Genomic DNA, 72,089 nt, shown 5'->3' on the forward strand with positions numbered 1-72,089 from the left:
CAGCAGTCTGCGTAAGACCTGGTCCCTGCCGTAGCACAGGAAGCTCTGTGTGTATAGGTGGTAGTCTCTACCGTAAAGATGCAGCTCCATGACGTTACTCTTGTCCTCCACCATGTCTGCGGTCTCGAAGGTAATCTGAGTGGAGGCGCCTCCGAAGTCCAGAGCACCCACTGTGTCTCTGCCAGGACTAAGCCAATGCCCCACAAAGCCATACTAAGTGACAAAATAAAGAATGAGAAGGAAATTAAATGAGAGCCAGTTGGTCTTGAGAAACAATGAAAACAAACCAATGTTTCCTATTCATCATTCCTCAACATTGCCAACACTGCTTAACATTCATTCCTAAGTGTTCTTGAATGGCTCTGATGCGGACTCTGAAACTTCACCTTGATAAAGTTCTCTAACAGGTAGTTGACAGTGACCCAGCCATATGCCCCCTCCTCCTGTCCACTCAAGATGGTCGCTCCTCTGAAGTCGAAAGGATAAGTATGCAGCTTGCTGCCTAGTTCCTTCAGTATCTTCTCTGACTCTGTGGGGTTGGATATACTGTGGGAAAGAGAGAGGAAATAGGGACAGAACTAGACAATAATTTATATCAAAATGTTGTCATTATCCAAGTAAGTATAAAGCCATTCATTAATCATTCTAATGTGATAGCTCACATTATCCATGAATGGAAGATGCTATTATACTGTGTATCCAGTGGCGACCTGTCATTCAGGGCAGGTGGGGCAGAGTCCCATCTGTCTTGAGCCCCACATTTCTTTTTTGGGGGGCTTGCCTATTTTGCATGTTAATTTGGCATTAATACGTGTCACATTTCAGTTTGCAAACAATGTAAAAAAATAAATCATTGAATTCATAAAGCCGCTTTCTTGAGTAAGGCAGCTCCAAAATGCAGGTGTTTCAGCCTAGCTCAGTGCTTTCTGTGGTGGTGGGGCAGCCAGCGGAAAATACGGAGCGTAGGTGTTGGTAATGTTCTCTAGTTGCGCCGTGATTGGTTCAGTGTTCTGTCACTCATGGGGACACTAGTCACCGCCAAGTCTAAGGGTAGAGCTCGAAAATTCAAGCCCCTTGGGTGCTGCCATAGAGTTACATTAGAAGTGCCCATCCAAGAAGGCTCAAGGTCATTGTCCACAGATAAAATGACGTCAAATCATGTTATATCTACAGTAGCTTTGATTGGACTGATCATGTCAACATCATACTTTCAAAATCTTAGCTAGCAGTCATCATCATGAATCAAGTCCACAATCTACTGGCAAATCCTTTTTAATCCTTGTCATATGAAGAGAAATAATGAAGAGAAATTATAGATAAAACAAATCGGTGCTCATCGGCCATTGGACACAAACATTACACAACAAGTTGGAAATCGCAAATTCAACAATGAGTGGTTTGGAAGGTATCAGTGGCTAACTGCAAGCATTGCAAAGCAATCACTAGCCTGCTATTCAGTGGAGTGGCTGTGTGGTCCCAAGTCTGGGATTAAGGGTCTCTTTTCCAAGGTTAAAATGATAAACATTCAACATTGGCCATGCTGTCAATGAAGCATGATTTGTGCCGCGCTCAAAACAACTGTTAACTTGGAACTGCGAAATCTGAATTCAGTGTGTTCAAGACAAATGGGAACTCAGGAAAAAACTAGCTCAGACTGGGAAAATACGTTTTGAACAGTCATCCAACTCGGAATTGTAAATCGGGAACTTGGGCCTCTTTCTAGAGCTACGACCTGAAGATCACTGACGTCATCATGATTCAACCTTGTTTTTTTTCAGAGTTCCCAGTTATCTTGAAAGCACCATAAATCCAGAGAATGCCAGACTTTGATGACAAAGTTTGATGACAAAATCTGCCCACGAAGGACCGCCGCGCCACCTTCCTGTTCAAGTGAGCACAGCACAACAAGGTGAGTCCAAAAATGTCCTGTATGCCGCTGCATAAATGATGTAATATGCCAGGGAGGTATGTATACTGTAGCTAAGAAAGTAATACTAAGTGTATGTTGTGTAGTAAGCTGTTAGTAGCCCATGTGCCTCACCCTATTTTCCCCTGTTAATTTTGCCTAGTGTTCTGACTTGGTGGTGCACATGTAGCCTATAACCTGTTTTAGAGAAATGTAATCATTTTAATATTGTAAGAGCTTTCATTGTCTGCTTATATACCCCATTTATTTATCATACGGTTCTGACTTGGTGTACAGAGAGAACACTGTAAGAATGGCCCATGTTCTGAATTCTGTCGCTGTACATTTCAAAAGTGCTGAACAAATAGTTATATTGACTACGTCCGTCCTAGCTCGCTCATTAATGTCTTAATCGAAATTACGGATTGCCTCTTATCCGCTCGTCGTCCCCTTATGCCATAGTTTGTACATCTGAATTGTCAGTAGAAACCACATTTGTTTAAGCAAGTCAGCCTTATCAGCTATGTTTTTTTAATAGGCAGTAAATGAGGCTGAATGAACTGTTTCGCTGCCAGACAAGGCTCCGCTGATAGCCAGGTGTAGCAGTGCTAAGGTGTTGGGACAGCTTTATGTAGGCCCTAACAGTTTGTGGGCACCGTTATAGTGTAAGTAATGTATTGTTTAGTGTTGTGGCTTTGCTGGCATGCATCCTACATTGTTTTAGTCATGCTAAAATCGCCACTGTGTGTATCTGATCTGAAAGTACATTTAATGGTGTTTTGCCCACTCACTTCAGAAGCCTCATACCCGCTGTGGCTCCCAGATACACTGGGGTGAGGCGGTGTCTGGATTTGGGGATGTCTTTCAAAGCCTGTTCCAGACAGGGTTGCAGACTGCGCCCTGCACCCCCTCGCTCACCTGCATAGCTGGATACCCCTCCTCCTGGGTAGATATACAACAGAAAATAATAGAGTAGAATAGAAATCAGAAAATAAGTGCACGTGATTTCTGCCAATTTTGACTTGTGCCTAACCTTTTTTCTTTCATGTAAGAGAACGTGTATCTGAATGGATGGAATACAATTTCACAAGTGTTTCTATGGTAACCTGCTCAACTGAAACCAAACTTAAGTTATAGAGGAAGAAATGTAGAGGGCAACCAGCGTACATGGCATAAGAACAGGAACCTGACCACTCAGTTAAGAAACAGAATTACGCAAAAATAATTAGTGAAAGGTCACTTCTGTAATATGAATGTCTCTGACCGGTCATTCCTCAGGGAAACAGACTGAGTTCTCCATTGGAGAACAATTGAAGTGGAAGTTTCCAGAACACTCAAACACTGGATGAGTGCCAGCCTGTCTGGCTCTGATAGACACTACTCAATTCTAAATCCACTACTAGCCCTTACCCTAGGCATTTCATGTAGATTTGGAATGGATAGTTATGCGAAATATGGTAATAGCTCCAACTTTCCCTGAAATAGGCGAGGTGGATTTTGTGTGTGTCATATCAACTTATCCAATCTCTTCAGTTCTTCAGATTTAGTGGGTGTGTTTGGGGTTGATACCTAATTGTGTAGCAGCAAAAGCTCTCTATGCCCTCTTACCCTTAACATGACACTCGCTGTGCTGAGTGACAATGCCAGTGCCATTTTGTTTATCAGCTGGCCACTTGTAGATGTACATGGCAGTGTGGGACGAGCCAGCATCCAGGACTACTCCATACTGAAACAGACAGAACGGTTGGAAATGTCAGAGACACAGGCAAAATAGACATAAGCAACACACGTTTCAGAATTTGCCTGACAATACTACACTACTTTTTTATTTATTGTATGTCTTACACGTGTTGACATTTCAGTGCTTTTATTTTCTATTTTTGTGTTATTTCCCCTGCACAGTGAAAGGTTCCCACAGCAAAGTGTAAGTATCGCTGACCAACATCTGGTCCTTCAAAATGTTTTTCTCGTTAATACAATATGGCCACAAAAGGTCACCATAGTAACTGATGAGGACAGAAAGAAAGAAAGGATAAAAGTAACCAAAAGGGACAATAGAACATTTGCTGAATAAAAGAGGCATGGCTATCCTTTATTCTCTCTATATTTTCACCCTTTATTTTCTTGTCTTTCATCCCTTCCTTTTATGCTTCCCTTTTGAAGTTGGTTTAAAAAATGCTTTCCAGTGAGTGCTCTGAGGTTGGGTTTATTAGGCAAGATAGTGCATGTCAGAGGCACAGCATGTCTGTATCTGAACAAGTGTGCAGGCAAGGGGCATTGCACTGCCAAATTGCAGAAATGCTGGTTTCACTCATATCCAAGTTTCACTATCTGCCTGTGTCACGCCCTGGCCTTGAGAGGCCGGTCGTCTTTAGTTGGTTTGGTCAGGGCATGAGAATCTATGCTAGAAATTCTATGTTTATGTTCTAGGTATTGTATTTCTATGTTTGGCCGGGTGTGATTCCCAATCAGAGACAGCTGTCGCTCGTTGTCTCTGATTGGGGATCATACTTAAGTAGCCTGTTTGCCTACCTTAGTTGTGGGATCTTGTTCCGTGTTAGGCTTGTATGTGTTTAGTCTGAGGACCTCACGTTACGTTGTTTAGTTGTATGTTTATTTGAGTTAAATAAACATGTTCGCATACCATGCTGCACCTTGGTCTGACCCGTCTCTCAACGAGCGTGACAGCCTGTCTCTGACATGTCTTCATGTATAATTACATGTTAAATTTAATCTAACTTTTTAACTCCACATTATGCACATCCATAGTATAAATAATACTGCATTTGTGGTTTATTGTATTGTCTTTGTAATGGGAAATATACATAACCGGTCCGGGATGCTTTAGAGAGCATTGTTTCTACAGATTCCAAGAATGAACCGTATTCTACTGAATGGAGCATAAAATACACTGAACAAAAATATAAACACAACATGTAAACTGTTGGTCCCATGTTTCATGAGTTGAAATAAAATATCCCAGAAATGTTCCATATGCACAAAAACCTTATTTCTCTCAAATTCTGTGCACAAATTTCTTTACATCCCTATTAGTGATCATTTCTGCTTTGCCAAGATAATTAATCCACCTGACAGGTGTGGCATATCAAGAAGCTGATTAAACAGCATGATCATTACACAGGTGCACCTTGTGCTGGGGACAATAAAAGGCCACTCTAAAATGTGCAATTTTGTCGCACAACACAATGCCACAGATGTCTCAAGTTTTGAGGGAGCGTGCAATATGGGCATGCTGACTTCAGGACCAGCCACCTGGACAGCTGATGAAACTGTGGGTTTGCACAACCGAAGAATTTCTGCACAAACTGTCTCAGGGAAGCTCATCTGCGTGCTCGTCATCCTCACCAGGGTCTTGACATGACTGCAGTTCGGCATCGTAACCGACTTCAGTGGGAAAATGCTCACCTTCGATGGCCACTGGCAAGCTGGAGAAGTGTGCTCTTCATGAATGAATCCCGGTTTCAACTGTACCGGGCAGATGGCAGACAGCGTGTATGGCGTCGTGTGGGCAAGCGGTTTGCTGATGTCAACGTTGTGAACAGAGTGCCCCATGGTGGCGGGTGGGTTTTGGTATGGGCAGGCTTAAGCGACGGACAACGAACAGAATTGCATTTTATCTATGGCAATTTGAATGCACAGATACCGTGACGAGATCCTCATCTTTCAGCATGATAATGCACGGCCCCATGTCGCAAGAATCTGTAAACAATTCCTGAAAGCTGAACATTTCCCAGTTCTTCCATGGCATACATACTCATGAGACATGCCACCCATTGAGCATGTTTGGGCGTGTATGGCATCGTGTTTCATCTAGCGTCTTCTTGTTCCTGTGTACAACAGCGTGTTCCAGTGTCCGCCAATATCCAGCAACTTCGTACAGCCATTGAAGAGGAATGGGACAACATTTCACAGGCCACAATCAACAGCCTGATCAACTCTATGTGAAGGAGATGTGTCGTGCTGCATGAGGCAAATGGTGGTCACACCAGATACTGACTGGTCCACACCCCTACCTTTTTTTAAAGGTATCTGTGACCAACCGATGCATATCTGTATTCCCAGTCATGTGAAATCCATAGATTAGGGCCTGTATATCAGTAACATCTTTGAAATTGTTGCTTTTATACTTTTGTTCAGTGTAAGTCTTCAATTGAGACTATGTGCTGCAAAAATATGACAAACAATAGCTTGGATATTAATTGCAATTGTGATGCACTCCCTGCTGCAATGCATATCATCACCACTTTAGGAGTTCCACATGCTCCTTTGTGTTAAGAGGGAAAGCATCGTTAAACCCACATTCAAATCAAACAGTGGATTTTAAAAACACGGATTACATTGTGAGGAATAGCAAGTTGGTGGATGGACCCCTGATAAAAACGTTGGAATAACAGTTGGACTGTAGCTCTGGCTGGTTTCTCAGAGTGACCCCATAGTACAAAAACACAAAGCATATTGTTTACAAATATTATAGTAAACTAAATGCTATTATATCTTGTGTTGTTTGCGAAAATATTCAAAATAGGCCTATGTTTTCCTAGCCCCTATTATCGCATGCCTTTATAATAACATTATAACCAACATCTTTTCAGCTTGAAGTGAAGTCCTACAATACAGCTGTAGGCATATAGTCTACATAAAGTAACAACATTATTTGTAACAGCTTGGCACCAACTGGTGCTTTAATTAAACAACATGTGTAGTGATCAGTCTCTGCAATGATTAAGTAAGATTCTATAAAACAGTTATCACATCAGACCTAACGTTATTTTCCTCTAATTTTCTCTAGGCTATTTCGTGAAATGATTGGCCAAGCCACTCATCGACAGGTGTATGCAAATACGATCAGTACATTCATTTTCGCGCCCGTAAACATGAGAAAAGGTAACGAACGTTATTACCATGAATTGTGGAGGTTCCTTCACGTCGTCACTCGGGATGACGACCAGTAGAATCCCTGCTATTCCCAGTAGCAGGAACACGGCCGGGGCTATGACTTGACGGTACTGGGTACACATGAGGCTGCCCTGTCGCTTCTGACACATAGACCGACAGACGAGCCAAGTTGCTGTTGCCACAGCCGGTGCCAGCAAAAATAAGAATAACAGCGAACCCATGCATGAGTAAAGTGAAAGGCTTGTGTGGGAGAGAGTGCGGATGTGGGCTTGGCCAGATCCATTGTCCTATCAACACATGCCCTGAATATAAAAAATAAATAAAAAATAATAATAATTAACCCCCAGCGGTGGCAAACACACCAGTGATAAAACCTGAACTTACTCCGGAGAAAATATTATTTGATTGAATGACAGTGTTGAGTAGGATGAAAATCCTTAAGGGGACCAAATATAATTGTGTTTGGATACTCACTCAGATGGTGAGTAATATGTATCCAATGAGAATGCAAATTAAAACAGGTTATACACAATGTAATGTCTAGGCCTGCATCTGTTCTAGCTTGAAGCATAACGTGTACAGTAACCACCATAACAAACTAAAACTCTACATTTAGAAATAAAGTGAAATGTCAAACAAGGACCACTAGACCTAAGGTGTTCACTGTGAGTTGATGACATCATGTTGGTATTCACATTAGTCCTCATGTAACCTTTGTTCAGCTCAAGTGAAAACATCAGAACCATGTCCTAAAGACTAGAAGAATGCTTTCTTTTTACCCATCAATGTTCTTATCCACACTCCATTTTTTTTTGCCATTCACACCCATTACTGTTTGCTCTCTAAGAGACATTCAGGGGTAATATTAAATGCAGATTGTCAGCCACATCTGAAATGATGGTGTAACGATGCCCTGCAGTTGGTCTGAAGCTACAGATGTCTCCGCTGGTCATGATAGCCATAGAGCGAGAGTGAAGTCTGGAAGGACACACACAACACTGTGCCGCCATTTGATATTTGATCATATTAACCTACAGCAGGTCCACACACATTTAATAGAAACATGTTTCCTTTGAAAATACCATTAGGAAGAAGAAGACTATACGTCACCCTCTTGTGGCACAATATTGTCATCACAGCTTATTTGACGAATCAGGTACAATTGTGATGAATAAGAATATCAAGCTAATTTGGACAGATTTAGTTTTTTTGATCGATGACGCAAAAATTCTACTCTTGATTGGTACAAGTGTTTGCTCTGTACTTGATATCTCTATTGGTCAGGTTTTGCTGCCCTGAAAGAGTGGACTAATTCAAAATCAAGATCAATATAAATGCTAGACTTTTGAAAAATGTATGACCTTAAATCTTTCATCTGTACTATTTTACTGTCACTTTATTTACCTCCATTTGAAATGTTTATCTAATTTGAACCAGTGGAGGGTGCTACTCTCTCACAATTATATGTGAGGCAACCTACAGGCATACCCTGGTCTATGCTTTGAGAAAATTACCCAACTCTGGTTAATTCAACCACAATTGAACCAGCAGTAACCCACATTCCATGTCTATCTTCTTCATTGGTGTCCATGCTTCTTTCAACAGCAGAGATCATGAGTCTAATCATCCATCAATATAGCATGGCGACCTGGGTTAAAGGCAGCTGTCAGATCGATACAAATTAGGCCTATAATTCTGCTCATCTGCCTGCAGATGTCAAATGATACATTTTCAAAGGAGATTGATTTTCAAAAGAGGAATAGAATGTCACACCTCCCAGGGAGTCAGTGACCTCAGGTTGTGTGTTTGCTGAGGTTTAATTTTGATGAAGAGGAGCTGTGTTTTCTAGTCTGTCTTCAAAGGCTGAATGAATGTGTGATTAGATTGGCATAGGTAATCTATAAGGTCATTTAAAATTAGTTTCAAAGTATATACATTATGCTGTTTGATGTGTCCCAGAATGTCCAGCAGTACAGCAGAATCTATCCAAGCCTCCCCCGATGCTTTACTCTCCAGTGTGGCCAAGACAGTGTGTGGTGTGGCGTTCATGCCGAACTGTAGATGACACTGAAGCTGGTGACATGTACTGGAGTTGGGTGAGGGGTGAGATGCACGGGTGTTTGATTGCTTGAACAGAGCAGGGGGAAAACATAATACAAATGGCGGAGAGGTGAAGAGGTTAGGAACATAATTCTGAAATGCACAGATAAATCAGGAGTGTCCAGGCAGTCAGGCAAGGCCACTCCTCTCTCCTGCAGGGCCAGCTCTGGTCCAACCAAAAACCACCTGATGTTTCCTCTCTAAGAACAATACTGTCACTGTTCCATCCCCCGGGCCTGGTACCGGGTCCCTAAGGACTTACACAGGCTGCTGCTGCACATTGGAGGACCAGGGCACCGGGAGGGCATTCACACCTTGTTAAGTTTTACAACTTGTGCATTTGTCGATCCCAGTCCTCTATTGCCCCTGTGACTAAGGCAAGCCTTTGAAGTGACTTTCTCCACAGAGCAAGGTGATGGAGAAAGATTATCCCTTATGGATGTGAATGATGCAACATTGCCGTCATGCATACAGCATATTGGCAAGTGACACAGGCAGACAATATATACTATAGGAGACAATTGTTTTCTGCCACTTGAAAAGTCATAAGAAGAGACGGAAATTACACAACCAAGTGTAAGAAATCATGTCAATACTGTACAGTTTGACAAGCAGAATACATTTAAGTAAAACACAGATAGACAAAGGTAGTTTTATCAACCATAACAACTACGTTATGTCATTACGCTGACACTTTTATGAATAGTCCCTTATAAGTGATGCATACAGTAAGACAGGGAGCAGAACTAATGGAGCTATTGCATGCCACACATGTCAAGCCATGGAATCTTTGTGACTTCTAGAGGGCTCATCACTAAAGTCTACTAATCCATCTATTGCACGCTGGAATTTATAGTGAAAAAGTATTTCTATTTAATGCAAGTTCACAGTTTCCATGTAGGACATGTCAGTTGTGGCTTGCATGGATTGCTTCACTTTTGTTCTGAAATTCTTTCCCTTTTACTTGTACATGCAGCCTGGTCTCATAGACTAGACGTAAAATAGTAAAGGAAATCCAGCACATTTAAATTAGTATGATATGTTACATTTGGCATGGTTACATAAAACAGAAGGTTCCGTAATGCAAAAACCAAAAGAGGGTGGATGGGTGGGCGTATAATGCAGTGGAGGCTCCTCAGAGGAGGAAGGGGAGGACCATCCTCCTCAGTGAATTTCATAAAAATAAAAATGGTAAAACATTAAAAAAGTTATCCTTTTTAGATAAAACTATACTAAATATATTCACATGTCACCAAATAATTGATTAAAACACACTGTTTTGCAATGAAGGTCTACAGTAGCCTCAACAGCACTCTGTAGGGTTGCACCATGGTGTAGCCAGAGGACAGCTAGCTTCCGTCCTCCTCTTGGTACATTGACTTCAATACAAAACCTAGGAGGCTCTTGGTTCTCACCCCCTTCCATAGACTTACACAGTAATTATGACAACTTTTGAAGGACGTGCTCCAACCTATCAGAGCTCTTGCAGCATAAACTGACATGTTGTCCACCCAATCAAAGGATCAGAGAATGAATCTAGTACTGAAAGCATAAGCTACAGCTAGCTAGCACTGCAGTGCATAAAATGTGGTGAGTAGTTGAATCAAAGAGAGAGGAAGACAATAGTTGAACAGTTTTTAACAAATTAATTTCTTCAAAAAATGAAGGAGAAGCAAGAGAGAGAGAGTTTCACTTAGATAGCGAATGCAGCTAGCTAGTTTAGCCTATTCAAATCACCCAGCTCAAACAGAGGGATGCTATGTTAGCTAGCTGGCAATGACTATCCAACACAACACTGGAACTCTTCCAAGTCAAGGTAAGCTTTTGGTTTTATTAATTTATTTCCACTGGGGCCCACCGGTGTAAACGCTATACTGCTTAGTGACTGTAACATTACTGCATGATTGTAGGGGGTTTACTAACGCATTAGTTATTTTAGCTATGTTGACTAGGACGTTACTTTAGCTAATATGGTGACAACGATGTAGGCTGTGTGTAGCGGTTAGGTCACATACTGCTGATGTGTTGTGCATTGAAGTCCACAAACGAAGTGAACTGTGTTTACGCGTGATCAGGGGTGTATTCATTCCGCCGACTGTTGAAAAACGTTTCTTAAATGGAAGCAAACGGAACGAAACGGGGATAAACATACCTACATTTGTCCAATAGAAACTCTTGTTTGCAACTGTTGGACTAATGCCTATACACTAGATCAGCTAGATGCAGGCAAGAGTGTGCAAGGCGGTATTGAATGTGTTGCTGTCTGTCCATGTGTCACTGTCTGTCATCTCAAAATTTTCTCTCGACCTGTGTGCAGCTACGTTGTAAAACTTTCATTCATAGGCTAGGTTGTAAAAACCTCATGATGGGTATAGGGAAAATTTGAGTATCACGTAGTAGCCTAAACCTATCGATGTTACATTGAACTGGGTGAATGGAATATGAATGACAGTCATCCAATATGCTGTAATAGAAATAAGGCCATGCTCATAAAAACAATATCATCCTCCCTCATCATAAACGGCACTGACCGCCACTGTTATACTCATCACGAACAACTTTAGCATTTTAGCTAATTAGCAACTTTTCAACTACGTACAACTTTTTAGCTACTTTGCAACGACTTAGCATGTTAGCGAACCCTTCCCCTAACCTTAACCCTTTTAGCTAACCCTTTAACCTAACTCCTAACCTTAACCCTAAAGCCAAGCCAGCTAGCTAACCTTAGCATTAGCCACCTAGCCACGTAGCTAACGTTAACCACAACAAATTGGAATTCGTAAAGTATCATACATTTTGCAAATTTGTGCCATATTGTAGGTTTAGCTAATTCTGAACATATTGTACGTTTTGCAATTTATAACATATCATACGAATTTTAATTCTTAACATATCATGTGAAATGGATGATGGACATCCACAAATTAATACATACCATACGAAACGTAACCACAGGAGGCTGCTGAGGGGAGGACAGCTCATAATAATGTCTGGAACGGTGCAAATGGAATACATCCAACACATGGTTTCTATGTGTTTGATACCATTCCACCAATTCCACTCCAGCCATTACCACAAGACTATCCTCCCCAATTAATATGCCATCAACCTCCTGGGAATGTAACATATCATACTAAATGGAGTGTCTCGGATTTCCGTACAGAATAATACAAAATCCTCTGAGACCAGGTTGGTACATGATAGACTGTTGTAAATTGCATGAAGGAATGCCTATTCAGGTGATTAAAGGAGCAGAAAGCAGATTATATTTTAGAGTTTGGGGTACTTGGTATGTGAAGACTGACTTGAGCAGGGGGAAAAAAAAGTGAAACCCCAGCCATATAGGTGAAAGTATGAGCCTAAAAACACATAAGGCATCTTTAATCCTCCAGCACAAGGCCATCCTTTTACATGTTTTACTGTTATTTGTGTCAACCATTCATCACTCAGAAATAGAGGAGTTTGGAATGGTATCCTGATCAGGGCTCTAAAGTGCGACCATTTTGGTCGCATATGCTCCTAGATATTTTGCTGTGCGACCTGGCATTTTATTTTGGGAGCACCAGTGCGACCAGGAAAAAAAATCACCTAGATAATAATTGTTGTAATGATAGGCTTCACTGTGCAGTTGCTTCCCGAGTGCCCTAAAGAAAAATGTGAGCGCAGGTTAGTTCAATCCAAAATCTACATGTAAAGAATATTAAAGAATGCATTAGTGATTTGTATTTCTTGCAACTTTCTGAAGACGTAATGACATGGGAATGCCTCGGTCTACCACTTTGTGTAGCCAGTTAGCGATGCCCGAAACAGTCATTTCTAAAAGCTTTCCAATAAAACATAACAAGTGAAATGTTAACTGCAAAGTAGGCTTACCTGGCAGAATGATATGATGTCATATTTTGCAAACTCTGCTAATGTGCATGCAGTACAGAAACACTGCCAGCCATACACCAGTCTTTTGAGTTGCTCAATTGAAATTAAAGGGCAACTATACACTCCCAAAAATATTTTTTATGTTATTCCCCAGACCTCAGAAGTGGTCTCCTGATGAGGTTTAAGCATTGTTGTGGACTTTAACATCCACTTCTGTTGTTTTTCCATTCAAAACGTGTCATTTTGAGCATGAAAACCTGAACAATAAAATGGAGGGAAAATCTTTTTTTGTGTGTGTTTTTTTGTGTTATTATGGCAAATAAATGTATTGGCTGGTTAGAATTCTGAGTGGCTGGTAGATTTTTATATCTACCTGCCACAGTGGCTGGTGGACCAAAAAGTTAGTTTTTAGGCCCTCTTCATAAACCATGTCGTGGGTCATTCCAAAACCACTCACAGGCATTTATTTACACCTTGTTCAGTAATGTTACCTCATTAGCTAGCTAGCTAACAATCTGGTTACTTTACCAGTATATCTAAACATTTGGGGGCACAGAAAGAAAGGAAACGGGATAGCTTCTTTAGATCAATGATCATAGCAATGAATGAATGACTAACCTCTTGTAAGTCATCACTCCCAAACATGATGCTTTTAAAGAGACAGTGTAGAATTTTCAATGCAATGTAGGCAGTGCATTTACACAATGTAGAAACCTAATATTCAACAGATGACTTTGTAATTTAAATGACTGGTTTTTGTATCAACATTGTAGCTTTTTTAAATAAACAAATGTCTTTACAGAGTTAAATATTAGCTTCTAGAGCACAACATGTGCTTTATAAATAGCAATAATTAATATACAGTTCTTCAGAAAGTATTCAACCCCCTTGACTTTTTCCACATTTTGTTGTGTTACAGTCTGAATTAAACATTTATTAAAATGCGATTTTGTGTCACTGGCCTACACACAATACCACATAATGTCAAAGTAGAATTATGTTTTTAGACGTTTTTACAAATTAATACAAAATGAAAAGCTGAAATGTCTTGAGTCAATAAGTATTCAACCCCTTTGTTATGGCAAGCCTAAAAAAGTTCAGGAGTAAACAATTGCTTAGTTAACAAGTCACATAATAAGTTGCATGGACTCACTCTTTGTGCTATAAGAGTGTTTAACATGATTTTCAAACACAGATTCAACCACAATGACCAGGGAGGTTTTCCAATGCATCGCAATGAAGGGCACCTATTGGTAGATGGGTAAAAAAAAGCAGCCATTGAATATCCCTTTGAGCATGGTGAAGTTATTAATTACACTTTGGATGGTGTATCAATACACTCAGTCACTACAAAGATACAGGCCTCCTTCCTAACTCAGTTCCCGGAGAGGAAGGTAACCGCTCAGGGATTTCACCATGAGGCCAATGATAATTTTCAAACAGTTACATAATTGAATGGCTGTGATAGGAGAAAACTGAGGATGGATCAACAACATTGCAGTTACTCCACAATACTAACCTAAATGACAGAATGAAAAGAAGGATGCCTGTACAGAAAACAAATATTCCAAAACATGCATCCTGTTTACAATAAGACACTAAAGTAAAACTGCAAAGAAATTGCCAATGAAAGGAACTTAATGTCCTGAATGCAAAGTGTTATGCTTTCGGCAAATCCAACACAACACATCACTGAGTACTACTTCATATTTTCAAGAATGGTGGTGGCTGCATCATGTTATGGGTATGCTTGTCATCGGCAAGGACTAGGGAGTTTTTGGGGGGGGATAAAAAGAAACAGAATAGAGCTAAGCACATGCAAAATCCTAGAGGAAAACCTTTTTTCAGTCTGCTTTCAACCTTTTTTCAGTCTGCTTTCCAACAGACACTGGGAAACAAATGTACCTTTCAGCAGGACAATAACCTAAAACACAAGGCCAAAAATACATTTGAGTTGCTTACCAAGACAACATTGAATGTTCCCGAGTGGCCTAGTTACCGTTTTGACTTAAATTGGCTTGAAAATCTATGGCAAGACTAAAAAATGGCTGTCTAGCAATGATCAACAACAGACTTGACAGAGCTTGAATAATAAATACAAAAATAATGTGCAAATATTGTACAATCCAGGTGTGCAAAGCTCTTACCCAGAAAGACTCACAGCTGTAATCGCTGCCAAATGTGATTCTAACATGTATTGACTCAGGGGTATGAATACTTATGTAAATGAGATATTTCTGTATTTCATTTTCAAGACATTTGCAAAGATTTCTAAAAACATGTTTTCACTTTGTCATTATGGGATTTTGTGTGTAGATGGGTGAGATACAAATCAATGTAATTAATTTTGAATTCAGGCTGTAACACAACAAAATGTGAAATAAGTCAAGGGATATTAATACTTTCTGAAAGCACTGTTGGCCCAATATGCTATACTTCAATCAATGATAATAATACACATCTTCTGGTGCTCCTAGATTTTATGGTGTGCTTCTAACTGTTTTAAGTTGAGAGCACCAGTGCTCCCAGTGCTACCAATGAAAAATGTGAATTTAGAGCCCTGATCCTGGTCAAATTGGCCTCAGTAAAAAGAAAGTCTTTGAGACAGCATGACTGAAGGATTTTGAGGTGCTCCCGACAGGACAAGCCAACAGGATCAGGTTTCCCCTAGCTTGTTCTGGGAATGGAAGGCAAAAATTCCTGCTGTGTAAGCTAAAAGAAATCACTATAATTTAGGTAATTGTTTTTTCTTTTCTTTTGACATGGAAAGCAGGAGATGTTGGGGGGTAAGACAGGGGAGGGGAGCATACCTGAAACAGTGTTGTACCACCTTTCAATATGAATGACTTTTCCTGTGGGCTCTGAATTAGGGATTAAACCTTTTGAGCACACCTACTTTGTAGAACCTGAATGTGAAATAAAAGCAGCTATTGTCTGGGCATCGCTCACCCTCAGGGTCCTCACAGCAACCGGGCTTCCCAGCTACCTCACACACTCTCTCAGCCTGAACCGGCAATTAGCCGTCCAAATCAAACCCGGCGGTCAGGACTAATTGTTTGTAACAGGTCTTTGTTAAAGGCCATGCTGTTTCCCATTCAGGTCAACTCTCCGGCTCCTTGTGTGTCAGATTGGGAGGGCATCGTTCCACCCGGGAGATAAGCCCATTTTTTTATGCACCAAAGTAGACTTAATTTTCACCTTCCTTTCACGGTTCAGGTGCACTTGTGTATTGAGGCAGTTAGAATCTGTGGTGGGAGGGTTGGGTGAGGGATACAGTACCTCACAGGATGTCATTCATTGGCGGCTTCCTCCTTTGTTGGACGTTGTGTGAAAGGGTGTGGATTTGTGGGTTTCAAAAAATAATCCTGTATTCTTCTGTGTTCCTGACTCTGAAAACTGTTGAGACTTGAAATACATGTTTTCCACAAAGTCATTCCTTTGTCAATGTTTGATAAAAAGTAGTGTATGCAAATGTTGGTTCTTTGTTATTTTGCCAAAGGTTCTTTCAAGTAGTGTCTGTCCCACTTTCAAGCCAACACTTTATAGGCTCTGCATGGAATCGTAATTTCAAGCCATGTTTTCCACACTATCTGACACTAAGGCCGATAAGATAACATGATATGTTTTACATTCAACAACTGACACTTTTCAGACAGCGTAAACAGAAAAGTCTTATAGAGCTGTCTGTTGAATACATGATCAGTGCTACTGTGCTTTAGCTGGAAGAATGATTCCCTTGTCGAAATGGCATTACTCACTGTTCATGATGTCTTGACAAAGTCACTTGTCACTTGTCATTATTCTACTAAAGAATGTTTAAAATAATTCGACTGAAGCATGTTCTTAACCCTAGGATTGACATTATATGTCAAAACATTAAATGTGTTCACATCGTTCATAATCGTCATTTTGGTAGTATGTCGGCATGCATATTCATTTTTATCTGTATGATTTTCCACTGTCTCTAATAAATTATGCAGTTGACATATCCAGACTAAAATAATTGTTTTACTTTTGAATGCCATTTAACTAAACATGTGTTAAGGAGGGGTGGACATTTATCATAGCTCTTCCATGGCTGAAAATGTGTCAAAGTGATAGCTAGTGTAAAGACAAACATTGCTAGGGCGGGTCCCTGTGTCCCATTTCAAATGGCTGTCTGCAGCCTGTCTAAGAAGGTGCCCCTCAGATCAGATTCTGGTTTAATTGGAGTGTGACAGGGTACACTGGGAACTATGGGGGGCCCAGTGATGGGCAGGCAGAGTTTCCCCCTGCTGTGGACCCCTCTGTCCGCAGCTCAATCTGACAGCCCAACCCAGAGAGAGAGAGCGAGGGGGGGTGAAGAACAGAGGGAGTGGTGAGGGAGACATTTTCTCTGGAATGTTGGAAGCTATCAGAACTGACATGTAACCATAGCCATTCTCAAATCTCTGGCTTTATCTCTGTGCCTGTTGACTAGTCGTCCTGCATCTGTTGATATCTACCATCTGAACCCCAGCAGGACCTTGGAAAGAGGTGCCTCTCTCTGCCCTCTCTCTGCACCTACGCTGTTACTTTAACAAGAGGAAAAGATGGTTAGCTGTCTGTCACGTTAACAGAATGGTCCACTAGGCCCATCTGTAGTCATTATGGTGGCCTGTGTGCACATTCTTCTTTGGTTGGTTGATTGTAATGATGTAATTGTGTTATTGGAAAAGGGCCTATTCATTTTATTATTGATAAAGGATGATCTCTAATAGGGTAAACGGAACCTGATTCATGGTTTTTAATGGCTCCTAAATTTGTGTTTCTGTTGTGACAGGAATTTCTATAATCTTAGTCATATAAACGGGCCATTTACTTAGTATTCTCATCTACTTGAAGGGTGTGCCTAACCGTTCATTTTCATGTAGTACAGATGTTTGAGCCATTTTGCTACAGCAGGAAAAGAATCCTGCAGCAACAGGAAATGTGAATCATTATGTGGATTATAATTCATGGACATTTTTGTAGGGGTTGGTGCATTTTTCATAAGGGAACATCAAGTCAGAAATGTCAAAAAGGTAAATTACAAACTTTTTAAACCTCAAATACACTGCAAGTTTTAAATGTCCTGCATTGCAGGAAGGTTCCCCTACAACAGGGTGATCAAATTAAGATCCTACATCTGTAGTTGTACTTTCCATTGTTCATTATTCTTCACACATTGCTTGCAAAATTAAAGCACAATAAATGGACAGTGCTTCAACACAGGGATGCAAAACTCCAGTAACAGTTTTTTTTTGTTGTTGTCTTTTTCTTCTTCTTTTTTCTTTGTCTTTTTTCTTTAGGGGGTAGATCAGTAGTCTTAATGAACTAAGAACTCTGAGATTCATTGATGGTATTCTGTGTCTATTTTTGATGTGAAAGCGACTTCTGTGTTCCCAGCTTACTGAGGGGTCCGTCCTGTAGTGACTTGCTGGGAGAGAGGGCCTCAACGCTGGGTTGTGCAGGTGAGTGGAAACAGGAGCTGCACTTGTGTTTTTGTAAAGAGTTTAAGTGCTGTCTTTGGAAGTGTCCTGTTACGCTGCTCCTTAGGTGACCCTCTGACCCTCCCCCTGCATCAAAGCTAAGCCAATTACTTCCATTACTTTAGTGTGGCATTGTCAATGGAATCGTAAGCTATTGATTTGCTCTGCCTACTGAGATCTATATCTAAGCAGCAGACCATCTGAATGATTTTTTTTTATAAACTCCTGATATAAAAGGTTGTTTAATCTCATTTTTGTTTCTGTCATGACTATTAACCTCAACTGCCCCAGTTCGGGTAAAGACTTCCGAAGAATTGTAGATTCAATAAAAAAAATCCTACAATCATGCATGAAACATGTACTTTTGTTTATTATTAAGGAATGCTATTAATATTATTATTATTAATGTTGTTGATGTTTTTGGGGGTGGGGGGGGGGGGGGGGGGGGGGTTGGGGGTATTGTACAGAATTTGTATTCCCTCACTTCGAATGCAGAAATCCCAATGATGAGCAATAATGAGCTTGACTATAAAAATAAATGAAACTTTTACTAATGAGGTTGACACTGCCGCCTTTACACATGAAAGGACACACCTGCACCACCACACACACACATTCCCCCAACACACACACATTTCCCCAACACATACACATTCCCCCAACACACACACATTCCCCCAACACACACACATTCCCCCAACACACACATTCCCCCACCACACACACACATTCCCCCACCACACACACACATTCCCCCAACACACACACATTCCCCCAACACACACACACACATTCCCCCACCACACACACACATTCCCCCAACACACACTCTGGCAACGGCCTTCACAATCCTCTTTAAGGCCATGCGTCACCAGCCCTTGTTTGACTTTGCCATTATGTCTGTGAAATATGTGACTGACTGATAGAGGACTGACTGAGCACTCGTCCACAGCACTACAGACCAGTCAGGGGAAGCAGGCCTGCCCTGGGTTCAGAGATGCAGTGTTAGATTGGATGTGAAGAGGCCTTTGAGAGGGACATGGGCCTCAGAGTAAAGAGATGTGAGGAGAGATTGACGGGGGTCAACGGCAGCCCTCTCAGAGGTCACAGGCAGGTAAGACACAGCATGGCTGAGCGAGGACATCTTGGTTCTCACGGCAGTGACTGGTGGATTGACGTACAGCTCACAGTAGCATGTGACCTCTAGACAGGGATATCTCAGGGGTCAGTCTCAGATATGGTCTGATTTTCTCAGCTATTGTGACATTAAACTGCTTCAACTCAGCGGGCGAAGCTGGTGAAATAATGTCGTTACAACCAGATTACAACTAGAATTGTCTGGCTGTAATGACACCATTTCAACAAGTTTTGCCTGTTGGGAAGAGATCATTGGAGGTGATGAGTTAGGAGATAATGAGGGGATGTTGCTCATTGAACACACAGACAATTATTTGACGTAGAAAGGCTTTTCAAAAGCCTCAAAGCATCTCCATGAAAAAAGTGTCACCGGCCACATCATCATGATGATGCAAAACGCATCATATGATGCAAAACGCATCATCATTATGATGTAGCGGTGACACTTTGCTTCTTGAAAGTCCAATATCTTGAAAACTTAACTGCTGGCATGCAAAACATTTTGGGACTGTATCAACAGTGGAATAATGAAAAAAATACCAAAATATTTTAAGTCTACTGCCTTTATGTCTACTTCCTAGAGTCACAACAACAGAGAGAGAATAGCCTTTTACTCCTGTGGCAACTGAGTCATGGAAGTGTGATTGAAATACCAGGCATGCTGTTGTGTCACAGCCTGGTTTGGGTGTCGCCAGTCAGGGAGTTGTAGGGCACCACTTGTCTTGCCGGTGGGGGTGGGCCCAGGGTGAGAGAAAATAGAAAATGGAAAATTCCTGTGTGAAGTGCAGTCGTTGGTGATCAGGTGTGAACTGCAGAGCAGAGATCAGAGGACTGAGGGGTGGAGGGAGCAGACAGCTGCTCCAGACCCAGTCAGCCCTCCACCACTCCACACACCAGCTGGGGTTGGGGCCCACAGTCAGGCAGCTACTGGAGGGCTCAGGGCAAGGGGAGGCAAGGCAGCAGATGGAAAAATGCAAGGCGGGGAACCTCAGTCATCTGCCTATACTTGCACATTCATATTTGCAGAATGTGAGGTTTTGAATATGTCTGATCAATAAATGAAGTGATTTCCGTTCGTAAAAAGCTTGTTCATGAACCATCATAGCATGCTCCACATAAAAATGCATCAGCATGATTGTCTATCTGCAAAGTGACAAACAAATTGCAATCAAATCAATTTTTTTATTGACTAGATTGAGTGACTAACTACACGTACATTATGTCCTGTTCTATACAGGAAGTTGTTGAGACCAGTGTAGGCTGCTGATGGAAGGACGACTCATAATTATGTCTGGAACGGCGCAAATGGAATGGCATCAAACACCTGGAAACCATGTGTTTGATGTATTTGATACCATTCCACCAATTCCGCTCCAGCCATTCCCACAAGCCCATTCTCCCCAATTAAGGTGCCAACAACCTCCTGTGGTTGAGACGCACAACATTTTATGTGCAATCACTGGCTGATGACAGCTTGTTAAACTGTATCCAGGGGTAGAATATTCAACACTCCCCCCATGATATTTGGCCCCGGCTGTTTGGAATGTATCAACAAGTTCACAAATCATGATGTCAAAAAAGCAGATGCATGTTTTGCTTAGTTGTTTCACATTTATCATTTGCACAAGGTACAACAACCAGTAAGGTGAAGGGGGACCTATAATTCAGAATCTATAGAATCTATATTTTGCAACAACAAAAAAATTCATTCAAATGTACAATATTAAATTATATGTTGTTGCTGAGGGGCTCGAGCAGGGTTGCACAGCTCAGGTCCTCAAGGGCTATTGCTGCTGTCAGCTGACTTTCATGGTTGCCAAGGCCTTATTTACACCTAGGCAACCAGGTGTGTGTATTACAGTCAACTAGTGACAAAGTTGATCAATTAGTCACAGTTTATTAATTGTATTATCAGCAGTCGATCCCTCTCCCTCTCCATGATGAACTATTTTCATCATAATTGGATGTGCACAAAAAGTCCTTGTGCTTTTAAAACAAAGGACATGGTTTATTTTGAAAACATCATTTCTGTTCTAATGTTTTATTGCTAAAGGAATCAACTACCTATGCTAAATGTGAACTAGTATCCCTCTGCTACAAAAAGACTGGGGGTGAACTTCTAAAGAATCCCCCTTCTAAAAATCCTCAGGGAATATACTCAGCAATTCATTGTTTTGACTACAAGGCCCAGTGACATCAGTGACATATGTATGAAGTCTTGCTGTCAACTGATGAGAGAATAATAAAAAAAAAAGCCTATCAGTGAGTTCTTGAAACCCCAAACCAGTCAAATATAATGGCTTAATGTGTCCTCGGGGAGCAGGAGGTCACATGTTTCTGGATGCATAATTTCTAATAAATTGCTATTTTTCTAGTGCCAGTGTTCCAAGGTCACATTGTTTGCATTCTTTTTTTGTTGCTGCGGTCTCTCATCTCCAAAGACTGTTTGAGACATGAGATGTGAGCAGTCCTGGATTTGGAGCCCCAAAAAAGCTGTTGAATAATACATTTGATCATTTAGATTTGTAATGACTCATGGTTTCCCTGAGTTTCCCAAAATATCCATAAATTATGTCTGTGAACGAGGGACAACCGCAAAGCATCTTCATAAAAATGGATGCAATTTTCATACACAGACTTCAAGGTTCTCTCTTGTGAGTGTATTGGAACAGCTCCTACCGATACTGTGTTGACAATAACTTGATCAAATTTAACAATGTATTTTTTCTAAATGTTGGACCAAGAGGTGGCACCACAGGTTCAAAAGTGGAATGGCAAAATTCGTCCGTGTATTTTCTGGGGCCTGGAGTTGTTCCTGATCTCATGACCTGATCAGGTAAAATTCTGGGTCTTATTCGTAGGCTATGAGAAAATATTATTATTATAGATAGCTTCCTTTTCATCTGTGCTATGACTATAGGGCTGGGGGTTTTCTTGTCGGGTCATGCGAATTGGAAACACTCCTGGCCTGGTGGATCAAACCCTTTCAAACTACCACAAACCTTCATATTATTCATTCTGAATCTGATATCAAAAGAGCCAGACACAACAACTTCAATGGACAAGTATACTCTGTAGTTTTGTGAACTACCATAGCACGGCGGGCTGAGCGTTATGCAAAGAATGGTTACAATGTCTTTAAATATAAATGTCACTCCATACACACACAATGTTAAGCAGTGGACTTTGAAAAATTTAAAAGACTGACAGGTTTCAATGTAGAAAAGTATTTTAATTTTATGAAACGTATCATTTGTTCATCTGATTACAGTGCTCTTTTGCAATTATTAATTCTGTAAGTGTTATGTAAGGCAGGGTTACATTTAAGACTATACACAGTAGTAACAAAGTTTTTTTAATGTGTAAGTCAAAACCATTTTTCAATCATTAAATCAACTACTTTCAACAAAACTTTGGTTTTAGAAGTAGGGGGGACACATATTTGTATTATTATTTAAAAAAATATCCAGTCCAATAAACACACCAAACAGCCTACCCGACCGCTCAGAGGCGTCCGCATGGTCCTAAAGCACACCGTCACCTCGTTTTCTATCACATTCAAATGATAAAACTGGGGGGGGGGGACAAAAATGCTATTTCAGAATATGGGGGGGGGGGGGGGGGGGGGGGACGGACTTGTCCCCCCGTCTCCAGGGAAAGTTGCACCCCTGACTTTCACCAATTTCATTGAAAATATCCCCCTTTTCATGAAGTAGATTTTATTGAATGTGGCTCATTCTATTGCACTCTATTCTAACCAAACCTGCATTACCAGTTCATATCAATAGGTGTCAATATGCACTAGCTAGTCAAAAAAGGCGGTCGCCATGGCTGCCTGTCTCTGTTTTGTGAAAGTTATGGTGGTGCATGAATCCATCAATTATCTCTTTCTGCATTAGCCATCCATCTGTTATATTTGGACAAACGTGTTCTTGTCTGTGTAGACTGGTCTGCGGTGGAATTTGTAGGTTTTTTACTTTTAAGACAGTGAAATATGTGCTACAAACATTTGTGAATAATCACCAGCAGTGGAAATAAAATAATATGCAAATGAACATTATTGGACTAACAAACTGGCTGACTAACCTTTTTTTTTTTTTTGGCCTTGGGTAGCAGCAGCAGATCATTTCATATTCTTTATCCTGTGCCAAACACATTTATTCAGTGAATCTAAATGATTAATGTTAGCTGCTGGCTGCATGATTGCATCAACCTAGATAGCTCATGTTAGCTAGCTAACTAGCTATCTAGCCAGGCTACTCTAAAGCTAACGTTAGTAGTTTTTCTAGTTAGCTATAGATTGGATCATTCTAGATTGTTTTAGAGGACGACTAAACTGCTTTTATTAACCGTTTTTATTAACACATACCTTGTTTTCCATGAACATTTGTGTTTGCTCTCTTATGAGGCAGGCAAGCATGGTTGTCACTAGTTACCACAGCCACAAAGTGAAAATAAATTATATCTTAAAAAGTCATGAAAACAACAATTTGCTTTTTGGTCTTGATTTAAGGTTAGGGTTAGGCATAAGGTTAGCAGTGTGGTTAAGATTATGGTTAAGGTTAGGTTTAAAATCCGATTTTTATAAAATAAATTGTAGAAATAGGCGGGGATTAGCCATTTGTGGCTGTGGTAACTAGTGAGACCGGCAACCAGGCAGGCAGGAGAGTAGGGTTTCCACTAGATAACACAGACACAAAGTCAGATTCCACCAGACCTGAGAAGGGCGATATGGAGAACTAAAAGTAGGAAGAAGTGGGAGTTTTGTTTGTTTTGGCAATGTACTATTTTTATTAGGGTGGATTGTTAGAATCACTATTAAGTAGGGATTTTTTGGTTTTGGTTTTGGTTTTGGTTTCAAACCGTCCAGTTGGTGGCGGCAATACAGCTTGTTGATGTAGTCCGCCATAAAACCCACAGAAGAAGAAGAAGATTCCACAGACCGGAGAGGAGTGTGAGCGAAGAAAGAAATCAAGTCAAACAAAAAGGTGCTGCTGGTGCAACCAAATAGTTGTTGAGAGGCATGGTTGATGAGGCTCTGTAGGCTATAGCTAAGAGACCACTGTGACTAACAAGTGAATCCACCTGTCGCAGCGAGCGTGGGGGGTTACCGTGTGAAATCCCAGGGACATAGTTGTATTCACTAGACAAAAACAGAGGCAAACGGGCTGAAATTGGGGGAGGTATTATTTCAACTTGTCCAATAAGAAAGGCCTGATTTTTTTTCCCATTGCAAAGCGTTTTTCTATGACGTGAACTAATGAATTTGATAAAGGCCTTCGGTTTTCGGTGCTGCTGCTTTGAAAGTGGTGTGGCGCCTCCGCACCAGATTGAAAAGTACTGGGGCAAATGATGTCTCGCCACACGTTTTCCGGCGGCTCTGGCTGGACATTAAAAGCACTTGATCTATGCCACATTAACAACAGTGACTATCTTCAGAAAGTGATATGGCTTCAACGTGACCTTGTGCCTAACCCTGTTACACATGTGCCTTGAGCATGTTCATTGCTCAGTGACATTTTGCTCCTTAAAAATAACACGGATGCTCTGACGCCATCGGCAGGCCAGTCTGATTCCAACCATTTGAATTGGACAGCGTCCAGCTATTTTCATTGCCTCTGTGAATCGCTCTTGTCTGAGTCACTCTAATAGTTTTGAAGGCTGACATGTTACCAGCTTCTTGGCCTCATCAGATGAAGCGGTCAAACCCTGTCTGCAACTGGCGGGTGTTAATCGTGGATCAACAACTCGGGTTTCACCTGTAGAGCATCCCAGTGGTCTTGGACTTCCCACCGTCTATAGTCTCCTTGCTAGTGTTTTCATTATTACACAAAGATACACTTTAGTTACATCAAATGGAAAATGTATTATATAGATATACTTTTTTTTTTATTATATGGTGTTTTGACTAGGCCTATACTTTCTCTTCCCATACTAGCAAATGCACTTACTCTGATAAATCAGCATATCATCTATTTTTGTTGTGCTGGCAATAAGTGTGGTCCCATTCAAATTGTGTGTTTGTGTGTTGTAGGCCAAGGCTCATTACAGATAAAGGGGGTGGGGAAACTAGTTCAAATTTATAGCCTGTCTCAGCTGTGTCAAATTTGGCAAACTCAAATGGTCAGCTTGCAAATGGTTGGGGTATACTTAGGGGTCAGAGGCCTTTCTAATAACTGCAAATCTGTACATTTTTAGCACTCTACATGTATAAATGAAAAAGTGTGATTAATGTAATTAGATTTCAGGTATGTTACATGTTGATACATTTGTACACATTTGTCATCATTTACCCCCTCACGTCTGAGTATGACACTTCTAGAAAGTCCACTCTGACATAACATTCCATAAGAGGCAAATATGTACGTTCTGTCTTCATACAGAGTGATGGTGAGTGCCCTCCTATGAGTCTATGGAGCCCTCTCACCAGAGCACTGCTGAGTGACCTACTAGCAGGCGTTTGGGTGGCATGAATGGAGGTGCCCCACTGCTGTGCAGAAATCCACATGGGGAAGCAACAGGGATATTCTCCAAGCTCATCCTTTGAAACAATCAGAGTTTTTATTATTCATAAAGAGGACCACCCACTTTCTAAACCTTCGCCTCTATTTTTGCAGGGTCAGAAAAGAGTGACCAGTTGTTCTTTATGGCGGAGATCTTTACGATGTGGTTGGAGCTGTTGGGAGACCACCAATCGTCCTTTCACTTGTTACTGGAGGTACAGCAGCTCTGAAGTATACTGGATAAAGATTGTCATGTGTTGACAAAGTTACTCAATATAATAATTACATGTAGTGATACTGTATAGTGAGGTTTTAAAGCTGTCCATTACTTTATGCAGGAAGCCTTTGGTCAACTGGTGGCAAAATATGAATTGATTTGAGGTAGGTAAAAAACATTGCCATTGCATAACATGAGGAATAACTTTTTCAGGTTGTAATATACATTTACAATCACATACAGTTGAAGTCGGAAGTTTACATACACCTTAGCCAAATACATTTAAACTCAGTTTTTCACAATTCCTGACATTTAATCCTAGTAAAAACTCCCTGTCTTAGGTCAGTTAGAATCACCACTTTATTTTAAGAATGTGAAATGTCAGAATAATAGTAGAGAGAATGATTTATTTCAGCTTTTATTTTTTTCATCACATTCCCAGTGGGTCAGAAGTTTACATACACTCAATTAGTGTTTGGTAGCATTGCCTTTAAATTGTTTAACTTGGGTCAAACGTTTCGGGTAGGCTTCCACAAGCTTCCCACAATAAGTTGGGTGAATTTTGGCCCATTCCTCCTGACAGAGCTGGTGTAACTGAGTCAAGTGTGTAGGCCTCCTTGCTCACACACGCTTTTTCAGTTCTGCCCACAAATGTTCTATAGGATTGAGGTCAGGGCTTCGTGATGGCCACTCCAATACCTTGATTTTGTTGTCCTTAAGCCATTTTTCCACAACCTTGGAAGTATGCTTGGGGTCATTGTCCATTTGGAAGACCCATTTGCGACCAAGCTTTAACTTCTTGACTGATGTCTTGAGATGTTGCTTCAATATATCCACATAATTTTCCTTCCTCATGATGCAATCTATTTTGTGAAGTGCACCAGTCCCTCCTGCAGCAAAGCACCCCCACAGCATGATGCTGCCACCCCCGTGCTTCACGGTTGGGATGGTGTTATTCGGCTTGCAAGTTACCTCCTTTTTCCTCCAAACATAACGGTGGTCATTATGGCCAAACAGTTCTATTTTTGTTTCATCAGACCAGAGGACATTTCTCCAAAAAGTACGATATTTGTCCCCATGTGCAGTTGCAAACCGTAGTCTGGCTTTTTTATGGCAGTTTGGAGCAGTGGCTTCTTCCTTGCTGAGCGGCCTTTCAGGTTATGTCGATATAGGACTCGTTTTACTGTGGATATAGATACTTTTGTACCTGTTTCCTCCAGCATCTTCACAAGGTCCTTTGCTGTTGTTCTGGGATTGATTTGCACTTTTCGCACCAAAGTACGTTCATCTCTAGGAGACAGAACACGTCTCCTTCCTGAGCGGTATGACGGCTGCGTGGTCCCATGGTGTTTATACTTGTGTACTATTGTTTGTACAGATGAACGTGGTACCTTCAGGCATTTGGAAATTGCTCCCAATGATGAACCAGGCTTGTGGAGGTCTACAATTGTTTTTCTGAGGGCTTGGCTGATTTATTTTGATTTTCCCATGATGTCAAGCAAAGAGGCACTGTTTGAAGGTAGGCCTTGAAATACATCCACAGGTACACCTCCAATTGACTCAAATGATGTAAATTAGCCTATCAGAAGCTTCTAAAGCCATTACATAATTTTCTGGAATTTTCCAAGCTGTTTAAAGGCACGGTCAACTTAGTGTATGTAAACTTCTTACCCACTGGAATTGTGATACAGTGAATTATAAGTGAAATACTCTGTCTGTAAACAATTGTTGGAAAAATGACTTGTGTCATGCACAAAGTAGATGTCCTAACCGACTTGCCAAAACTATAGTTTGTTAACAAGAAATGTGTGGAGTGGTTGAAAAACGAGTTTTAATGACTCCAACCTAAGTGTATGTAAACTTCCGACTTCAACCGTATATGATCAGTTTCACATTGAAGCATGTCAGATCTCTCTGTCCACCTGTCATGGGTTTCTGCAGTGTTTTTTAAATTTAAAAAGTCACCCTCTCTCCCTCATGAGGTTCAAAGGAGGCTCAAAGGAGTGTTAGTGTTTTTTTGGACCAGGAAAAATTCTATACCTTTTCTGTGGGTGGCTCTAGGTGCCTGCTTTTCATTGAATGTCCGGTTATTTCCATCACAGCTTTAGCGGCAGTAAAGCTAGTGGAGACACGAATAAATAAGATCAGGTTGCAAGGCCTCAGATCTCACCGTCACTTTGTAAACTGAAGTGTGTGTGTGTGTGTGTGTGGGGGGGGGGGGGGAGTAGACGAGAAGCATTTCATGAGGCCACATCTCTTTTTTTCTATGTACATCCCACTCCCCAAAAAAAATTCTGACACCCAAGCAAGGCAGCCTGCTGGAGATGAATTCCACAGTGATGAGGCTAGCTACTGCAAAAGCTCTCTCTCCCCACAGCCCCCCCCCCCCCCCCCCCCCCAACATTTCTTCTAGTTAGCTCCTATAATTGGAGTCTAGTCACAAGAGCTAAACATCCCACGTTGCCATGTTTCTACGTATAGCAATATGTAACACCCCTTGTGACACTCCTTTTGAACTACGGTCATATTCATCATATTATTGCCCCGTTGCCCCGTATTGCCCCGTATTGCCCCGTATAGAAATAAAAAAGACTATAGGTAATTAGATATGAATAATAAATTATGGCAATGTCTTCAAAACTACATGTGATGAGCAACCGTAAATGTGCATTTTATGTGTGAAAGGTCAATTGGTAGGGTGGAGTGGTAGTGGAGGTGTGTGTGTGGGGGGGGGGTGCTCTGGCTAAGTGGGTAAGCTTGAAGTGGTGTTTACTGGTTTGAGATGCTTTAAAAATAGTATATTTTAATTGTCCAAGCAGACTACGCTGAAGACAGGATCAAATATCCACAGATGCCTGGCAAACATTCTTTGAAGAAGCAAATAGGTTTTCCAGGTGATGTGGTGTCTATTACTGCTGCATAAGAAATTGTGGTTTATTTTTGTATTGCTGTATGTGCATCTATATGTATACATACAAATGTGTTTTAAGCATGTTTCCTTACTCTCAAATTATGAATGTTACCTTGCTTACCTGCCTCTTGCTCGTTTTTGCTTTGTTTTTACTAAAAAACAAACATTGGTTGTTGTCAAATTATGCCAGAGACTACAGTTTGGGCAACACAACTTGATGGATGGACTGACTGACAGCGTTTAAGAAGTGACATTAACTAGTGGAATCATTGCTACAAAGTCTGTCAGTGGCTACAAATGCCTGTCACCCATTGGGCAGAATGAGTTGTCAGAGATGCTTAACTGCTGTATTTTACAACTTTGCTGGCTGGTCAAGAGCGCCAGTGATGTGAAGGAGTGGAAGATGTAAGCACTGGGCTTGCTAAATCCTTGCACAGAGCTCACATTACACAATGTTGTGTTTGAATGGACTATTTTATGGTGAAATGTATAATAAACTATAACAGTGCAAGGTTTTCCATGTGTGTAACTTGTCTCTTGCAAACTGTGCTGCTAGGCCTAAGAATTGTTTTGTCAATGTGCTGTATTGGATATCAGTGTAACTAAAGAAAAAAGTTATAACATAATTTAAGATAACATTAACTACAAAATCAAAACAAAGTTTATTGGTCGAGTACACAGTTAAGTACACAGTCTAGCAGGTGTTATAGTGGGTGCAGCAACATGCTTGTGTTACTAGCACCTAACAGTGCAGTTAAATGTCAAACAAGTACACAAATAATAAATAATCAAAAAGTAGAAACAAGAAATCAAGAATGTCAGAATTAATCCAATTAACAAACCAAATAGCACTGTAGATTATCAGTAATCCAAATGCAATGTATGCACATATACACCCAAAATATATACTAAGAAGGATATATGTACAGCAGTAGGCCTAGATATATTATAGTGAGCTATGGCGTGTATAAAAAATGCAATGTACAGTATTAGAATGAGCTATGTGAATAATACAGTATATGAATGCACAGTGTGAAAAACAGCTAATGCACTGAAACAATAAATGATGCAACTATCATAATCTCTGAGACAAATAATTTGACACTGGTGTAGGCCTAGACAAAAATAGACCTCCATTCAATGAATGCCAGTTTAACCAGCGGAAAATAAGCATCCTGTTAACATCAGTTAGTCATCAATTAGTGATGTTGATTAGGCTACTACACAAAGCCTATTGTTAAAATGATTTGTTTTAGCCGTAAACCGCTCAACGAGAGAGAATGGAGAAAGCAATGGAGTATTTTACACCTCATTGCCACACCCCTTCAAGTGAGATTAGGCTACTCACTTTTAACAGTGATTAATTATGATCTAAATGCATTATAACATAGTCGATAACTTGCATTTACATCCGTCATGAAAGAGAAGAGAGAGAGAAAGAGAGTGAGAGAGCGAGCGAGCGCAAGAGATGAAAAACAGGATATATTTCATAAAATAAGAAAATAAAAACAGATGATGTACATGCTGATATGCATAAGGCATGTTGGTTAATTTGCCGTGAATGCCTAATATTGTGCTTAATACATACCCAACGTGAATTACATTATCATCTGTAGGCCTACCCGGGAGCTACAAAACTTTTAGCCCCTTGTTTTTTTTTTTTTTTTTTTTTACAGGCCACTGTGCCCTGCCCACCCACAATACAAAACCTCCGACAACCAGCTCATGGGAGGGACCTGCCTTTCAACATTTAAACACTGCCCAGCAAAAGGCCAAGACGCGCTATGAGTAAGAGGGCTTTTTAAACCTGGAATTACTTGAGGCTACATTGCGCTACGTATGGGGGACAATATTTTCTCTTGGAATAAACATCCAAATGACAATAGTTAGGGCCTAATAGTTTTTTCCACTGGACTTGTATGATGGGTCTCGGTGACTATTTTGGTTGCATACTTTTTGGATACTCTCAGGAAGACCTTCACACTTCAACACACCTGCTGTAATTGGAGTATAGGCCTACCATTTTCCTCATATGCGTACCATGATGTGTTTCTCCTATAAACTTTGAAGAAGGTGTTTCACATCTGAAAGTTGGTGTGTGAATGGAATAAAACTCATAAACTAACAAGGGACACAGACTGGACAGGTCAAGCGCATTACTTGAGGCTACATTCTGTTGGATTACTTTGGATCTGTTGGTCTCTTGCTCTCCGTGAAGAAATACATTTGCAATTGGATGAAATAACAAGAGAATGTATGGAATAAATCAGCGCTGTATTTACATGTAAGAATATTTACCTTTTGAAACATCCTTATCGAAAAACATTTGATTGTTGGTGATGTTTTATTTATTGTGATTTCGTTTCGCAGATCTTTTCATTTATTCGTGCTGTGGTGCCATGCTCAGGTAAACCCTCTTTCAATGTTCCGTGCAGATAGTTTAGACAAATTATTATTAATAGGCATTTGATGATAAATGTCATATTTGAAATGTCTTGATTTGCTTGTTATTTTTAAGTGGGCAGCTTGCCTCTGAATGCATTTATTATAGGCCTAATGCAACACAATATTTGATAACATGCTTTTTTTAACCAAATAATTTACAATCCCAGATTTTGTATTTTTTGGATTCTGTTATTCAGTGAATCTCTGGAGTCAGGCAGTGGTTGGCTTGTTTTAGAAAACATTTCAATTAGAGGTTAGAAGAAAATCCTATAAGTGATGTATTTTTCCCTTTGCATAAAAAGGGGGAGAATCATCCGTCTCCTAATTTTAACCAGTATGTGAGGGAGCAGGGCGCAGTGACAGACCAGTTTAGCCGGCGACAGGTCAGGGTTTACCAACTATACAGCCGGACCAGCGGGAAGCACGTCCAGATACAGGGCAAGAGGGTCACCGCTACTGCTGAGGACGGCAACAATTACGGTAAGTTGTTCTCTTCCCATGAGGGCCATGACACAATGTTGGCTAAATCTGGATAAAAAAGTATTTGTTTTCAACCAGTCGGACGCATGCATGCAAGGCTTATTAATAGTTTTTGATGACGACTGCATTTGCAATATGCTGTCTGTCTATGAAGAGGTCTGCAGCCTAGGCAAGGCCTACATGCCCAGCTAATGCTAGCCCCACCCTCTGTATGGGGCTGTATGGTAATTTAGCCAACCTACAGTATCTAAATCTCGTCTGGCGAATCAGGCCAAGTCTTTTGTCCAAGTCCAATACACATTCCTGTTGTTAGCCCTAATTAACCAGAGGGAGTAAATCAATGGACCAATAGGACAAATGCAATTGGTATTTGTGTATTCCACCTACATTACTTTTGTCTTCAAACATGCATAATAACACTTAATTAATCATATCAATGGCTTGTTAATGTCTCAAAACCCGAAACCCATAATATCTCACATCATAGGCTGTTGAGATCTTCTCTCTTCAATATGTTGTTTGTAGGCCAGTTAGGGCAGCTTATTGCTGGCTTCCTACAGTTTTGAATTTTCATTCCACTTCCATATAAGAATTTTAATATGATATAAGGAGTGTCCAAAATATACTTATATAGTTAATTGACATACTGGATTTATCACACCATTGTTGTATTTTCATATGGATATGTGTGTGTGGTAGCACGTCTCTTTGTAGAAACGGACACCTTTGGGAGTCGGGTTCGGATCAAAGGTGCAGAGAGTGGACGTTACCTCTGTATGAACCGGAAGGGGAAACTGGTTGGAAAGGTATAATATCAAATCCACATCACTTTCAAAGTTGAGCTTGCTTGTTTCGTAGTTATATGGTAATTGTTATGTAACTGTGATTGTACATTCTTTAAGTGAAGTTTTCTTTCAACAAATAGAAAAATAGTTTGAAGAGTTGGGTGAAATAGTGAAACTGCAATAAAAGGGATATATTTACTAACCAGTTTTCTCCCTGTCATATGGCAGACGTATTTGGCTCATATTGTGTTATAATGACACTTGTTTGTAATGTCATTCGTTAGCCTGGATAGGGTCGGTGATGGGGAGACAACCCAACATATATTTCCAACTGTAGCAGATGTACAGTTGCAAGGCATGGGATAAACTCTCCTCATACACTTTGGTGGTTGGTCAGAAGTCAACCCTCCACTTCCTTCATGGAAATGGAAAATATGTATTCAGTGTTGTCTGCTTGCCATGAGAAGTAAAGGGTCTCATCTCTCAACATCTTTTCGGGGTGTTGAAAGACTAGGTTCTAGTTTCATCTAGTGAATAAATAAGTACAGCTGAAGGCTGTAGCTTTCTGGCGGTTCCTGTCCTTTGGAAACCTGAGGTTTGAGAGGAATAGTTTGTTAATACTTCTCACAACTCCTACAATATAGTTATTGTGGTGTGGTTTAGATATGTATTTAATTTTTCATACATCATTCACTGTTCATAGTTTATTGTTTTGAAATGGAGGAGGCTGTACTGATACGGCATCTTCATTGTAGTTTTTATGAAACCGTCAGAAAATGTAGATACAATGGATTTGAGCTTGTCTTGTACACATTGTTTGCATTAGTTTGATGGTGATACAACTCAAGTAAACATCATAACAGTAAACTAGTCTGTTCCGGTGTTTCAAGAGAACATTGAAGTATTCCAAAATAATAGCAATGTAGTTCAGAGGGACATACTTTAATTAACCTATCCAGATGTTGTTGTTTTGATCTATATGCCTTCTAGTAGTGGCACTCTGACTTTAAGTCTTTCCTCTCTCTCATCCTCTCAACAGCCAAATGGAAGAAGCAGGGATTGTATCTTCACAGAGATTGTTCTGGAGAACAATTACACTGCCTTCCAGAATGCCAAGTATGAGGGCTGGTATGTGGCTTTCACCAGGAAAGGGAGACCCATCAAAGCCTCAAAGACGAGGGAGAACCAGAGAGAGGTCCATTTCATCAAGAGGCTACACAAGGGCCCACTACCTTTCCCCAACATGGACAGAATCAAACACTTTGAGTTCATCAGTTTTCCACCCACCTGTCGCGCGAAACGGAACAGGAAATCACAGGTTGCTGCCTAGTACAGAACAAATTGGACTCATATTATTGAGTAAAAATATGGAATTTTATATTTTTTATATTTTTAATATGTGAAGATACTTAAAATGCCCAAAAGTCTAAAGGATTATTGTTGTAAAATGATCCCATGTAAATAATGTAAGAGCGTAAATGAGATTGATGTATATATTTAATATGACTGTGTGTATGTGTTTTATTTTGCTTTTGGAGTGGTGATGCGACAGAGAGGGAATAGGTACATTAATAAACATGTTAAACTTGGTTAGCACAAAACTTAAGCGTGACAAATGCAACATCTTACCTTTAGATCATGTCTCTCAATTGACTGCTTTCTTGGTACTTGTGCTGAAATAGATTTCTGAGTTAAGAAAACCTCATCAGAAATGTACAGGAACTAGTAATGTTATTGTTTCGCAGATCAGTGTGCACAACCAGTGCATCCATTTTTATCCAGTATAAAAATCTATAGCCAATAGGCATATCATTCTAACAAATGGCTATGCAAAGACAATATTCATTTCTCAGGCTCAAATCTTCAAATTATTTACTGATATGTAGCCTAGCTACTGTACTTTTGGTCATGAATATGAATTCATTGCTTACTATTAAAGTGAGACATGTACTTATACTTACTAAATTCTGTGCTATTAATTATGTTGCTTAGCCCTACTATTTTGTACAATTACGTAAATGCTTCTTTCAAACTATTTCAAAAGATCAACAACACCAATCAAACCCATAACACCATTCATGTTCTGTGTGGGATGAACGTGTCAATCAAAAATAGATAACAAAACAACATCAAATTATCAATCACATGGATTTATGGTACTGTTATGACAGATCATCTCTTGTAATGAATTTGGCAAGGAAGTAAGACATGGGTATTAAAATGAATTATCCTTAATAGCAAGAAATGTGGTCATGTTTATGTAATATAAATTAGATCTATTTTCAACCTGATGACAGATTATTTTTTAGGAAAACCATTTGTCACTGTAGGCCTAATGAAAGCCACAATCTGAATGACCCCACTGGAGAGGTGCTGATCCATCCACCCCCCACATCTGTCTTTTATTTCAATCATCGCCAAAAGTCAGATAAGAGCATCCATCTCCAATACGGATGTTTGTGTACTGATTAAACACGGACCACATTGATATGCCCTGTTAATGCTATTATAGAGACAGAATACATTTTCCCCCATCCTTTTGTAATAGTACTCAAATAAAATAGCCTGTTGACACATGCAAATGTACTCAATGGGATAAGCATCCTAATTACAATGTTTCCCCCCTCCCCGTAGTTAGTGTTCCATCATGCCAGTTTGTTCTTTTTTTGGTGTAACCTTCTGCTATTACTGGGATGTTTAAATTGGAGTAACAGTTCACTCTAGTGGTTATCATTGTATACTGCAATGGTAATTGTCCCATTGGGCTGATCTAGAGTCATTTTTTGTTTGATTCCGGTGGTTTTGGTTGGATAAGCTAGAGATTCCTGTATAAATAACTCTAGATCAGTCCAATGGGGCAATTACCGTTTTCAATTACCGTTTTAATGGGGCAATTACCGCTTCGCCTCTTCCTCTCTGCACAAGCCCAATAACCCCATTTTGGATAAACTGACCCTGGACCTGCAGTCAGACCTAAAGGAAAAGCTGCCGCTGTGTGTCAAACGGAAACGGAATTTAAAGAGTGTCTCAATTTACCCCGGAGCAGAAAAATTCACAGTACCATGGATCAGGTGGTCTGAACAGGAAGAGATCCAAGTTCAGTGAGCGGTGGCAGTCATAGCGTTGTTATTTCTCAAGAAGTATTATAGTTCTCACTCCAAGACACATCATACTATCTGAGAAAAAAAGTATTCTGCTACTCTATAGCAAATCAATTCATAATGTTTGCCGCTGACGACGAGGATGGAGATTTTCTGTCACCTACTGGAGGGTGAGTGAGTTTCCTTTCTCTCATAATGCCATCCAGCTAGCTACATAGCTAGCTAGTTTACATAAACATTGCCATGTGGGAGAGTCGTGACTCGTTTCAGCTTGTTCATGATACCATGTCTTGTTTTGAAGTGTTTTGACTGATTTCCTGTCATGTTAATATGGCAAAAAAATTCGTTAGCTAACTAACCAACAACTATTATAATGTATTTGAGAGACAAGTGGTCATTGTGCAAATGTATTTATGTTTTCAATAAACATTGGAGACCAAATATAGATTCCATGTTGTCAACAATCTATGGCAACGGCTATTTTGCCCAATGGTTGCGCGCGCGTCTTTTTGTTGCTAAATAACCAACCCTTCTATGGACGTGAGCAGGTCAGGTGCACAGACGTTCCATTTACCAGAATGGCGAACATTCAACAAATCTGATCTAACAAAGTGGATATTCCTCAAATCCGTCATGATTTATGTGTTGTAAGAGGCCCATAATGTTGTTACTTAAGTCAGATTTGGGTATATTTGGCTGTTTTAGCTGCATAACATGTAGAAGTTGTCCCTTTTCAGTGACTGCTAAATGCTACCTCCCATTCATATAAGCTTCATAACTAGCATACAGAAATCGGTGGTGGTAGTCAAATACGTTTATAACTTTAATGCAGTTGATTGGTAACGATGACATGAACATGTGTTTGGGTTGACAAGCATTATACTAAAATGTTTACCTCAACATAGTGTGAAATATACATAAATAATAGCCTAAATGGAGGCTAATTTTAATGGGGGGCAATGAGGAGACTCGGGATCTTTCCCACATGCGTTTTCATGGCAATCCATTGTTTTGGTCGAGTTCGATTGACCTCTTTACCGCATCTATGCCTTGCACAATAATAATCGAAGGGAAGGGTGACATGACCTCAACTGACTCCTCGCGCATCCTCAGCCAGAGCCTTGTGAGACAGGCGTTGTCCTCCACCTCTTACCCAGAGACACAGTACTGCACGGGATTTGAATGTACAGTAGGAGGTGCCTCATGCAACTGATGCAGGTCACTCTAGTTGCTAGAACCTAGGTTTTGGGTCGTTTGGGATTTTTCCCCAAGATCTGTTTCCTTTTTGGCTGTGAGCCCGTTTTCACTTCAAAAAGAGTTTCAGTATCACATTTGCTGGATTAATAGGCCTGCTATGTCTGCTCTGAAATGCATAGCTATAAATCACTTGTACAATGCAGGCTAACTACCAACTAGGGTCTATGTGATTTGCTCTCTAGCATTTCTTGGCTAGTGGGGCAATAGTTCCCTCAGCTAATATGATTTGGAGGAATAAAGCTTGTCTGGGCCAGAAGCAGTGAAGGAGGGGGGAGGCAAGCATTGTGGCTCCTAATTCCTCTCACATGCTGCTAGTTAGGGCCAGTAGGGCGAGGGCTGCCTGCTCCTTCATATCAGCTCAGCACACTCTGGAAACACTGAAAAGCAGTGTGTTGGGTGGCCCGTGCCTGCCTTACACGTGTAGGCTAAACGGGCTACTCTTCACCACCAGCCGTCAGCAACAAAGACAGGCTTCAAGGTGTCCACCATGTCTTCTGCTCTAAGGGATAATGACTACCTGTGGAGGGAGATCCAAGGGTCAGTATCGTCCTGATCTGGAGGGAAGACTTAAAGTAAAACCTGATGTTTTTTGTCTTGATGACGAACACAGCATTAGCCAAATTTGCCACTGGTGGTCTGTCTGTAGCAGTTGAGGAAGGTTATGGGGCGTTTTTACTATTTTAATTTGTGATAGCCTGGTTCTAATAGCGACTGTGAAAATGTTATTGTCATCCATCTATTTACGCTTCAGTTATGGCAATGTGAAATTGTTAGAGATGATGTTGCAATACATGATGATATAGGCTATTCTAGTGTGTAAGATATTGTATCGTAGTAAGAGCTGCTGTGATAAAATAACCTACATTAATGGTATAGTGTTTTCGTCATCTTGCATTCAACGACCTGTTAAATGTGGAAATTGGCTACTTTACTTTTTAACATGAACAAGTCATTGTGGTGTTAACTATGGAATGCTGACTTGACTTGTTGGAGGCAGTTGTATTGGGATTCAGATATCCTCAGTCTGTCAGATGAAAGGGCTCATAAGAGCAGCTTTTCTCTATTGTTTGGGCATGGGTCTTGATATACAGTGTGTGGTTGCTGTGTCAACTGGGCATGGGACTTTTGTTCTCTCTGCTCAATATAAATAACTTTTTCCACTTACATTTTTTGTGTTATCAGGAACAGTAAGCCAGGAAATTATTAACCATGAAAGAGCACAGCTGCTGAAATAACAGAATACCTTTTAGCTTTTTATCCAATTAGATGTTTTTGTCTCTATGGAACATAATATGGTGTATTGATATCTTTGATAAAATATTTTTGAACTTCACTCAGGAGAGAGCCTAGTAGGTCTACCCCATTACACCAATAGGCCTATTGCAGATAATAGGCTTACAGAAATAACCTAAATATCACTTCCTCTGTGTTATTTCAGAGCAAAGCTGGCATCACTTTTTGGACTGGACCAAGCAGCAAGTCAGGGGAATGAATCATTTCAATATACAGCCCCTAAACAGCCCAGGAAGACCTCGAATCCAGGTAAAATTATAACTTGAGCAATGCAAGGAAATGTGACCAAAGTGAGGTTAAAATGCTCAGGTGAACCTGAGATGTGTTTACTGCATGTTTTCATTTCCAGGTCCTCCTGCCCAGAAACCCGCTGCCCCTCCTGGTGCTCCTGCAGTATTATTGGCCACAGCTATCCATGCTTTCAAATAGTGAGTATCTTTAAACTGTAAAAATAACTAGAAATACCACCCCGTGGATCCCGTGACATCATGACACCCATTCCTTGGTTTTGAGTTCATGACTTACTCCATAACTGATGGTGCATCTTTCTGTTCAGTCTTAACGGACAGTATCAGGAACAAGGAAAGCTGGGAGCTGCAGTCTTGGGTAACCAAACAACAAAAGAGGTGAGACCAGAGTTGTGCTTTTATTGGAAACTGTCAATTTTCATGAGAATTCTGTCGCTTTGAAAATGCTTATCATCATGCAAGTTTGCTACCAATGATCAAAACATTCCATGTCTGTTTTCTCGTAGTACAAACTCTTGCTTTACATCAGTCAGCAGAAACAAGTGACTGCGGCCAAGATTCATGTTGGCTTCATCTTTACGGTGAGTTTTTGTCAGAGGAAGCTGAGCAAGTGAAAAGAGAGCCAGTAAGCTTCTATAAAAGAATCTCGCCTCTCACTCTCTACCGTTGTCTCCTTCAGGTTCAGCCCAGCAACTACTGCACATTTTATGATGACCAGCGCCAGAACTGGTCCCTTATGTTTGACACAGAGAAAGCTGCTGCAGACTTTTGTAAAGAGGTGATGGACAGCAGATGGACTCTAAGCGTAGTTCATGTTTAATTCATCTGTGTAGAAACATTTTAATGGAGAGTGGTATAAAAGTGATTTAAATTGGCTATTTCTTTGATTTAGGTGTGTTTGGCAAAAGTGAACAGCGCCCCGTCCTTGGATATGGTGGTGGTGCAGGACCTGACACTAGGGGAGGGGCAGGGAGTTGAGAATGGAGATTTCCTGGAGGTGACATACACAGGCTGGCTCATGCAGAACCATGCCATCGGACAGGTAAGATATAGCTGTGTGTGTTGAGCCATTAGAGATTAGTGCTTTGCACATTGCTGTGTGTCCTCTTTGCCCTGGGAGCTAGTGGTACAGCAGTGTTCTTGTAATGTTCAACTATTGTTTCAGGTGTTTGACTCCAACCTGAACAAAGACAAGCTGCTACGACTGAAACTTGGCGCTGGAAAAGTGATTAAGGTGAGTAATTTATGTCCTATGGGTGAATAATTTGGGTTGTATAGGCACAGCTGACACTTTTGTTCAAAATAATAGTAGGGGCATTCTATACATTTTACATTTAGATTTTTAGTCATTTAGCAGACGCTCTTATCCAGAGCTACCAGACTTGCATGGGGAACGCACAGCTTCCTCTCTCTTCTTTGATTGCTAGGGCTGGGAGGAGGGCATGCTGGGTATGAGGAAGTCAGGCCGGCGTCTCATGGTGATCCCCCCCAGTCTGGGCTATGGCTCCCAGGGAGTGGCCAGTCGCATCCCAGCAGACAGCACACTCATCTTTGAGGCAGAGATACGACGGGTAGGACCTCCAGCATCTCTGAAATGGGAGTGTCCAATAACTCTAAGCCAAAGGTCATATTTAATGAGTGTCTTTGTCTCGTCATGCCCCTCTGTTGTGTCCCCAGGTGAAGTTGGCGAAGGACAGTGGGTCTGACCGGGCCAGTGCTGGGTCTCAGGACTCTGCTGCCCCCTCACCTGCCCCCAGTGTGGAGAACCTGGGTCCGGACCTCCCGACAGGGCCCGCTCAGCCCCCTGCTACAAGCCCCGGGAGACCAGGGTAAGAGCAGGGGCCTACCTAAACACACTCACAACCAACTCCCCCAGCTCTTTTCTGTCTTTGTCCCTCTTTCCTCGACTCCTCATTGTTTTCATCCGCTCTTTTTCAGGGAACCACCACTTCGGGCAAAGTCGAATTCCATCAGTGAACAGTTGACAGTGAGTACTTTCTCTCTTTTTCTCTTCTGAGTCACATTAGACTTTAATATAAAACAGGCACAGCTAGGGCTGTGGCGGTCATGACATTTGGTCAGACGATTATTGTCATGCCAAAGACTGCTGGTCTCACAGTAATTGACTGTTAATTAACATAAACACGTTTAGCATCTCCAGGCCTCCACCCATACAAGCCGCTGATGCGCGCCTTTAAAAAAAAAAGTATAATAAATAAATGTAATATACACCATCACAATAAATCCATTATTTATTTTCCCCCTAGAGTCGCTTGACGCGTCGGTGTGTCAATCTAAGTTACAAAAAAAAAATATCCAGCAAAATCCGTCAGTTTTAAGATAGAGATATCTGCTTTTTGCATTGGATGTGTCTCAATCCACTGCATCCGCCAGTGTCACACTTCTGCATCTGCAGTGAAAGGTGGCAGAGCTAGAGCGGTGTTTGCCAGACCATGAGACATTCCAAAAATCAGTCTTCTAACGTAAACGTCTGTAGCGTCCGAACGGTTTGACCTACAAACTGTTATGACCACTCTATGGAAAGGGGAGACTCTCACGAACATGAGTGTCAGTAGATTCGTCTGAAGTCGGTACAGTCGATGTGCCAACTTCTGTTTGGTAGCGTCCAAACCGTTTGGGTTACAAACTAATGGGATCCCACTGTGGAAAGGGGAGATTCTCACGAACACAATGGTGTTCTCTGTTTTGTTCTAGGACCCCCACAAGTGTCACAGGACCCGTCTGAAGGTAACGGGTAAACCGGTAAAACCAAAACAAATTGAAGTACCAAGGTAGTTTTTGTGCTACCCAAAAAAATAGGTTAAATATGTTTTTAAAAATATGTATTTCCTGATTTTTATTTTATTTTTTATATCTCCTAGATTTACGACAGACCTTCAAAACCTTGTTTTATTCAATGCGTTTCTATGGGCTTTAGTAGTAAAGGCCAAAATCAATATTTTATTAAATATGTTTTTAATTAAAATGTTTGATACCTTAAAGGGGTCCTAAAATTCCAAATCAAATAGCTAAATGATCCATAGTATGACCATCTTAAAACTATTCCATATGTCAGCTTAGCACCCCCCCTCCCCCAACGTCTTAGACTCTAAAGAAACATTATCATATGAAGAAAATGTATTTCAGTAGAATATGAGTTGGCCTACTGTAGGCCTATGTTATGTATGCTCCATGCCATAGGCTGTAGGCTTGTTCATTTAGCTGACAAGATATGCTTATAAGTCCCGTGCCGACGAAGATGGCTGCCTCGCGACTAGCTCTTAGGACACTTTGCAGTATTTTGTTTTTTTTATGTATTATTTTGTACATTATTAGCTCAGAAAGCCGGGAAAAACGAATGGATATCAGAGCGGCGGTAACTCACCAGCATTACGACCAGGAATACAACTTTCCCGAAGCAGATCCTTTGTTTGCTCTCCCCAGGGCAACTGAACTGATTCCAGCTGCTGACCCAAAACATCGCCGGCGGAGGAGAGGCACTCGGAGCGGCCTGCTGGTTCGACTTAGGAGGCACGCACATCACCCACCGCTTCCAAGTTTTCTACTCGCTAATGTTCAGTCTTTTGGTTAACAAAGTCAACGAACTACGGGCAAGGATTTCTTTCCAGAGAGACATCAAGGCCTGTAACATACTCTGTTTCACGGAAACATGGCTCTCTTGGGATATTCTGTCGAAATCGGTCCAGCCAGATGGGTTCTCAGTTCATCGCGCAGACAGGAATAAATATCTCTCCAGGAAGCAGAAGGGCGGAGGTGTGTGTTTCATGATTAACGACTCGTGGTGTAATTGTAGTAACATACAGGAACTCAAGTCCTTCTGTTCACCTGACCTAGAATATCTCACAATCAAATGCCGACCGTATTATCTCCTAAGATAATTTTCTTCAGTTATAGTCACGGCCGTGTATATCCCCCCTCAAGCCGATACCACGACGGCCCTCAAAGAACTTCGCTGGACTTTATGCAAACTGGAAACCACATATCCTGAGGCTGCATTTATTGTAGCCTGGGATTTTAACAAAGCAAATTGGAGAACTAGGCTGCCAAAGTTCTATCAACATATCGACTGTTGTACTCGCGCTGCTAAAATCCTCGACCATTGCTATTCAAACTTCCGGGATGGTTATAAGGCCCTCCCCCGCCCTCCTTTCGGCAAATCTGACCACGACTCCATTTTGCTTCTCCCTTCCTATAGGCAGAAACTCAAACAGGAAGTACCTGTGCTAAGGACTATTCAACGCGGGTCTGACCAATCGGAATCCACGCTTCAAGATTGTTTTGATCACGCGGACTGGGATATGTTCCGGGTAGCTTCCGAAAATAATCTTGACATATACAGTGGGGGAAAAAAGTATTTAGTCAGCCACCAATTGTGCAAGTTCTCCCATTTAAAAAGATGAGAGAGGCCTGTAATTTTCATCATAGGTACACGTCAACTATGACAGACAAATTGAGAAAAAAAATCCAGAAAATCACATTGTAGGATTTTTTAATGAATTTATTTGCTAATTATGGTGGAAAATAAGTATTTGGTCACCTACAAACAAGCAAGATTTCTGGCTCTCACAGACCTGTAACTTCTTCTTTAAGAGGCTCCTCTGTCCTCCACTCGTTACCTGTATTAATGGCACCTGTTTGAACTTGTTATCAGTATAAAAGACACCTGTCCACAACCTCAAACAGTCACACTCCAAACTCCACTATGGCCAAGACCAAAGAGCTGTCAAAGGACACCAGAAACAAAATTGTAGACCTGCACCAGGCTGGGAAGACTGAATCTGCAATAGGTAAGCAGCTTGGTTTGAAGAAATCAACTGTGGGAGCAATTGTTAGGAAATGGAAGACATACAAGACCACTGATAATCTCCCTCGATCTGGGGTTCCACGCAAGATCTCACCCCGTGGGGTCAAAATGATCACAAGAACCACAAGGGGGGACCTAGTGAATGACCTGCAGAGAGCTGGGACCAAAGTAACAAAGCCTACCATCAGTAACACACTACGCCGCCAGGGACTCAAATCCTGCAGTGCCAGACGTGTCCCCCTGCTTAAGCCAGTACATGTCCAGGCCCGTCTGAAGTTTGCTAGAGTGCATTTGGATGATCCAGAAGAGGATTGGGAGAATATCATATGGTCAGATGAAACCAAAATATAACTTTTTGGTAAAAACTCAACTCGTCGTGTTTGGAGGACAAAGAATGCTGAGTTGCATCCAAAGAACACCATACCTACTGTGAAGCATGGGGGTGGAAACATCATGCTTTGGGGCTGTTTTTCTGCAAAGGGACCAGGACGACTGATCCGTGTAAAGGAAAGAATGAATGGGGCCATGTATCATGAAATTTTGAGTGAAAACCTCCTTCCATCAGCAAGGGCATTGAAGATGAAACGTGGCTGGGTCTTTCAGCATGACAATGATCCCAAACACACCGCCCGGGCAACGAAGGAGTGGCTTCGTAAGAAGCATTTCAAGGTCCTGGAGTGGCCTAGCCAGTCTCCAGATCTCAACCCCATAAAAAATCTTTGGAGGGAGTTGAAAGTCCGTGTTGCCCAGCGACAGCCCCAAAACATCACTGCTCTAGAGGAGATCTGCATGGAGGAATGGGCCAAAATCCCAGCAACAGTGTGTGAAAACCTTGTGAAGACTTACAGAAAACGTTTGACCTGTGTCATTGCCAACAAAGGGTATATAACAAAGTATTGAGAAACTTTTGTTATTGACCAAATACTTATTTTCCACCATAATTTGCAAATAAATTCATTAAAAATCCTACAATGTGATTTTCTGGAGAAAAAAAATCTCATTTTGTCTGTCATAGTTGACGTGTACCTATGATGAAAATTACAGGCCTCTCTCATCTTTTTAAGTGGGAGAACTTACGCAATTGGTGGCTGACTAAATACTTTTTTCCCCCACTGTACACTGAAACGGTGACTGAGTTTATCAGGAAGTGTATAGGTGGTGTTGTGCCCACTGTGACTATTAAAACCTACCCTAACCAGAAACCGTGGATAGACGGCAGCATTCGCGCAAATCTGAAAGCGCGAACCACCGCATTCAACCATGGCAAGGTGACTGGGAATATGGCAGAATACAAACAGTGTAGCTACTCACTCCGCAAGGCAATTAAACTGGCAAAACATCAGTATAGAGACAAAGTGGAGTCACAATTCAACGGCTCAGACACGAGACGTATGTGGCAGGGTCTACAGACAATCGCGGACTACAAAAAGAAAACCAGCCACGTCGCCGACACCGACGTCTCGCTTCCAGACAAGCTAAACACCTTCTTTGCCCGCTTTCAGGATAACACAGTGCAACTGACGAGGCCCACTACCAAGGACTGTGGCCTCTCCTTCTCCATGGCCGACGTGATTAAGACATTTAAGCATGTTAACTCCCGCAAGGCTGCCGGCCCAGAGCATGCGCAGACCAGCTGGCTGGTGTGTTCATTGACATATTCAACTCTCCCTTTCCCAGTCTGCTGTTCCCACATGCTTCAAGATGGCCACCATTGTTCCTGTACCCAAGAAAGCAAAGGTAACTGAACTAAATGACTATCGCCCTGTAGCACACACCTCTGTCATCATGAAGTGCTTTGAGAGACTAGTCAAGGATCATATCACCTCTACCTTACCTGTCACTCTAGACCCACTTCAATTGGCTTACCGCCCCAATAGATCCACAGACGATGCAAATGCCATCACACTGATCATCAAGGACATCAACCACCCGAGCCACTGCCTGTTCACCCCACTATCATCCAGAAGGCGAGGTCAGTACAGGTGCATCAAAGCTGGGACCGAGAGAATGAAAAACAGCTTCTATCTCAAGGCCATCCGACTGTTAAATAGCCATCACTAGCACATTAGAGGCTGCTGCTGCCTATTGAAATTACTGGCCACGTTAAGAAATGGAACACTAGTCACTTAAATAATGTTTACATATCTTGCACTACTCATCTCATATGTATATACTGCATTCTATTCTATAATATTCTTCTGTATCTTAGTCCATGCCGCTCTGTCATTGCTTGTCCATATATGTATATATTCTTAAATCCCATTCCTTACTTTTTTGTGTGTATTGGGTATATGTTGCGTTTTTCTGGATTTTGTTGTTGTTATTCTGTCTCTAATAATAATAATAATAATAATAAAAATATGCCATTTAGCAGACGCTTTTATCCAAAGCGACTTACAGTCGTGCGTGCATAAATTCTTGTGTATGGGTGGTCCCGGGGATCGAACCCACTACCTTGGCGTTACAAGCGCCGTGCTCTACCAGCTGAGCTACAGAGGACCTCACTGTTCAAATAAACCTACCATTCAAATTATAGACTGATCATGTCTTTGTCAGTGGGCAAACGTACAAAATCAGCAGGGGATCAAATACTTTTTTCCCTCACTGTATGGGCTGCATGATGCGACTATAGGCTATTGATAAAAAAAAAAAAAAAACAGCCACTCTGTTCCTTGCCTCAGGCTGCACAGCTGTTCTCTCATCAAGTGATCATATTTTCACCCATCAGACTTTTCTCAATTTAATCTTGTCTTTACTAATATTTTAATATGAGTTTCAAATTAGAATGGCCCATTATCAAATGGGCAGGAACAGGGGCAGGGGGGAAAATATGTCACCTGTATGCATTCCAATAGCGAATGGAGGCTGCACACTTTCCTGCCGGTCCATTTTGTAGGCTACTTCGGTTTTATAGCGGAGCATGTGCTTAATATGAGCAGCTGAGAAATAAATATAACACTTATTTCACTCCACGCATCAGCCACTGTTTGAGGAGCATGCTCTCGCTGCCCGACAGGTGATATTCTGCCTAAACTCTGTATGCCATGGGCTCTCAAACCTTGTTCCTGCAGCTACCCAGTGCTTAATTTGGGAAACCAAATGAAATCTGTTAGGGAACATCAATAGTAACATGTTTTCACAACGAAACATATTTCACTAAACTGTTGACAGCCCGTCAGTGTGCTTAAGAAAGGAATAAAGGAGAGTGAAGGTAATGTCACTCAATTATTTATGAAAATATAAAAAAAATCCCTATTACTAGGCTATTCAAAATCAAATACAAATTCACTCATTGTAGGCTAACTGTTAGCCACCCTGCCCAATCAATGAACCAACAGCATCACCTAGGGCTATACATTCTCACCCAGAATCATGGATATACATTTAGGAGAGTAGCAGAAGGTAACCAGTTCATCCAGAATGTATAATGATACAGTCCACACTCAAAGACGATTACTTGAATTTGTTTACCAATTACAGTATGTACCAGTTTTTCTGGCCTGCATAATATGTAATATGCAGTAGGCTTTGTATTATATAACGGCACAATCATCATTTTAATTCAGTTTTTTTTTGGGGGGGGGGGGGGCTTGGGCTCCTATGCATAAGCGCTAATATGCATATGGGTGTTTTGATTTAATCATCACCTTAGAAAGCACTGTTCATTTCTTTGTTAGACTTTGAAACGACATCCACAACAACCATGTTCTACACTGTTTCAACCTGCTGTTGAACTTCTTTCTTCAAATTCACAGTCACAGTGAGCTGAGTTTTAAAAGTACTATAGGCCTACAGTTTTGATCATATGTTTTTTGATTAGATTTTCGAATGCATTTGTATTTATGTCAGAGTGGTTACAGGGACAATAGATCCCTGAGTACCAGGCCATTAGAACCTGATGGTAGTTAGCAAGTTGGGTACTACCAAAGCATGTGGTAGTATAAAAGGAGTGCATAAAAGGAGATTACCGTGACTCAACGGTCACGTGGAATTTTACTGCGGTCATGACTCATGACTGCTGGTGTGGCAGTAATACGGTCACCGCAACAGCCCTAGGCACAGCTGACCTGTTACTAACCCAAGCCCTATCAGGCTGATGACGTATAACCTACTCCTTAATCTTCCCATTGCTCCAGAATCCAGATGCCACCAAAGCCAAGCTGATCTCTCGCATGGCCAAGATGGGCCAGCCCATGTTGCCCTTCATGGCAGGCCCCTCCTCTCAGCCAGACTCCAGCGACTCAGAGATGGAGGTGAGATCAAGGGTCCAAGGGGTTTATTCTCCATATAGCTGCACCTACAGTATATTAGTTGAGAAAAGTATTTGAGAGAAAATCTCTGTCTACCTCCAGGACCCCAGTGTGTCCAGAGTGAAGGAGCGTCCTGCTGCTCCCTCTCCTGTACAGATCTCCACTGTCCCCCAAGCTCCAGTGCAAGGTGAGCACTCCCACAACCTCTGCTGGAGTCATCACTCTCCATGTTTAGCTGACCAATAGATAGGCCAATATCACTGTTTTTTAAGACCAATGTCTTGAATTGTACATATTAAATTTTTTCTCAAGTGCTTTCTCACCCTCACGGGGCACCGCCCTCTGCCTTGATGCCTGTTGCTATGACATCTGCCGCTCCGCAGCCTGTGATGTCAGGCTCCGCCCATGCCTTTCTGGTGAGAATGACCCATGTCATCTTCATCGTTCAACTGTCAAACAATTTAACTAATTTCCATGCTATTTTGTATTGACTTTAAGGCTAACCTCCCTTTCTAATGAAGCTCTCCTTATTCTCTGTTACCATTAAATCAGTCCATTATGTTCTTTCATAGCCTTACGCCTACCCACAGTCCTCTATGTCTCCCTCTCAACTTCAACTAATGGGCCAGATGTACCCCACCCAGACAGTACCATACATGGGAGGCACTGGTGAGGTCACTTCCTTCCTTATGGCTGAAGCTCGGCAGCACAACACTGAGATCCGATTGGCTGTCGGCAAAGTGGCAGATAAAGTGGACCAGTTGGCTTCAAAGGTCAGCAATAATATGAAGGGTATTTCTCTCTTTTTATCAGACATTTCCACCTCCAGTGTGACATCAGTTTTCCACTTCTCATCGATCCTCATGTTTTGACAGGTTGACGACCTTCAGAGGCAAGGAGGCCACTCATTGGCTATGCCCAGCATCACTATGGAAACCGCCATGATAATGCACAACATCCAAAGAATCATTCAGGTATAGTCTTTCAATTTCTTTAATATATATCTTTCTTTTTTTTCATTAAATGTGTAACTGTCTTTATAGGAAAATGAATCTTTAAAGAAGGACGTGTACGAGAAGAGCTCACGTATAGAGGAGCAGAACCGCAAGATCGGGGAGCTCATCAACCAGAACCAGAGGTAAGACTTACAGTGATCTACTGAAGAGGACAACATTGGGCATATCTGAAATGGCACCTTATTCTCTATCTACCGCACTACTTTTGGCCAGAACAGAATCGGGGAATAGGATACCATTTCGAACACAGCCACGTTTCCATTCAAGCTGAGTTTCCCTGTTGTTGTCCAGGTACATGGAGCAGAGTAACCTGCTGATGGAGCAGAGGAATGTCTCCCTAAAGTCCTCCAGTGAACACAACCAGGCCCGGGTGCTGCAGACCGAGCAGGATAAGGTAGATCACAGCACCCACCCTACGTCTGTATATACTGTTATCACCCTGCAAGGATGAACTAACGTTCCCTTATACTCTCCCAGCCAGTGCCAATATGAGGTGTGATTATTTAATCCATAACGATGGCTCTAGGAATTATTCTCGTGACTAAAGGGTTTATTACAGTATCTAACATGGCTGTGGGGATTTCAGTGTCGTTTATGTCTGGGGACTAGACTAACAGAATAACACCTCCAGCCAGTGCTCCTGGCTGTTTGTCCTGCTATGTTAGTCTCAGGACCTTTAGTAGTGACTGTTCTCTCTTTCCAGCATGCTCTGCCTCAGGACCTGGGCTTGGACCAGGTGAGCCTGTTAGCTCACTCTCTGCCTCCCTCCACTCATCCTCCTCCCCGTCCCCCTTTTCACTAACTTTTCATTGATTACATTTTTTCTTCAACCCTTTCCTCCTCATTATCAGTCATCTTCATCTTCTTCCTACAGGGTCATGCGGTTAGAGGCCATGTTAACTCTGTCTCTCACTCATCATCACGTCCAGCCAATCACCATCACCACTGTCAACTCACTGTCTATGGCCGTGTCCCAAAACTCTGAGATGGCCTCCTTTCCTCGTCGCCTTTCCTTCATGACCACTGGAAAAAGGGCTAGACACTGACAGTTCCCACCATGTTGCTTTGCTTCCAGTCAGATTAGTGATCATAAAGGAAAGAAGATGAGGAAAATAAGCAATGTTAGGTTATTGGGACACAGCCTGTCTCTGGGTTGTGTATTGTATAGACAGACAACACTGGTGACTAACAGTGCTTGTCTCTGTCCCTCAGGTACGTCTGACAGAGGAGCTGGCCACGTGCACAGCACGGGTGTCCCAGCTGCAGCAGGAGGCCACCTCTCACCAGCAGAGGGCTGCAGAGCTGCAGAGCAAACTGACCTCCGTCCTGCAGGACAGCGACACACACTGCACACGCATCTCCTCCTTAGAGACCCAACTGGAAGGTATACGCTGCTCTTACATAATGATGTGCTATAAACATAATGTGTTTTATTTAGATGGGTTAGAGAGGTGTCAGTGAGAGTATGTTTTATATGAGAGTGTGTTCATCTTGGTGTGAGACGGAGGAAGTGTCACTAAAGGGGTTTGTGTGTGTGTAGAGCTGAAGGAGACAGCAGAGAGAGGCCAGGCTCAGTACCGCACAGAGAAGCAGAAATGCAAAGAAATGGATCTCAGGGTGAACAACATGGAGGAGGAGCTGCAGGACCTGAAGACTGACAAAGAAAGTATGGAACGAGTGAGTATGGCACACAGTGACTGTTCTTGTTGGTTTGTCTTTTAGATTTGGGCACCAATGCTTACATCAGTGTGCGTGGGCCTCTTTCAGACGTCCCTGGTAGAAATTGCCCAGAGGCAGAGATCTAGGATCAGCTTACAGTTCTCAGCTCAGCTCTCTTCAATCCTAAACCATAACCTTAACCATTAGAGTGGGAGAAGGACCTAAAACTGACGTTAGATCGGTGTCTAAGGGTATCTTCATCCTTCTCTCAGATGGTGTCGGACAGGAAGAGGAAGTGGCAGGCGGAGAGGCAGCGCTGTGATGAGGAGATGGAGGAGCTGAGGAGGAACAGCCAGCAGGATATGGAAAGTCTGAGGACACAGCTCCGCAAGGCCAGGACCAGCACTAGCCAGGCAGCCTCAGAACAGGTACTGTACAGGGTGTACAGTGTTTCCCCGATATTAATTTAGCAGCGGCGGGCTGCCCACTAGAGATGTTTCCATCAAAATGACTTTTTGCGGATAAAAGGCTGTGCGTGATGATCTTTTAAGATCCCATGTACTGAATAAAAAATACAAGTTAAATGGTTTTCCATCACATTTTCCACTCTACTGATGGTTTTATCACAAAAACGGTTGTGTTATCTAGCTGGTCCACTCTGGTCTTGGCACATGCGCTCTAGCCTAACCAACAGCTTGCAGATACAGTGTGGGTAGGCTACCTACGTTATGAGATTATTACGGATAAGAGCTTATTTTATTTGTATTTGTCAAACGGCAGCTAAGCATCGATTTTTTTTATTTATTTATTTTTTTTATTTAACCTTTATTTAACCAGGAAGGGCTCATTGAGATTTAAAATCTCTTTTTCAAGAGCGTCCTGGCCAAGATAGGCAGCACCAAGTCATTACAAAAAATTACAGACAGACAACATGAAAAACTACAAGTAATCTAGTAAAAAACCATTCATGAATTCACAAGAGTATAACAATATCAAAAACAGCAAATTAAAAACATTGACAGGTCAGGGAATCAGCCTCAAAATCCTTCATCAGAGATTTAAAAACACCAATCGGGACAAATTCTTCCAGTTTAAAATTATTTTGTAAGGTGTTCCAAGACGATGGCGCAGAGTACATAAAAGACCTTTTACCAAATTCAGTTCGGACATTTGGAACAGTTAGCAGGATAAAGTCCAGTGAACGAAGAGAGTACCCACCACATTTCTGAACAATAAAAATGCCCAAATAAAAAGGTAGTAAACCCAAAATGGCTTTGTAAATAAAAGTATACCAGTGACTGAGCCTACGAGTGACTAGAGAAGGCCAGCCAACCCTGGTATACAAAGTACAGTGGTGCGTAAGGGTTTTGCAGTTTAAAATAAATCTCAAAGTACCATGATAAAGAGTGTCAATTGATCTCAAACACTGAGCGGAAGCATTCATATATAAAATATCCCCATAATCTAGTAAAGGCATAAATGTAGCTGATACTAGCCTCCTTCTGGCTTCAAAAGAAAAACAGGCCTTATTCCTAAAATAAAATCCCAATTTCAGCTTCAATTTTTTTGTAAGTTGTTGAATATGCAATTTAAAAGAGAGGCCGTCATCAATTAGAATTCCAAGATATTTATATGAGGTTACAACCTCAATCTCCTTGCCCTGACAGGTAGTAACAGGTGAAAGGTTCAGAGGTCTATTTCTTGCATTAGAAAACACCATTAGTTTAGTTTTGTCAGTATTGAGGATAAGCTTCAATTGACACAAGGTATGTTGAACAGTATAAAAAGCAGTTTGCAAGTTCTGGAAAGTTTTTGTAAGAGATGAGGCACAACAGTAAATAACAGTATCATCAGCATAAAAATGAAGTTGTGCATTTTGGACATTTTTGTCTAAATCATTAATATAAATAGTGAATAAGAGAGGACCAAGTACAGAGCCCTGGGGCACACCATTCAGGACAGACAATTTAACAGACATAAGCCCATCAAATTGAGTGCACTGAGTTTTATCAGACAGATAGTTAGCAAACCATGCAACTGCATGCTCCGAAAGACCTACACTCAACAATCTCTGCCTTAGTATAGCATGATCAACTGTATCAAAAGCCTTAGAGAGATCAATAAAAAGTGAGACACAGTGCTGTTTTTTGTCAAGGGCTTCAGTGATATCATTTAAAACCTTCATGGCTGCTGTAATTGTGCTATGCTTCTTCCTGAAGCCCGATTGATACATTGATAAAATAGAGTTAGTAAATAAAAACTCTTTTAGCTGTTCACTTACAAGGGTTTCAAGTATTTTCACCAGGGGTGACAGCTTTGAGATTGGCCTATAATTATTTAAAAGAGTTGGATCTCCCCCTTTTAAAAGTGGTAGGACAAATGCTGATTTCCAGATCTTTGGAATTTCATTACATTCCAGGGTTAGATTGAACAGATATGTAAGTGGTTCAGCTATGAAATCAGCTGCCAGATTTAAAAAGCAGGGATCCAAAAGATCAGGACCTGCAGGCTTTCTTTGATCTAAGGATTTCAGGGCTTTATGTACCACCTGCACTGAGAATGGCAGAAAACTAAAAGTTTGACCAGCTCTCACTGGTTCATCCACACAGGGTTGTACAGAGACAGAGGATCGATCATCATGTCCCCAGAATAAGACCCTCGATATTTATTGGAAAGGAACATCAAGCTCATCACCTTGCACATTCACCACCCTGTGAAGTTCATCATAACTTATTTCATCTGTAGTCTAATAAACTGCATGCTTTCCCGAGTCGTAGTGGGAGGACCACACAACATATCATCACGTGACTCCAAGTTTATTTCGATATGATGGTTATTATATCAATATTTGCGCATAAAGGTGTTTCCGTCGTCATTTCTCGCATAATTAACTTTACAGACACAAAAGAGTCCACCATGGCGAACGAACAAATTGTATGTCAGCATTTATAAAACTGTACCGGCATTTCATGTTGCAATCAGCCCGTCATGACTTTTTTCATGCCTCAGGTAATTCATCCACATGAAATGGTTGGATGGAAACGTTATTACATAGGGAGAATCTAAAATTCTAATAATGTCATGGCATGGGGCCCGTATTGATTACATTATAATGTTTGAGTTACTTAGATAGCATAAGAACACTGGATAAGCCATGGCAAACTGCCATGGAATTGCAGGAAATTAGCTTTAAAGTAATTGTCCAGTGTTTCCAGATTCCTATGAAATATGACCTTATAATTACTTACAATATGAGTGAAATAGTTTTCCTTCCAAAAAATTGTATTTAAATATCTTAAAAAGCAGCTATTCTGTGTTGGAATGGTGTGGGGGTACACCAACAACAGAATGGTGTGGGCGTATACCGGTCATTAAAATATTAATACGAGTAGACCGCTGATTGGCCAGCTCATCCTCCTCTAGACCGCTGATTGGCCAGCTCATCCTTCTCAGAAGTATAACATCATACTCTAATTATGAAATAGCAAGCGTATTTTCAACGGTCTGTTTGAGATACAAGTTTGAGGTGTGTTTTTTTTTTTTCTTCTTTTTTTTTCTCCAATTTATGCTTTGGCCACATGAGTATAGGATGAGTCAACAACATTATTTGGGTGTGAGTTAACAGAATATGAACTTTTAATGAGAGATTTGCACTGGACAGTTACTTTAAAACTGCACATTTTCTCTCAGCCCCATGGCAAAATGTGTAGAATTGAAGGAAATGAGCTTTAAAACAGTGTGTTCCTTTCTCTCAGCCCCATCACAACACCCCCACCCCCCCTACTCTAACTTGGCCACCGCTACTGAAAAAAGTCCTAGGGGAAACACTGGTGTATATGTGTTTGTCTATGGGGAGGAAGTGATAAATAATAACACAAATATATTTACACAGCTAAATCTCCTTTTGGATACGCTTTTTTGTCTGAGAATTTTGTGTGTGTGCCTGACTGCTTGTGTCTGTGTTTTTGCATGTGTGTTCCAGTTAGCCCAACTGCAAGCGGAGCTGGAAGAGGAGTGGAAGGAGAAGTGTGAGCAGGCGTTGGCCTCGGCCAAGGAGCAGCAATGGCGTGAGATGGCCGACCTGGCAGAGCAAAGAAACACACTGGAGCAGAGACTGACCCAGCTACAGGAAAAGGTCAACAGCCTAACCCATATTATACCGTACACAAAGCTTTCTCTCTCACGACGTCCCTTTGGACTCCTGAGTTCATACATAGTTTTATAATGTGTGGCTAAGGGGGGATTTGTTACTGTTGTTCTACAACAATGGAACGACATAAGTACAAGGCTGTGAAGTTTCATTATTGTGTAGCTTTAATCTATGAGAGTCTAGTGGTGCGGAACCCTAACTGGCTCCCTTTCATTCTAACAGTTCTCAGCTCTGAAGCAGTCCAGGGACTCAGAGGAGCAGTGCTTGCTACAGCAGCAGGGCCAGAGCGAGGAGCTGCAGGTCCTACAAGAAAAGGTATTGATCTGGTTACGTGTTAGTAATAGCATTAGCAGCTAACTCTCTCCATAATGTTATGAAGCCCTCTCTCTCTCGCTCGCTCGCTCTCTCAGTATTCAAGCCTGGAGGAGCAGTGGTCAGCTGTGAGACAGAAGCTGGAGGGGCGAGTGGCTGAGCTGGAAAGGAGGCTGGCAGAGCAAGGGGACCAAGCGGACAGTGCAGGACAGGACACTGCTGGAGAGGTGAGAGGGACACAGAGACATGTTTTCATTCAGACAGCTGTGTCTTTCTTACCTGGAAAAATGGGCAGTAGATATTTGGTTTAAACCAAAACTTAGAACATACATTCTTGTCAAAGAGAACTACAGCCCTGACCCATATGTCAGTCTGAACTTAACAAAAGGCCAAAGGTCAGTCCTAAAAAAATATAAATAAAATGCTCACCTTGAGGTGTTCTGGCTACATGACGAACACAGGCTAGTATTCTTTTTCAGAAAAGGAGATTTCGACATCGCCCAATTTATTTTCTAAGCCTCGGGAGAAGGAGAAGTGTATAGTTTGTATGATGTGACAAGGTGAAAGCTGTACTTTTGTTATGCATTAAAAATATATATATGTGTTTTGTTCACACATACTTAAAGAAATAGTGTTTTATAAGCCCATACGGGCTGCGCACTAATTGGTGTACGACACAAAAATAAATAAATAAATAAACCTGTATTTCATGTTTTGACCCTGGCCCTGTTTTCCTGGCAGGTGAAGCGTGTAATGAATGGAGTGTTTCACTCTCTGAGGGGGGAGTTTGACCTACACGAGACTTACACAGGCAGCACTGTGCTCGGAGTAATCGTCAACACCATAAAGGTACAGCATCTCTTCAGGACAATGACCAAAACTGTTATGTCTTAATACCATGTTATTCACAATGAAGATGGCCTGAAAAGGATTTGGGTGAATTAATGTTGGTCTTTGACCCTTTACAGAGTGTTACCTTGCAACTGCTCAACGGTACTGAGAGACCTTCATCCCATCTGAGGGAAGAAGAAGAAGAAGAAGAAGAAGAAGAAGAAGAAGAAGAAGAAGAAGAAGAAGAAGAAGAAGAAGAAGAAGAAGAAGAAGAAGAAGAAGAAGAAGAAGAAGAAGAAGAAGAAGAAGAAGAAGAAGAAGAAGAAGAAGAAGAAGAAGAAGAAGAAGAAGAAGAAGAAGAAGAAGAAGAAGAAGAAGAAGAAGAAGAAGAAGAAGAAGAAGAAGAAGAAGAAGAAGAAGAAGAAGAAGAAGAAGAAGAAGAAGAAGAAGAAGAAGAAGAAGAAGAAGAAGAAGAAGAAGAAGAAGAAGAAGAAGAAGAAGAAGAAGAAGAGGTGGACAGTGGTGTGAGGCATAGAGAGGAGAGACCACCACAGGATGTCCATGTGAATGGGAAGGAAGGAGAGGAGGAGCAGAGGACAGAGCCTGAGCAGCCTAGTGAGTCCCCTGTGCAGAGGGAGGGAGACCCCAGAGATGTGCAGGAGAGGGCTCACCTTGAAGCAGAACCAGAGACGAAGAAACCGACTCGAGTGGAGCCAGAGGCAGATATCGACACAGATCCAGAGCACCAACCACTCTCAACCCAGCCACGACCACCATCTCCCCAGCCACAGGGAGAGATCACCACAGAGCCTTCGGAACCCACTGACATAAACCCTGAGGAGAATCTGCCCTCTGAGATGGGACAGCAAACTCAGTCCAAAGGTGACACAAGTAGCCCAGACGTGAAGAAAGTGGGTGTGACTATTGAGGGTCCCCTGGGTGAAATGGAAATAACTAGTTCCAAAGCCACAGGTCCTCCAACACAGCCTCCACCTCCACCAAGCCCTCTGCATGATAGTCCTGGGAAAGTAACAAGGTGAGTTCTATAGAGACCAGTGAACTAATACACAACCAAGTTTAATTTAACTGAGCCTTATCTATGTTTGTAATAAGTCTGTTGTCCCTTGCATGAATTCCTGCATATATCTCTTTCTCACCTCCTCTTAACCCCTCCCTCTATGTCCATTCACACTTGTGTGTTTTACTATTCTCTCAGTCTGACTGAGGGAGTAGGAGAGGAAAATGGGAAGGAGCCATTTTTCCTGAGCACAGCCCAAACCAAACCCCTACCCACTGAGGAGGAGGATGATGAGCTGGTGAGGAAGGATCTGTAGAGCCACACCAGTTATCTCAGATGTCTACACACTGCTTCTGTTCCCCTTGTTTGTCAGTGAAGCCTATGTTTATCTGTTTCATGGCTTACTCTGAATAGTACATCAGGTAACGCAAAGATGGTTTCGGGATCGAATTCAGTGGCATTCTTTGCTGTTGAATTTCTATGACTGGAACTTGTTCTGAATTACTTTAATTTATTTCTGAACAGTGTTTTGTGGTTGGTCAGCAGAGGACTACTGAACACAACTCACATTTCATATACTTTTCCCATGTTTTCTCAGAGCTTGAAGGGGCAACCTCCCCCAGCCCCTCTGTTTGGCGATGAAGAGGATGAAGATGATGATCTTGACTGGCTGGGATGAGCAACAACTGAAGTGATGAAAGTCTTATGAGTCTTAAAGTCCAGATGGAGGGACAGGCCCTCCTCTAGAGATATATCATTTCCACTGTCCTAAAAGAGACTATAAATGGAAGGACATGTGGTGAACTCCGTCTCAGTCTGAGATAAGGCAACTCTGAACAAGTGAGTGAGAAGGACGTCCTGTCTGACTGCTCTGAACACTGCGGTTAGAGACCTGTGCCGTGTTGAGATCTGTTGGGCGGACCTGACTGCTGCTGCTGCCTAAAAACCACCTTTAATCAATTAAGTCTGATGAAATCCACCAGAAATATTAACCCCCCCCCCCCCCCCCCCCCCTCCTCTGTTGTTGTTTCCTTTCCAACTTTACCCTTTCTTGTATTTCCTTAAGATATTGCACTAGAGAGATTTCTGGATCATTTTGGTGCTGACATTCCATAATCAAACCAACAACTTGCAAAATGTAATACTGATACTTGCAATTAAAACATTTTAAAAACACATTGACAAAAAACTGGATCAGAATTTGGTGTTGACAGACATTTCCATAACACAATATAATAATTAAATATACCCAGAATGATTTATGTCATGCGTATGGAGAGCTGTGCAGGGCATCCTCCAAGACAGGATGGGTGTGGGTGTAAAAACAACTTTGACCAGCAGGTGGAGAATGAGAAGAACTAGTATGGAAGTGTCTCGCTGTTGCTTGGTAACGCTTAAGTTCTGAAAGGTTGCTCTTGGGTAGCTACCGTTCTTGCTAGAACAGTTGTTTAGCTAGCTCCTACATTGATTTTTCTTAGCCTATTCCATTCACTTGTCTGGCTTGCCCTCCATGACGTACGTATCCGTTGCACTGGGATGTTTTTTTCTCAATAACTATCAGCAGAGTTATTGTAGAGGTGGCTGGCCTAGCTAGCTAGCGAGGCTTCTCTGAATGTTTTGAAGTTGTTTCCTTCCAATGAATGAGACAGACCGAGAACAATGGGGCTTCGCCAAAGAAGTAAGCAGCTCTCTTCTAATATACATACAGTGAGGGAAAAAAGTATCTGATCCCCTGCTGATCTGTTTGCCCACTGACAAAGAAATGATCAGTCTATAATTTTAATGGTAGATTTATTTGAACAGTGAGAGACAGAATAACAACAACAAAAAAATACAGAAAAACGCATGTCAAAAATGTTATGAATTGATTTGCATTTTAATGAGGGAAATAAGTATTTGACCCCTCTTCAAAACATGACTTAGTACTTGGTGGCAAAACCCTTGTTGGCAATCACAGAGGTCAGACGTTTCTTGTAGTTGGCCACCAGGTTTGCACACATCTCAGGAGGGATTTTGTCCCACTCCTCTTTGCAGATCTTCTCCAAGTCATTAAGGTTTCGAGCCTGACGTTTGGCAACTCGAACCTTCAGCTCCCTCCACAGATTTTCTATGGGATTAAGGTCTGGAGACTGGCTAGGCCACTCCAGGACCTTAATGTGCTTCTTCTTGAGCCACTCCTTTGTTGCCTTGGCTGTGTGTTTTGGGTCATTGTCATGCTGGAATACCCATCCACGACCCATTTTCAATGCCCTGGCTGAGGGAAGGAGGTTCTCACCCAAGATTTGACGGTACATGGCCCCGTCCATCGTCCCTTTGATTCAGTGAAGTTGTCCTGTCCCCTTAGCAGAAAAACACCCCCAAAGCATAATGTTTCCACCTCCATGTTTGACGGTGGGGATGGTGTTCTTGGGGTCATAGGCAGCATTCCTCCTCCAAACACGGCGAGTTGAGTTGATGCCAAAGAGCTCAATTCTGGTCTCATCTGACCACAACACTTTCACCCAGTTCTCCTCTGAATCATTCAGATGTTCATTGGCAAACTTCAGACGGGCATGTATATGTGCTTTCTTGAGCAGGGGGACCTTGGGGGGGCGCTGCAGGATTTCATTCCTTCACGGTGTAGTGTGTTACCAATTGTTTTCTTGGTGACTATGGTCCCAGCTGCCTTGAGATCATTGACAATATCCTCCCGTGTAGTTCTGGGCTGATTCCTCACCGTTCTCATGATCATTGCAACCACGAGGTGAGATCTTGCATGGAGCCCCAGGCCGAGGGAGATTGACAGTTCTTTTGTGTTTCTTCCTTTTGCGAATAATCGCACCAACTGTTGTCACCTTCTCACCAAGCTGCTTGGCGATGGTCTTGTAGCCCATTCCAGCCTTGTGTAGGTCTACAATCTTGTCCCTGACATCCTTGGAGAGCTCTTTGGTCTTGGCCATGGTGAAGAGTTTGGAATCTGATTGATTGATTGCTTCTGTGGCCAGGTGTCTTTTATACAGGTAACAAGCTGAGATTAGGAGCACTCCCTTTAAGAGTGTGCTCCTAATCTCAGCTCGTTACCTGTATAAAAGACACCTGGGAGCCAGAAATCTTTCTGATTGAGAGGGGGTCAAATACTTATTTCCCTCATTAAAATGCAAATCAATTTATAACATTTTTGACATGGGTTTTTCTGGATTTGTTTTGTTGTTATTCTGTCTCTCACTATTCAAATAAACCTACCATTAAAATTATAGACTGATCATGTCTTTGTCAGTGGGCAAACGTACAAAATCAGCAGGGGATCAAATACATTTTTCCCTCACTGTAATATCACACTACTTAGATTGAACCAATGTATTGGGAATGCTAAAGTGGTATGCTAGCATGGACAATGGAAATAGCTAGTGTGTAGCACATGTACAGGACTAAATGATTTCACTCACTCAGTCTCTCAAGTGTAGTCCATGGGCAGCCTTGCCAGTGAGGTTCTGGATGAGGCCCACTGTTTCTGGGCCATGTGTCCTCATCCTTGCTTCTGGGAGTTGGAGCAGCGCATTGCCAAAGGCATCCCACTCCACATAAAGTCCAGAACATCAGATACGGGAAGACCCCCTCTGTAGAGGGTAGGCAGTCATGTATTCAATTTCTCTCTATCTCAAACACACACACACACACAGAGCAGTACCACAAAATGCATTGAGCAGCTGCTGGTTCATATATGGACCATTATGTCAAAGTTGATTGAGAGTGCTGTTCTTTCTGTTCTATCAGTGGAAAGGTTTCCAACCCTTAGTGTGGTTAATGTATCAGAGTGGACTGAAGGCTGAAAGACCCCTAAAGTTAAGTTGCTCAACAAGATGAGAATTTTGCCACAGATGCCTCTCTAACTCTTCCCTCCAGCCAGTCACAAGCCCACCAGAGGGAGCACAACACAAGGTTGGAGAGGTGAGAGAGAACAGAACAGGGTTCTAGCGTAATACAATTCAATATAGTAAGTATATTGCCATTGGCCATCCAGTATACTGCAACAGAAAGCACCATAAAATTACTTTGAGTCATACATTTTAGTTGAAGATGTTTAAAAGTTAGAACAATAGATTTGCATAGGGGTCTACATTGCAGCAACTCCAACACTCTCATTCTTTGCAGTGTAGATCTTCACTTTCCAGGGTTCAACTCTGTCGACCATAGTCCTAGTGACAAGCAACACAAGGGAGTAAAGGTTGGTCACAGTTACACTTGCAGATAGTAAGCCTAAAGTCAGACGCAAGGCTGTTGTGGATGTTATTGCAGCTCAGCACAGCCCAGATCAATCAGTTGGTCAGCTGCTGCAGTGCATCATGGGGCTCTGGCTCCCTAGTGTTGTGGATACCCAATCCCCAACACATCCCTCAGTGCCACACCCAAAACAGGTCATATGATGTATTGTATTTGATGTAGATTGTATCTTTAACTTTCATCATATCAGTCACTTTATGTTGTACTTTTGATGTTATAGGCCTTAGAAGTTTGCATTGTTTGCATACCACATTAAACTTGGCAGATATGCAGATTTTGGTGTCAAATGGCCTTTTTTGAACACAGGCATCTCCCCATGTAGCTGTGAAAGAGCTAATTTGCCTTCTGTCCTCAAAAACCTCCAAAATGGTGAGTACCATATTTTCACTGCTTTCGTAAATTGAATGTGGCAGGCTATTTATCTTTGTATTACATTAGTGAAAATGAAAACGCCTATATCGTTTACCAGTTACATTTACTCATCTATATTGAATGTTATAGAACAGAAAGAAGTCCAAGAATGTGTGGAAGAGGGTGCAGTTCCAGTAGACACCATTGATGTCACAGCTGAGAAGTGAGCATGGGTTGGGCTCCCTAGTGGCACAGCAAGCTGTCCATCCAAAAGACCTTGTCCTGGCCAAGCCTGACACTGACCCTAAGAGGGAGGAGGAGGATGCTGGAAGCCCCCAGGCCCAGAACCAGGAGATTCTGTCATTGGAGGCTAGCCCAGAGTCCCAGTCCAAGGCTCAAAAACACCCACTCCCCCCTCAGCACCCAGGGTCCCCAGTGCTTTCCTCCTCAGGAACAAGCCTCTGTTGTTCCACAGTGTCAGGGAGAGGATGCTGAGGCGACACCCAGCAGGATCGCTCAACATACAGATTGGACAGCAAGGTCACTCATACTGTCATACTACTGCCCCATGGCATTATTTTGTAACTCTTAAGTATGGCTGACCTATGATCTGACTGGTCATTAAAAGGGGTGTCTCCAGTGCTCTTTGAGTGAAATGGAATGCATAGAGTACATGTAACTAACAGGCGTGAAACCTGCTGCCTCTCAGTCATTATTCGTCAGGCTTGCTGAGTGGTTGAGAGAGGGGAAAAACCCTGCTTTGGCTCCACATGTCTAGCAATGAGGGAGAGTCACGGGAGAGTGAGACTGGGCATTGGTTCTGGAGATGCAGGCCCTGATAGCTCTTATTACACTGAGCTTTTCTGCCTAGTTTTATAACTCAGTGTTTATTTTCTGTTTTCAACATCTCATGTAGAGAGTGGTCAGTGGTCACGTACTTCCTTGATTATCCGTGCTTTAGTCCAGGAAGAATGTAAGAAATTCCTCCTCAGCTGTTCATAAACAAACTTAACTGAATGATTTCCAAATATACTGTCTGGGATGTATGCTACTTGTTGTAGACAACACTTGTCCATCATAATGTCCTGTTGGTGTGTGTAATGAGGAGAGGAACTGCTATTTCATAGGATTTAGTTTAGTCAATGAAAATAAACTAATATTGTAGCGTTGCACTTGAATAAGGCAAATCTGGCAACCCATGTTGTTTTGTTTGAGAATAATATACGTTTTTTTTTCTTCTTCTCTCTTCATGGCTCTTACTCTAGACTGGAGGGGATGGCATTGACTGGGATAGTTTGAGAAGACAGACCTACAGTGCATTCAGAAAGTATTCAGATCCCTTTACTTTTTCCACATTTTGTTATGTTACAGCCTTAAAAAATTAAAAATCCTCAGCAATCTACACAGAATACCCTATAATGACAAAGTGAAACCAGGTTTTTGACATTTTTGCAAATGTATTAAAAATAAAAAACATAAATACCTTATTTACATAAGTATTCAGACCCTTTGCTATGAGATTCGAAATTGAGCTCAGGTGCATCCTGTTTCCATTGATCATCCTTGAGATGTTTCTACAACTTCATTGGCGTCCACCTGGGGTAAATTCAATTGATTGAACATGATTTGGAAAGGCACAGAACTGTTTATATAAGGTCCCACAGTTGACAGTGCATGTCAGAGCAAAAATCAAGCCATGAGGTTGAAGGAATTGTCCGTAGAGCTCCGAGACAGGATTGTGTCGAGGCACAGATCTGGGGAAGGGTACCAAAACATTTCTGCAGCATTGAAGGTCCCCAAGAACAGTCGCGTCCATCATTCTTAAATGGAAGAAGTTTGGAACCACCAAGACTCTTCCTAGAGCTGGCCTCCCGGCCAAACTGAGCAATCGGTGGAGAAGGGCCTTAGTCAGGGAGGTGACCAAGAACCCGATGGTCACTCTGACAGAGCTTTAGAGTTCCTCTGTGGAGATGGGAGAACCTTCCAGAAGGACAACCATCTCTGCAGCACTTCACCAATCAGGCCTTTATAGTAGAGTGGCCAGACGGAAGCCACTCCTCAGTAAAAGGCACATGACAGCCCGCTTGAGTTTGCCAAAAGGCACCTAAAGACTCTTAGACCATGAGAAACATGAACTCTTTGGCCTGAATGCCAAGTGTCACGTCTGGAGGAAACCTGGCACCATCCCTACAGTGAAGCATGGTTGTGGCAGCATCATGCTGTGGGGATGTTTTTCAGCGCAGGGACTGGGAGACTAGTCAGGATCGAGGGAAAGATGAATGGAGCAAAGTACAGAGAGATCCTTGATGAAAACCTACTCCAGAGCACTCAGGACCTGACTGGGGCTAAGGTTCACCTTCCAACAGGACAACGACCCTAAGCACACAGCCAAGACAACGCAGGAGTGGCTTCAGGACAAGTCTCTGAATGTCCTTGAGTGGCCCAGCCAGAGCCTGGACTTGAACCTGATAGAACATCTCTGGAGAGACCTGAAAATAGCTAACCTGACATAGCTTGAGAGGATCTGCAGAGAAGAATGGGAGAAACTCCCCAAATACAGATGTGCGACGCTTGTAGCGTCATACCCAAGGAGAGTCAATGCTGTAATCGCTGCCAAAGGTGCTTTAACAAAGTACTGAGTAAAGGGTCTGAATACTTATGTAAATGTGATATTTTAGTTTTGTATTTGTTATAAATTAGCAAATATTTATAAAAACCTGTTTTTGCTTTGTCATTATGGAGTATTGTGTGTAGATTGATGAGGGGGAAAAAAACAATTTAATCAATTTTAGAATAAGGCTGTAACGTAACAAAATGTGGAAAAAGTCAAGGGGTCTGAATACTTTCCGAATGCACTGTATCTGTGGAGAAAGCACAACCTTCCACCCAACTGTGACAGAGAGAAGCCATCGCCCCCAGAGGACATAACTGTTAGCCGGCCAGCCCAGCAGTGGGATGGCTTTAGCTTCTACCCCATCCCTAAGGCCATGCTCCATCACCACCCCAGGAGCCCTCTGTCCATAGGTAACACTGGATCTCTAGGCTACATATGCATGCAGGCCAGGAGGCTTTGCCATGCTGTCACAGAGAGGCTTACAGACTTGTAGATCTGACAATGAATGGATTAAGTTGATTAAAGAACATCTCATTTGTAACAAATGTGTATATATACAGTTGAAGTCAGAAGTTTACATAAACTTAGGTTGGAGTCATTTAAAACTTGTTTTTCAACCACTCCACACATTTCTTGTTAACAAACTATAGTTTTGGCAAGTCGGTTAGGACATCTACTTTGTGCATGACGCAAGTAATTTTTCCAACAATTGTTTACAGACAGATTATTTCACTTATAAATTAACTGTATCACAATTCCAGTGGGTCAGAAGTTTACATACACTAAGTTGACTGTGCCTTTAAACAGCTTGGAAAAATTCCAGAAAATGATGTCATGGCTTTAGAAGCTTCTGATAGGCTAATTGACATAATTTGAGTCAATTGGAGGTGTACCTGTGGATGTATTTCAAGGCCTACCTTCAAACTCAGTGCCTCTTTGCTTGACATCATGGGAAAATCAAAAGAAGTCAGCTAAGACCTTAGGAAAAAAATTGTAGACCTCCAATTGGGAGCAATTTCCAAACGCCTGAAGGTACCACGTTCATCTGTACAAACAATAGTTCGCAAGTATAAACACCATGGGACCACGCAGCTGTCATACCACTCAGGAAGGAGACACGTTCTGTCTCCTAGAGATGAATGTACTTTGGTGCGAAAAGTGCAAATCAATTCCAGAACAACAGCAAAGGACCTTGTGAAGATGCTGGAGGAAACAGGTACAAAAGTATCTATATCCACAGTAAAACTAGTCCTATATCGACATAACCTGAAAGGCCGCTCAGCAAGGAAGTAGCCACTGCTCCAAAACCGCCATAAAAAAGCCAGACTACAGTTTGCAACAGCACATGGGGACAAAGATCGTACTTTTTTGAGAAATGTCCTCTGGTCTGATGAAACAAAAATAGAACTGTTTGGCCATAATGACCATCGTTATGTTTGGAGGAAAAAGGGGGTGCTTGCTAGCCGAAGAACACCATCCCAACCGTGAAGCACGGGGTGGCAGCATCATGCTGTGGGGGTGCTTTGCTGCAGGAGGGACTGGTGCACTTCACAAAATAGATGGCATCATGAGGAAGGAAAATTATGTGGATATATTGAAGCAACATCTCAAGACATCAGTCAGGAAGTTAAAGCTTGGTCGCAAATGGGTCTTCCAAATGGACAATGACCCCAAGCATACTTCCAAAGTTGTGGCAAAATGGCTTAAGGACAACAAAGTCAAGGTATTGGAGTGGCCATCACAAGCTCTGACCTCAATCCTATAGAACATTTGTGGGCAGAACTGAAAAAGCGTGTGCGAGCAAGGAGGCCTACAAACCTGACTCAGTTACACCAGCTCTGGCAGGAGGAATGGGCCAAAATTCACCCAACTTATTGTGGGAAGCTTGTGGAAGGCTACCCGAAACGTTTGACCCAAGTTAAACAATTGAAAGGCAATGCTACCAAATACTAATTGAGTGTATGTAAAATTCTGACCCACTGGGAATGTGATGAAAGAAATAAAAGCTGAAATAAATCATTCTCTCTAATATTATTCTGACATTTCACATTCTTAAAATAAAGTGGTGATCCTAACTGTCCTTAGACAGGGCATTTTTACTAGGATTAAATGTCAGGAATTGTGAAAAACTGAGTTTAAATGTATTTGGCTAAGGTGTATGTAAACTTCCGACTTCAACTGTAGGTGTGTTGGTGTGATACCGATAGAGAGAAAGATTTCAAAGAACGTTGAGGAAGATGTGTGTGTATTGCAGGTCCTGCTGTTTGGCGCTGCCTGGACTGTGTGGACGGGATGTGGCGTGGCCATGGTGGTGTTCCACTGGCCTCCAAGTCCAAGTGCCATCTGTCATTGGTGTCAAACAATTCCTTCAGGTTCTGTAGCAGCTCCAACCTCAGCTGTCAAAACCCTTCGCAACCAAGTAAGTGTCTGACTCTACACCTCTCAAAGCTAGCCAAAACATTCAGCATGAACCAATAAAAATTTAGCCCTGCATTTGAAACTCATTTCCCATGTCCTCTAAGCTCCTAGATAGAGATGAGTTAAGTGATGTGGGCACCATCGCTCGATTTTCCTTCAGGACACAGCTTCGACAGATGTGGTCAGTATATCAATACAGTATAGGATTTTTTAAAATGTTTTGTTATTGTATCATCATTCATCTGCTACTTTTTTAAATGTATTTGTGCATCAGAAGTGTTAAAATATGCATTTTATTCTCATTGATTATTTTCCTCATCTCCGTGTGATTCCACAGACTGTCAAGGAGATGATCCATTTGGCCTATGCCCAAGGAGGTCTAGGAGCCCTAGAGAGGACAAGGAGGAGCTCTGAGGACAAAGGCCACAGGCCCTCAGGGTCCCAGCCATCCCTTCCACCCACTAGCGTCAACTCGGATACAAATGGAAATGGTAAACCTTGAAAAGGAAGAAAGACACTGAAAGATCCAGGACTAAGACCCGGGAGTAAATAACCTCATAAGGCCTGTGAACATTCATATTACATTTACATTTACGTCTTATCCAGAGCGACTTACAAATAGGTGCATTCACCCTATAGCCAGTGGGATAACCACTTTACAATATCTTTTTTTTTTTTTTTTTTTTTTTTTGGGGGGGGGGTAGAAGGATTACTTTATCCTATCCCAGGTATTCCTTAAAGAGGTGGGGTTTCAAATCTCTCCGGAAGGTGGTGAGTAACTCCGCTGTCCTGGCGTCGTGAGGGAGCTTGTTCCACCATTGGGGTGCCAGAGCAGCGAACAGTTTTGACTGGGCTGAGCGGGAACTATGCTTCCGCAGAGGAAGGGGAGCCAGCAGGCCAGAGGTGGATGAACGCAATGCCCTCGTTTGGATGTAGGGACTGATCAGAGCCTGAAGGTACAGAGGTGCCGATCCCCTCACAGCTCCATAGGCAAGCACCATGGTCTTGTAACAGATGCGAGCTTCAACTGGAAGCCAGTGGAGTGTGCGGAGGAGCGGGGTGACGTGAGAGAACTTGGGAAGGTTGAACACCAGACGGGCTGCGGCATTCTGGATGAGTTGTAGGGGTTTAATGGCACAGGCAGGGAGCCCAGCCAACAGCGAGTTGCAGTAATCCAGACGGGAGATGACAAGTGCCTGGATTAGGACCTGTGCCGCTTCCTGTGTAAGGCAGGGTCGTACTCTCCGAATGTTGTAGAGCATGAACCTGCAGGATCGGGTCACCGCCTTGATGTTAGCGGAGAACGACAGGGTGTTGTCCAGGGTCACGCCAAGGCTCTTCGCACTCTGGGAGGAGGACACAACGGAGTTGTCAACTGTGATGGCGAGATCATGGAACGGGCAGTCCTTCCCCGGGAGGAAGAGCAGCTCCGTCTTGCCAAGGTTCAGCTTGAGGTGGTGATCCGTCATCCATACTGATATGTCTGCCAGACATGCAGAGATGCGATTCGCCACCTGGTTATCAGAAGGGGGAAAGGAGAATATTAGTTGTGTATCGTCAGCGTAGCAATGATAGGAGAGGCCATGTGAGGATATGACAGAGCCAAGTGACTTGGTGTATAGGGAGAATAGGAGAGGGCCTAGAACTGAGCCCTGGGGGACACCAGTGGTGAGAGCACGTGGTGCGGAGACAGCTTCTCGCCACGCCACTTGGTAGGAGCGACCGGTCAGGTAGGACGCGATCCAGGAGTGAGCCGCGCCGGAGATGCCCAGCTCGGAGAGGGTGGAGAGGAGGATCTGATGGTTCACAGTATCAAAGGCAGCAGACAGGTCTAGAAGGACAAGAGCAGAGGAGAGAGAGTTAGCTTTAGCAGTGCGGAGAGCCTCCGTGACACAGAGAAGAGCAGTCTCAGTTGAATGACCAGTCCTGAAACCTGACTGGTTTGGATCAAGAAGGTCATTCTGAGAGAGATAGCAAGAGAGTTGGCTAAAGACGGCACGCTCAATAGTTTTGGAAAGAAAAGAAAGAAGGGATACTGGTCTGTAGTTGTTGACATCAGTGGGATCGAGTGTTGGTTTTTTGAGAAGGGGTGCAACTCTCGCTCTCTTGAAGACGGAAGGGACATAGCCAGCGGTCAAGGATGAGTTGATCAGCGAGGTGAGGTAGGGGAGAAGGTCACCGGAGATGGTCTGGAGAAGAGAGGAGGGGATGGGGTCAAGCGGGCAGGTTGTTGGGCGGCCTGCAGTCCTAAGTCGCAAGATTTTATCTGGAGAGAGAGGGGAGAAAGAAGTCAAAGCATAGGGCAGGGCAGTGTGAGCAGGACCAGCAGTGTCATTAGACTTAACAAACGAGGATCGGATGTCGTCAACCTTCTTTTCAAAGTGGTTGACGAAGTCATCCACAGAGAGAGAGGAGGGGGGAGGGGGGGGTTCAGCAGGGAGGAGAATGTGGCAAAGAGCTTCCTAGGGTTAGAGGCAGATGCTTGGAATTTAGAGTGGTAGAAAGTGGCCTTAGCAGCAGAAACAGATAAAGAAAATGTAGAGAGGAGGGAGTGAAAAGATGCCAGGTCGGCAGGGAGTTTAGTTTTCTTCCATTTCCGCTCCGCTGCCCGGAGCTCTGTTCTGTGAGCTCGCAATGAGTCATCAAGCCACGGAGCTGGAGGGGAGGACCGAGCCGGCCGGGAGGATAGGGGACACAGAGAGTCAAAGGATGCAGAAAGGGAGGAGAGGAGGGTTGAGGAGGCAGAATCAGGAGATTGGAGGGAGAAGGATTGAGCAGAGGGAAGAGATGATAGGATGGAAGAGGAGAGAGTAGTGGGAGAGAGAGAGCGAAGGTTGCGGCGGCGCATTACCATCTGTGTAGGGGCAGAGTGAGTAGTGTTGGAGGAGAGCGAGAGAGAAAAGGATACAAAGTAGTGGTCGGAGACATGGAGGGGAGTTGCAGTGAGATTAGTAGAAGAGCAGCATCTAGTAAAGATGAGGTCAAGCGTATTACCTGCCTTGTGAGTAGGGGGGGACGGTGAGAGGGTGAGGTCAAAAGAGGAGAGGAGTGGAAAGAAGGAGGCAGAGAGAAATGAGTCAAATGTAGACGTAGGGAGGTTGAAATCCCCCAAAACTGTGAGGGGTGAGCCATCCTCAGGAAAGGAACTTATCAAGGCGTCAAGCTCATTGATGAACTCTCCAAGGGAACCTGGAGGGCGATAGATGACAAGGATATTAAGCTTAAATGTGCTAGTGACTGTGACAGCATGGAATTCAAATGAGGAGATAGACAGATGGGTTAGGGGAAAAATTGAGAATGTCCACTTGGGAGAGATGAGGATTCCTGTGCCACCACCCCTCTGACCAGATGCTCTCGGGGTATGCGAGAACACATGGTCAGACGAGGAGAGAGCAGTAGGAGTAGCAGTGTTTTCAGTGGTAATCCATGTTTCCGTCAGCGCCAGGAAGTCGAGGGACTGGAGGGTAGCATAGGCTGGGATGAAGTCAGCCTTGTTGGCAGCAGAACGGCAGTTCCAGAGGCTGCCTGAGACCTGGAACTCCAGGTGTGGGGTGCGTGCAGGGACCACCAGGTTAGAGAGGCAGCAGCCACGCGGTGTGAGGCGTTTGTGTAGCCTGTGCGGAGAGGAGAGAACAGGGATAGGCAGAGGCATAGTTGACAGGTTGTAGCAAATGGCTACAATAATGCAGAGGAGATCGGAATGAAATGAACTAAACATCTGGGAAAGGAGAGAGTAAAAACCAAAACTCCCAAATATAACTCTCCCAACTTCACCTCAGAAACTATAATTGTTTCACTGAACCTCCCGAATAAAACTCTCCCAACTTCCACTTTAGAAATTAGAATTGTTGTGAACTACAGCGGTTCAATGTTTCAAGGAATAGACTCAACTTACTTTATTCAGCTAGCTAACTATGACGCTATAGCTAACTAGCATGCTAGCATCCAATAACACACAGTTTAGCACCAATACTTGGTTACAACAAACTACCAATAGTGTGTTAACACACTAAACAGATAATTTGTGTCCGTGTCTAGTTCCTTTCATAACGCAGCAATAATTAAACGTTGGCTAGCTAGCACAAATATATTGTATTTAGCTGCTACAGTACAGCTAGCTGGTCGTGTTGGCTAGCTAGCAATGGCTGCTGTGTTGACTTTGTTTGAATAACGGCGGCGCTGCGAACAAATGTAGCTGGCTAAAAGGATATTGTATTTAGTTGCTACCGTTGCTAATAGCTACTCGCCAGCTAGTCCAGGAGGTGAGTTAGCTAACTAGCTAGCTTCGTGCTACACCCGGCACCGCCGAATACAATGCTAACCTACAATAACTACCCACAACAGCCCACGATGCCTACCTATAATACCTAACTACAATCTAAATACATAGTTTAAGCCTTACTCGACAAAGCCCAAGCTATGTATAAAGCCAAACTTACCCGACGCCAGCTGTCTGGGTGGCAGACTGCAATCAGTAGCTGTAATTAAGTACAGTAGCTACCAACTACCTAACGTTAATGCCTCGGATAATGAGGTTAGAAAAACAGCTGAATGGTAGGTAGCTAGCTGGCTCAATTACAGGTACTCTTAAGCGTGAAATAACATTGGAAACAACTATCCACAGTTGCTAAAAGTTACCAGGAGCTACCCGCTAGCTAGCTAGCTTTGTTGGTCCAGGTAGTGGGTTAGCTAGCCTCGTGCTTCGCCGGGCTCCGCCGAATATAATACTTACCTACAATAATTACCTACAATAACTACCTAAGTAAACTACCTACAATACCTAACTACAATACCTACCTACAATCTAAATACATGGTTTAAGCTTTACTCAACACCATATAAGAAGCCAAGCTTACCTCCTGCTAGAGAAAACACAACCTCTCGTATATTTCATCCAGAGCTATCCTTATATTTTAGATAAATAAATAAATAATATTTCTGGTTGCTTGCTTTTTTTATGTCATAGTATAGCCTAATGTGGTAACATAACAATATGTTACATAATTTCTACAGGCCTAATCCTTATTCAACAATGAACTATCTCATGATTCAGTTTTGATTATTTGACATAAGTCAGCTTCATGGCAGCCTTGGGTATCAGGATTGTTGGTGCTCATCACCACAGGGTGGTGCGGTCTGCCCAACGAATCACAGGAAGGCCATCAAGGACCTCAGCCACCCGAGCCATGGCCTGTTTACCCCACTACCATCCAGAAGGCGAGGTCAGTACAGGTGCATTAAAGCTGGGACCGAGAGACTGAAAAACAGCTTCTATCTAAAGACTCATCAGACTTAAATAGTCACCACTAGCCGGCCTCCGCCCCTTACCCTACCCTGAACTTTAGTCACTAGCCGGCCACCACCCGGTTACTCAACCCTGCACCTTAGAGGCTGCTGCCTATGTACATAGACATGGAACACTGGTCACTTTAATAATGTTTACATACTGTTTTACCCACTTCATATGTATATACTGTATTCTTGTCAAGTCCTATCCTATTTAACTATTGCTGTACATATACTATTCTATACTACGTATTCTTCAGTTATACCACATATTCTATCCATATACTGTCCATAATGTTTATACATCCCATCATATATATATATATATATATATATATATATATATATATATATATATATATATATATATATATATATATATATATATATATATATATATTACACAGTGGCTACCCGTCACTGTATATATCTTTTTA

General features: G+C 42.2%; 3 protein-coding genes across 3 annotated transcripts in view; 2 read left to right on the plus strand and 1 right to left on the minus strand.

Moving 5' to 3' along the window:
- The window catches only part of LOC311144803 (ectonucleoside triphosphate diphosphohydrolase 2-like), a gene marked incomplete at its 5' end in the record, with an annotated part of 10,175 nt that extends 3,127 nt beyond the window's left edge, over positions 1 to 7,048 (minus strand). The window contains 6 exon segments of the mRNA XM_084180944.1: positions 1 to 213; positions 387 to 546; positions 2,698 to 2,848; positions 3,515 to 3,632; positions 6,829 to 6,991; positions 6,993 to 7,048. The exon segment at positions 1 to 213 is cut by the window's left edge and continues 15 nt beyond it. Of these exon segments, the coding sequence (XP_084037070.1) occupies positions 1 to 213; positions 387 to 546; positions 2,698 to 2,848; positions 3,515 to 3,632; positions 6,829 to 6,991; positions 6,993 to 7,048 (861 nt within the window).
- Positions 7,049 to 31,305: 24,257 nt separating this feature from the next.
- Positions 31,306 to 34,093, plus strand: LOC311144808 (fibroblast growth factor 17-like; the record flags this gene model as incomplete). Its single annotated transcript, XM_084180950.1, has 5 exons — positions 31,306 to 31,337; positions 31,424 to 31,460; positions 31,801 to 31,978; positions 32,678 to 32,784; positions 33,803 to 34,093. The coding sequence occupies 5 exons, from the start codon at positions 31,306 to 31,308 to the stop codon at positions 34,091 to 34,093; spliced, it is 645 nt and encodes a 214-aa protein (XP_084037076.1).
- Positions 34,094 to 35,803: 1,710 nt separating this feature from the next.
- Positions 35,804 to 57,906, plus strand: LOC311144812 (FK506-binding protein 15-like). Its single transcript, XM_084180954.1, has 29 exons — positions 35,804 to 36,034; positions 38,560 to 38,663; positions 38,764 to 38,842; positions 38,971 to 39,040; positions 39,169 to 39,243; positions 39,342 to 39,440; positions 39,555 to 39,704; positions 39,828 to 39,896; positions 40,090 to 40,233; positions 40,340 to 40,491; positions 40,601 to 40,649; positions 47,624 to 47,740; positions 47,840 to 47,924; positions 48,050 to 48,153; positions 48,310 to 48,510; positions 48,613 to 48,711; positions 48,781 to 48,875; positions 49,045 to 49,147; positions 49,966 to 50,137; positions 50,294 to 50,430; positions 50,685 to 50,840; positions 54,395 to 54,547; positions 54,785 to 54,877; positions 54,973 to 55,101; positions 55,616 to 55,723; positions 55,843 to 55,908; positions 56,218 to 56,741; positions 56,922 to 57,021; positions 57,322 to 57,906. The coding sequence occupies exons 1-29, from the start codon at positions 35,985 to 35,987 to the stop codon at positions 57,400 to 57,402; spliced, it is 3,564 nt and encodes a 1,187-aa protein (XP_084037080.1). The 5' UTR covers positions 35,804 to 35,984; the 3' UTR covers positions 57,403 to 57,906.
- Positions 57,907 to 72,089: the final 14,183 nt, after the last annotated feature.

Source organism: Coregonus lavaretus, assembly GCF_964263955.1.
Source record: "Coregonus lavaretus genome assembly, chromosome: 17".
In the NCBI taxonomy this organism is placed as follows: Eukaryota; Metazoa; Chordata; class Actinopteri; order Salmoniformes; family Salmonidae; genus Coregonus; species Coregonus lavaretus.

Excerpts from the sequence above, each read along its gene's own strand:
- LOC311144812 (XM_084180954.1), top strand. The coding sequence starts at position 35,985 with ATGTTTGCCGCTGACGACGAGGATGGAGATTTTCTGTCACCTACTGGA. Across the intron at positions 38,843-38,970 it reads GCTATCCATGCTTTCAAATA|TCTTAACGGACAGTATCAGG; the intron begins GTGAGTATCTTT and ends CTTTCTGTTCAG. Across the intron at positions 39,897-40,089 it reads GCGCTGGAAAAGTGATTAAG|GGCTGGGAGGAGGGCATGCT; the intron begins GTGAGTAATTTA and ends TTTGATTGCTAG.